This window comes from Haemorhous mexicanus, chromosome 1 (assembly GCF_027477595.1).
Source record: "Haemorhous mexicanus isolate bHaeMex1 chromosome 1, bHaeMex1.pri, whole genome shotgun sequence".
Lineage (NCBI taxonomy): Eukaryota > Metazoa > Chordata > Aves > Passeriformes > Fringillidae > Haemorhous > Haemorhous mexicanus.
In genome coordinates, this window is record NC_082341.1 from 114,433,308 (window position 1) to 114,505,396 (window position 72,089).

At 37.9% G+C, this 72,089-nt stretch overlaps 1 protein-coding gene across 2 annotated transcripts; it reads right to left on the reverse strand.

The window, feature by feature from the left end:
* Nucleotides 1–19,964: 19,964 nt before the first annotated feature.
* Nucleotides 19,965–45,699, reverse strand: DSC1 (desmocollin 1). 2 transcript variants are annotated; one of them, XM_059859753.1, is made up of 17 exons: nt 45,550–45,699; nt 42,964–43,048; nt 40,227–40,429; nt 39,633–39,752; nt 38,294–38,449; nt 37,267–37,411; nt 36,830–36,996; nt 33,908–34,042; nt 32,861–33,046; nt 31,368–31,627; nt 31,031–31,173; nt 29,637–29,852; nt 27,944–28,177; nt 25,166–25,287; nt 23,856–24,092; nt 23,189–23,234; nt 22,929–23,103 (listed from the first exon to the last, which is right to left on the reverse strand). In XM_059859753.1, exons 1-16 carry the CDS (start codon nt 45,586–45,588, stop codon nt 23,196–23,198), a joined length of 2,487 nt encoding a protein of 828 aa, XP_059715736.1. In that variant the 5' UTR covers nt 45,589–45,699; the 3' UTR covers nt 22,929–23,103; nt 23,189–23,195. The 2 variants fall into 2 exon arrangements, with proteins under 2 accessions (XP_059715727.1, XP_059715736.1); XM_059859744.1 differs by lacking the exon at nt 23,189–23,234 and having other exon boundaries at nt 19,965–23,103; nt 45,550–45,698.
* Between the last annotated feature and the right edge of the window lie 26,390 nt (nt 45,700–72,089).

Below are 72,089 nucleotides of genomic sequence, written 5' to 3' on the forward strand. Positions count from 1 at the left end.
TAATTTTGCATATGGTGAGTATATTGTGCTTTATACTCTCTGTGCACTGTATTTCATCCAAGGCAACCCAAGGCTTTTGTTAATGCTTGAACAGATTTCAGCAGGAAAAAGGGAGATTTTTCTCTCCATTCCTTGATTGACTGACAGGTTTGCCAGACCCTGGTCAGTCTAGACTCCCTTGCAAGTCCACTTATGCTGATGCAACTTGGTTGGTCAAATTCCCAAACAATAATTCAAGTTTCAGATTATAGCACTGATTCAGTTTGCTATGATCACTGCCTAATAATCATCCACAAACATATGCCAAGGAATAATTTATTAGAAAACCTCATTTTCCTTATCACTGCTTTAGGATTAGAGCTAATTTCAAAATCTGTCATACAACTATTAGCAATAGATATTATAGAAGTATATCTGGCATTTATAGTCACAATTATGCAACAATAAATGCAATAATACTGCTTGATTAGTCCAAAGTATGTGACGCAAGTGAAAAAAGCTTTTTAACACACAACGTGGTTTAAGGTAAAATCACCCAAGGGATTTGAGAGTATAAACCTTTTTTCTTAATATTAAGTCTTTTAATAGCATACAATGCTAAAACCTTGTTTCTGAACATAAGGCAAATTCAGGAAAAAAAGGATGTTATTTATCGTGTTCTTCAGTGCAACTATTTCTGCTCTCAGTTATTTTTTTCTTTTCTCATTTGCCAGTCTGCCATTAATCTGTAAAGCTCTGCTCTATATAATTGTTTTCTCCCTTTCAAGACATAGATACAATCAATTGTTTAGGATCTTCTTACAACTCCAGGGGAAAGAAATGTGATACTTTATCCTTCTGAATGCTATAAATAAATAGCATCAGATTGTGGAAAAGACAACACCAATACTTTCAGGCATAGAAAAAAAAAAAGAAAAAGCACTTTCATTTTTACCGTATTCCCTAGTCTTTCCTTTTAACCTGATTATGCCTGGAATTGTTATGGAAAGCTAAACTGACTATGTTTGGTTCTCTTCATATGTCTCTCTAAAAGCCTGCAAACACTAACAGTGCTCTGAAGCATTGCAGCAATTCTGAAACAGGGTTTTCTTTTTTCTATCCTCATAGATATGCCAAAGGATTGTGCAAGGTCTCTTCACAAGCTGTTTTAGGAGATTCCTGCAAACACCTTTGCCTAGGCTTTCCATAACAGTCCAACACAGCCAGTGAAGGAATGCTGTACACCATTAACAGTATAACCTTTTACATTCACAGAGTATATTACAACACTGGAGATTAACATTTTTGGGGTGTTTTTTGAGGTTTAATATAATATTTGAGGTTTAATATAATATTTCTTACCAAACAGGGTGGGAATAACTCAAAAGCATTTTTATTGAGATAAGATCTCTTTTGAAATTCAAAAGTACACAGGCTAGTTTCAGATAAATTATTTATCAAATGTGTTTGGGTGGTTTTATATGTTTTGTAAGTAGAAATACTTAAAGAATCACAGAATCACTAAGGCTGGAAAAGACCTCCAAAATCACCAAGTCCAACCTTTCAACACCACTTTGTCAAGTAGATCATGGCACTAAGTGCCACATCCAGGCATTTCCTGAACACCTTCAGAGAGGGTGATTCCTTTTCCTCCCTGGACAATCTGCTCAAATGCCTGACCACCCCTTCCATAAAGAAATTCTTCCTGATGTCCAGCCTGAACTTCCTCTGGCAGACCCTGGGGCTATGTCTTCTTGTCCTGCACTTACAGTGCAGCGTACCCTTTAACGAGGTCTATTGGAAATCTTTTTACAGAACCAGTATGACTGTGACAAGCTTATTCAAATAATGTTTGATAGCAATGTAAGTTTCCTTTACGTTTTGGAGGTAAACTAAGACCTCAGATCGACTCTTATTGTGAAGCTTAGTCACAAGAAAATGTAGAGAAAGATGGAGACACTTTTTTTCCCTACAATGGTAATTATAAGGATGTCCATAAGTCAAAAATACAGTACGACAGCTTTTGAGATTTTTCACCTTTCCTTCAGAGATGTCTAACAAATGTCATATTTTTGCTGTATCTATAGGTGTTCCTTTAGTAAAAATAAGGTATCTCAGAAGAGGTTATAAAGTTAATGTATTTCTATAGTTTTGAAACTTCTAGTCTACAGGGTTGTCAAATCAGCTTATTATTAACAAAGATGAATCTGCGGTATCAACATTACCAGTTCTGCCTTGTTGGCATTAGATTGCTGGTGAATACATGTTTGTTCAAACAAATTTCATAATCACTGAATAATTAAGTAGGATATAATCTCTGAAAGCCATCTGTTCCAAACCATGTTCAAAGCTGGTCAAATCAGGACAGTTTGTGTAGAAGTGATGTCCAGTTGCATCTTAGGCACCACTAAGATTCCCAGCCTCTCTGGGCATCCTCATGTTCAACCACATTCAAGAGCTGTTTTGTTGGTTGAGGGGTTTTTGGTAAGTTTTTTGTTGTTTTTTTTTTTTGTTTAAAAGAGCAATAATAATTAAAAAACAATCAATATTTTCTATTTTCTAGTTTGTTCCCATTTCATCATGTTTTATCGCTGTGCACCTCCAACAAAAGTCTGGAAACCTCATCTGTATGCTTTTATTATGTAATTGTAATATCTTTCTTTAGTGCTGCATGAAGAAAGGCTTTCATTAAAATTGTCAGTAACAATTATATGCACTGTTCATTGTTCATCAATTTTATTAATTGACTATCCCTAAAAACAATTATGTGTCAGCAAAAATATAGTCTGCATAAGTTCCAATTATTTCATTAGCTTATTTATTCACTGTTTTGTGAAAAATGAATTTTAAAAGAGTAAGAAATCAGCTAGAATTCATAAAGCTTCCAAAGCTTTATGAAATCTAAATTCATTTGATAATTTATTCCTAGGAAATAATTTAGCCACTTTGATTTATAATGGAGCTTGGAGCAGGGAAAACAGTACCCTCCTAACAAAACTCAGACAGATTGGTTCCTAATTACAATGTTATATGTTCCAGAGTTATGTAGTCTTTTGGGTTTTGTCTGTATTCTTCTCTGAGAAGAGACATCCATATAAAACAGCTGCAGCTCCAAAAGGACTTTAAGTGGTAAATTGATTTGATTGATTCAAATTTGATTACATACTGGAAACACATTTAGTTCAAGTTAAGCACATTAGCACACATCAGCTAGAATAAAATTCCAATTGCTTCTTTGTTATTCATTAATGGAACTTAATGACTCCAACAAAACATTAATGAAGAAAAAATATTGGCTTGCATAATTCATTTGGAAAAATTAATTAATTGTTGTATTAAGGGCACTCTATTCCATGGAGTAATTACTGAAGCTTTGGTGGGGAATACTTCATGATATTTGTTTTGCAAGCTGTTGTTTACTCCTTTCATTTCACATTGATTTCGTTATGCAGATAGTATCGTTTTCCTGCAGAAGGAAATAAAACACACTTTATAATGATGCTCCTAACTAAATATTTGTAATTGATAGGGTCACCACAGTTTAACACTCAAGCTGTTGACATGATGTTTACTACTTCCAGCACTTACTGGAAAGATGAGAAAATTTGTCAAGAGATAATATGCAAAGTCAAGAAAGACCTTTGATAGAGCCAAATCACCTCTTCCAGTGTACAACATAGATACTCACTTTTGCTCAGCTGAAACTTTCTAACAAGTAGCAAATAACTTCTGGGACCATATCTTCTTCTTGCTGACATCTATTAAGATATATGAAAACATTCATGAGAACTTCCCATAATTCCTTAATAAAGACAACGAAGGTATTATCTAGAAATATCTTTTTTTTTTCTTTTTTTTTTGTTTTCTTTTGGCCAATTAGTTATTCTGTAAATAAGGCAGATAGAAGTTCTCAGTAATTTCTGCTTTCAAAGGGGTCTTAGTTCTTTACTGAAGCTAATTGTCAGTTGATAAAATTAATTTTCATTAAAACATGACACAAAAGTGGTTTTAGGTGAAGTAGAAAGTAGCCTCGTTGACTGCAAAAACGAAGTTTACCTGGAGAGATATAGTTCACTGGAGCCAAGTGTCACTTCCCTAATAATGGATATCTGAGAAGAAAAAAAAAATTTAAATACCAACAGCTCCTTTAAATGATTCCCCAAGGACAGTAGATTTTTTAGATTTTTTTGTTTTGGTTTTTTTCTTCTATGGAAAAGATATGTTCTTTTATCTATGTTAGGGGAAAGGGAAATATATGAGTGAAAATATTGCATACTTCTAGCCAGAATGCCAGAAGAGCCAGTTCACTGAGCACTTGGAAGGCTCTGCAGGCTCTCAATGTAAAGTGGAACCATATGTCATCCTATTTATTAAACTGTACAAAATAAAGCAGGGTTTTGTTCTGTAGCTGGGTTCTTGTTGCTACTTAGAAATTTGGTGGGTTTAATGAACAGTGTTTGGCTGTTTAATTTTGTCTGCTTAATCATTGCTTCAACAGAAAGGCAAAAACTCTTTGTTTATATTACTTTTGGCATTTTGATCACAGACTATTCTCCATGTATGATCAGGGTTTTCTCTTTTCCTCTTTAGGAATTAATTTTTGCAACTTCTGCTGTCTAACCGGCAGAGAAACTGCCTGACCACCAGAGATATGATCCAAAGCTTACTGTAATTTATGTGTTCTTCTCCCTGCATTTAGTAGGATTTGCATTAAATTTTGCACTTAGCAATATGCATGGAACATGTTAGGATGCAAACAGATGGTGGAGATGTGTTAGTTTAGGTGGTCAGAGACAGAATTAATTACTAAAATCCTCTATAAATTTCTTTTTAGGTGGCAATTTTTGACAAATATTAAGTCCTTTCAATAGTACTACTGAAAATACTGCAAGCAATCCTGCTGGGTTTTGGGTGGGAAGAGATGGTCAAGAGGAAACCTTTCTCCAGTTACTTTTATGATAACAGAGAAAAGGACACACTATTTATGTAAATTGAGGTAGAAAATGAAACTCATTACCAAATAAAGACATAATTTTCCTTCATCGTGGGTAAAAAAAAATAAATTAAAAAATAAAAAATAAATAAATAAAAAAGAAGGTTTAGTAGAAGTTTTAAACCTTCTGCTCACCATCTTCTGACTTCTACTAGGTAGGGCTTTCCAGTGAAGCTGAAAATGACCCACAGTATCAAAGGCTCAGCAGCTTCCATGCCTTTTACTCTTTGGCAAGACTTAACTGTCATGACAGGCTGGATTCTCTGCTGGTTTTGAGAACAAAGGACAAAACCAGGAAAGAATCAGAAGAAGAAAACTCTCGAGTGCTATTGGGGATTCAAGTCCTCCATCTCTCTCCTGACAGTCAGCGCCAGGCCAGCAGCAAATGAAAGAGAGAAACAATGGAAAACATGCCCTTTGTTTTTTCTGTTAATTTTCAATGCATGGGCACGGAACATGCCACACGATGGCAGCACAGGCTGCAAAACGCAGAGGAGCTGCTCTACACAAAAAGGGGACAAACAAAGACGATTTAACTTTGAAGCTCCTGTCTTGCAAGTGCTTCTGAGGGGTAGGGTACCGCTGAACATTACTGTCTGCAAGGTTAGGTTTTCCTGTACACAAGTCAGTAGAGATCACTTTTCCAGAAAAGACTGTCTTTTTGAGATGGAATAAGTATTTCTTCTCAGAATTATAAGGACTTTATTGTCTCTAGTGACCTTTTACTTTCCCACTGCCCCAAATTTTCTGTGCTTTCTTTACACAGGAGTAATGCCTTCATCTCAGGATTCACTGCTGGGCTCTGTGACCTGCTCCACCTGCACAAGGTGAAGGTTACAGCTCAGCAGGACTGGGCATACTTGAAGGTGGAGAGTGGTTCTAGCAGAAATCTTTGCTTTCCGCATACTGCCGTCTCTGGCACCATTTCAAAGATTTCGTGTTTCAAAAGGAAAGGCAAAATGAACCTCAGGAAGGAAAATACGCTGTAATTTTCAAAACTGATTGAAGGCAGGCTTGGGAGCTGTGATGAAGAAGGGTTAGATTTGAAAGCTGAACAAGGTGCCTTTCTCTGCTGCCTTTTTAACTTCCCCTTTGGTTTTTTAATTTCTTTTCTGTTCCAGAAATCCTGGACATCTGGCTTTGTGCCCCTTTTTCATCTGTTGGTGACTAGGTGGTATCTAGCAGACAAACACACACCAAATGAAAATACAAAAATCATAACACTTACAAAAAAGAAATTGACGTCTAGAAACAAAACTGGATACATCACCTTGTCTGGATGTGGGATTATGATACTTTTTAATTCTATTTCACCCTAACATGATTTTGTGGTCTGTAACTGCAGCCTTTAGTCTGCATTTCGCTTGTTTGCAGCAGCCCAGGATGCAGTTTGGGTTGGAACCGATTATTAGAAGCTCTCGCTTTTCTGCCGTCGCATGCTGCCATCCTGAGGCCAGTTCCCGCAGTGCCCGGAGCCGTGCGTGCTGCGGGCTGGCTCTGTCGGGATACACAAGCACCGAGCATCCCTGCCTCCTGAGAGACCACCCCAGATCAAAGTGTGAGTCTATTGAGAATCATTGCAGCCTCAGAGGTAGCTCAAGATAATTTTCTATTTTCATTCCAAGGAGTTAACTTAAATTTCACTTTTAGTAAGCACTCAAGTTTATCTTGTACTCTTAGTTCATATTTTTCAGTCTGAGGCCATCCAATTGCTATTTTTACAACTGAAAGTTAAATTAGTGAAGTTCTTCACTTGATATAATTTAGCCAGGCACAATCATTCTTTGCCTTTCCTGGATCATAGATTATCTGTATTGTCTTGGCCACAATATCTCCCTGCAGCATTACAGCTGGGGATGGTGTGGCTGGACAGTGCCCAGGCAGAAAGGGACCTGGAGGTGCTGGTCCACAGCCAGCTGAACCTGAGCCAGCAGTGTGTCCTGGTGGCCAAGAAGGCCAAGGGCATCCTGGCCTGTGTCAGGAACAGTGTGGGAGCAGGAGCAGGGAGATCATTCTTCCCCTGTACTCGGCACAGGTGAGGTCACACCTTGAGTGCTGTGTCCAGTTCTGGCCCCTCCGTTTGGGAAGGACATTGAGAGGCTTGAGCATGTCCAGAGGAGAGCAACGAGGCTGGTGAGGGGCGTGGAACACAAGCCCTGTAAGGAATGACTGAGGGAGCTGGGGGTGTTTAGCCTGGAGAAAAGGAGGTGACTTTAGCTTCTCTGCAACTTCATGAAGGGTGGTTGTAGTCAGGTGGGGGTTGGTCTCTTTCTCCAAGAGAAATGTACGAACAAGAGGATACAGTCTCAAGCTGTGTCAGGGGAAATACAGGCTGGATATTAGGAAGAAGTTTTTCACAGAAGGAGTGACAAAATGTTGGAATGGCCTGCCTGGGGAGGTGATAGAGTCACCATCCCTGGATGTGTTCAGAAAAAGGCTGGATGTGGCACTTGGTGCCATGGTTTAGTTAAGGTGTTTAGGGCACGGGTTGGATGATCTTGAAGGTTTCTTCCAACCTAGTCATTCTGTGATTCCGTGTGCAAGCAGTGTGTAACTCAGGACTGGTTATCTTTGTGTCCTAAATGCTGTCCTAGGATTTGAGAGGATGAGTATGTGACCTTCATAGCTGCACACTGTTTCTAGTATATGTTTTGATCATAGGAAAAAGCCCTGAAATGAAACTGGATGTTGCCAAGTTTTGAGATAACACACATGAAGATGAGTGAGGCCAGCCAGGTAAACGGAAGTGAGAGACGCAGGAGGAACTGGGAATTGTGACCATTAGGATAACAAAGGTCATGATGCCAGCCATTTGGGTGGGCATGGAGAAGGAGGCAGGAGGCAAAGACTAAGGAGCAAGAGTGAGACTGTTGCAAGACTGGGGAGACTGTGAGGGTATAAATGCCATGGGGTTCCTTGGCTGGGGATCCGCCTCAGAGGCTCCAGCTCTGGCTGTTCCTGTGTTACTGCACTGTGAATAAATGGCTTTGTGGAACGAGACATCTGAGACTTTGCCATGGGAAACCTGGGGTAAAACTGGTGAGGAAACCTGGTCTGCCTGTGTGAGTGGGATGTGTGATTAGTCTGGTGACCAGTGACCCCGTTGGGTCACTGGAGCCTCCTGCTGTGGAGGCGCTTCAGTCTCAGCAGTGAAAATCTCTGGCATCGGGAGTGCAAATGCCGGAGAGGCTTGTGAATAGTTGGACTGGGAAATTTCCTTAACAAATGAGCCCCACGAGTTTCTATTACAGCTCACAATGACAGAATGGGTAAAAAGATTGGGTTCAAAGTGGCATTTACTCCTCTGTTCTACTGTAGATTCCTCTGCGTCAGGGAAATCATCTGCTTAGGCCCCAGAAGGAAGAATGAGTGTCAAAAGGTAAACTGTTGTAGACTGGACTAGTAGTTAATGCAGTCCTCTATTGTGTTTCTAAAATCAATTGCAGACATTTTAAATGATGAACCATAAAACTAGTTAGTTATTAGTAAGAAAATTGTTTTCACCTAGTGTTAATCTTCTAAAATGAAACTCAGTTCCTTTAACTGTTGTCTCTGACATCCTTCCCAATGTAGCTGCAGTGTTTCCTTCTTTGTGTAAAACATTAATTCTTTCGAATTAATTGCATAAAAGATAGCCTGTCTCCATGTGGCTCACTGCAATATTTAATTTTAAATATTTTCCGATTTAGGATCAATGGATTTGTTCAGGATGGAGCTTTACTGACAAGAAGCACAGGATGGAGCTTTCTATAGGAGAATCCAAGTTTCCCAGATTCTCTTTCAATCAATAACTGCCATCAGGATCCTCAAAAACACTGAAAAAAACTCAGATAAACTTCTTTCCTGACATCTGACAGCAGAAGAAATGGAAATGTAGCAGTAGAAAGTTGTAGGACAGGAGAAAGAGAACTTTCAAGCTCTCTGTTTCTCAGTTTACTGTTGTGGAGTACATTAAGCTGTAAAACTGATTCAGGATCTTTATCCTGTGATCTTCAGTTAAACCAAGAATGCATACAGCCCGTAGCTAAATGCCCTTTCTAAAACTTCTACAAACAAAAATACATTAAATTTGGAATTATAATATTCTTTTCTGCAGGGGTTTCTTTGGAAAACTTGAAGTGCTAGATCTAGTGGAAGTCAGTTCTGGAGCTATTACATCCCCTTTAAGCATGAATTGATACATGTATTTTTTATCTCTGTAATTACATGTGGCTAGATTTGCATTAATTTTCATTGTTTGTTTCTTTTCTTTAAAGCAAATTTGTGATATGATTTAATTCTTGCCTATAGAAGTTTTCTTAGGTAATAAACTGAGAAGTGAGCTTGGAGAAAATCAGCTCATAACACATTAGTGAGAATATTATAATTATAATGTTCATGGCTTGTTGAAACTTGGATAATTATGAAAATCACTGTAGTAGGGACACTCAGTTGTCATATACGAATATTAGGATAAGAGGAGAAGCCCATATTACCTCAACTGAAATAGAGAGCAAATATTTTCCTTTGTAGTAATATGAGATAGAGAAACATAAAGTGTGTGAATAAGTGTTTTACATAAACTGTAATTATCATTCTGAGAAAAAAAATGTCATGTTTCCCATTGTAAGATGAATGAAAATATTTATAGTCCTATGAGTAGATGAGAGGAACAGTGTAGAAAGCAGCAACATATGATAAAATCCAGGTGGAATGCTGAGGTGCTGCTACATCTGTTGACTGGAGAAGCACCCAACTGTGTTAGGCAGTGTTGTACATCTGATAACGCTGTCCTTTACCCTTCAGTCAAAGCTCTTTGATTCACTTCTGTGTGGTTTAACCTCGATAGGCAGCTAACACAGCTGCTTGCTCACTCCCCTACAGAGGGGTAGGGGAGAAAATAAGAAGAGCAAAAGTGTGAAAACCCATGGGTTGAGACAAGGGCAGTTTAAGAGCGAAAGCAAAGGCTGTGCACACAGCAATGCAAAGCAAAATACGGAATTAATTCACCCCTTCCCATTGGCAGGAAGGTGCTCTGCCATCTTCAGGTAAACTGGGCTCTTCACACATCAGAGTTACTTGGGGAAACAGATTTTATAACTCCAAATCTCCCTCCTTCTGCCTTCTTTCCCCAGTTCTGGTCAGCTGGGGTCAACTGTCCTAACTGTGCCCCCTCCCAACTCCTTGTGCTCTCCTACCCTCCTCAGTGGTTTGGTGGGGTGAAGGGCAGAAAAGACCTTGATTCAGTGTAAGTACTGCTCAACAATAACAAAAACACCCCAAATTTATCAATGCTAATTTCATCCCAAACCCTTACCGCAGCACCATTCAAGCTACTATGCTCCAGCCAAAACCAATACAACTTCTTTAGAGTGCATACAACTTATTTGGAGTGTACCTACTCTGAAGTGTAGGCTCTTGTTTGTTTTCTGCTGGTACAGTTAACCTCTGACCTATGAGTCTTGCTATTAGCTGGAGTAATTTCAGAGACTGCAGTCTTTGGCTACAAAGTTGTTATCAGCCCTCTTACAGGCGTGAAGGATTGAAGCAAAGAAAATTTGCTGCAATACAAAAAGCATTGTTTCTCCAACATGTCACACCATTATACATTTTTACTCTCAGCCTTCATTTCAGTGGTGTAAGTTCACTTCCTTGTGTTTTTCAAGCAACTGGAATAGTTTATGCCAATATCTTGGTGAAAGAGTTTGTCTTAGCCTCTGCTGTTCTAACTGGTTCATGTTCACTGGGAATTGGCCCAAGAGATGAATGATGCAAATCTGAAAGAGCATAAAACCTAGAGAGTTACCAACTTATCTTTGCATTTGCATCTTGGTTCACTTTTGCCATGAAGCTCAGGAGTTACTGCTTAGCACTAAGAGGGATTTCTGCCGTAATTTCTTTTGCTTCTAGTCTTCGTTTCCTCTGACAGCTACTACACCACAATATTATTATTATTTTTCATATGAACATCATAAAGCATTTGGGAATGTTCTTGTTAGGAACAACAGTGGAAAAAAGTGATATAGCAGTTCTGGCTACACAGCACAGTGCAGATAAATAGGAACAGATCTGCACAGCAAATTGCCTGTTGTTCAGGGGAGTGTCCGCACTACAGGACAGGGGAATTCATGATCAGCTACAGCTATTCTCATCCCACAGGCTGTGTGCCCCTGTGTGTTTCACTGCTCAAAGTGAAAGCCAAAAACCAGCACAATGAAAAAGAAAATACAGTGGAGAAACAAAGAACTTTGACGAGCAAGGAACAGAGATTATGTTGATGACGTGTTCCTAAGCAAGCTAAACTAAAGACCCACCCTTCAGCTTCTGAACTCTTGCTTCCAGGCACTCACCAATCACGTTTGTGGTTTGGTGTTCTGCAACAGGTTATTCACTTTGAAGAGCTTAATCTTCCTTAGAGTTTAATCTTCCTTTCATATATGATTTTCTGATGATTCTGTTGGCCCAGTTGCCTCCCAGGACATTGTATTTTAATGCTCCTTTCCAGAAGAGTAAATTCAAGACATGTCTTTTGGCAAAATTAGCTTTACTGGGTGTCTCATGTGGCAAGAGTCAGATTTAGTTGCTCAACATTTCTCTTCTTCTATTGCATTTATGTTTGATCTTGTTCACAATTGAGTCACTGTTGAGGGAAATTTTGCAATCATTGTTCTTTGAGAATTTTTATTATCATAGCAATTTTGTTGGGAGCCAATTAAATCACGTTGGCAGGACATGTTTGGACAGTAAATGGAAACTGCCTTGTAGCAGCAGAACAGTACTCAGTAGGAGTGTCAAATCACATTAAGTAGCAAACCTCATGAACAAATACATGAATTTCAGCTTGCTTTTTAAAGCAGGTTGCATGACCAAAATAGAGGCTTGGAAGCAAGTCAATGTAAACTAGATATCTGTATCTCTGTCAATGGATGCAGTGCTTTCAAATGTATGTATTTCAGTTTTCTTTCTCATTGCTCATCTCACTTCTCCTTTCTCTCCTCATTTCTTTTCTTTTCATCAATTTTATTCATTGAGCAACTAATAATTTTAGCATTTTGAAAGGACTGTTGGAGTATATATTCTTTCTGCTCATTTCATCTTCTAACACTTATTTTCCGTATCTACCTGGAAGGTAAAGGAGTATTTTATATAAATCACAAAGACAAATACATAGGAAATACCTTTTTTGAGAAATAGAAAATGTTGATTTCAGAATATGAGGAAACAGTATTATCACAGTAAATATGAATAATTTCTTTCTCGGTGCATTAAAATGCTAAGGATTTTTTATATAAGCTCAAAGATGTAGCTGATGCAATACTTCAACTTTTTTTTACTTGGCTTGAAGACTGTTTTGAACAAACTCTTATTCACACAGCAGCTATCTACACTTAATCTAACTAGTTTTGATATGTGCCTTCTGCCTTGATCTTAACTACTTTTAATATTGTCTTCATTCTTAGTATGATGCTATCACTTGTCCCAGATTCTGCACCTACTATGTCATCAAAAGTTTTCTGGGCTTCACTAGCAGGATGTTCACCAGTTTCTGCACAGCTACAGACTTACAAGTTGATCCAGCCAAACAAATCCTGTTTTCCTTGTGCATTTGAGTTTCACAGCCCAGGGTGAATATGACCTTAACTTAAAGTATATCAACAAATTTGTCACTTAATGATTTTAAAATATTTAACCTGTCTCCTTTCTGCTTTTATTGCAATGAACCTGTCTTTCCATGTGGAGTGACCCAGATAAATGTGGTAGCTGTTGCTGAAGGCAACCAGAAAAATATTATATCCTCATGTATCTCTAAATTTAGTGAAATATGATAAGAAGTCCTTGATGAACACCATGCAACATTAATTTAGGGAATTATTCTTACAGTGTCAGACAGAAGAGAGGTTTCTAGCAGATGCCAGGTCTCACATGCTTTTGACAAACTGCTGGCTTGTACATAGCTTGCATTGGGCAAGGGTGCCCCAGTCATCAAAGCAGTTTTCTACACTGACATTTCTCTCTAGAGTACTTTGACATAAATGTCCAAGTCACCCCCACTTACTGCATGCTGGTGCAGTTCTCAGACCAGTTCTGGTAGCAACAAACTGAATTTGTTTAGGAGGAAACTCAACCAAAATTTCTGTTCTGTGTGTACATTAGATACACTCATCACTCCTAATGATGATACAAAGCTTCAGCCAGTGAACCAGCCTCAACCAGGCCCTCCAAGGGACTTTAATCACAGGAAAGGGATGTTCCTGTCAGGGAACCAAGATAAATCTTGGCTGAGGTCACCTGAAATTGCCCTAATCATCCTCAATGTGTAAGTAGAAGCCTTGGCACCAAGCACTTTAAGTACTGATCCAGTGTTGGTGTGACAGATTGTTAGGTAATGTGAAATTAATCTGGAACTCCTACAGGCCCTGTAGGATCAGCCTCTGGGGTTCTGGTGACTCAGTCATGGAGTGTGCAGCATGGGTCTGGAAAGTTCACCTCATGCCAGCAGTTTTGAGCACCACCACGCAATGTTCCAGGTATAGGAACATCGAATTGGAATTTAAACAATATTTTTTGAATTTTCCAATATTTGTTGGAATTTAAACAATATTTTTAAAGTGATTGTTCCCTTTTAACCAAGCAGATCAATGCAAAGGACAAATCATTTACAAATTTTATTTTTACTTCATTTCAGTCCTGTCTTGCAATTATTAACTTGTGTAAAAATGCTTCAGTTTACTTTCAGTAAAAGGGTTGAGCAAGGTTTCAATTTAGGTCTGTTTTCCTTCTCAGACACATGGTATGTAGATGCTTATTAAGTCATAAATGTTCAATTTTTTGCCTATATTTTGTTGCAATGGGCCACAGAGAGGAAATCTATGCTCTGCATATCCTGTGATGGATGTGATGAGTATGGGTCTGTTATCCTAATGTCAAAAAAATCAATTAATTATTTGCATTTTTTATCTGAATTCACATACATCATAGTGCATTTGTACTCTATCATACCAATAGCTGAATAATATTCTGTTTCTTGACTTTTGCAGTACCTGTTTCTATCATAATTTTGTTCCCATCCTTAATGGAAACAACTTTCAGGCATAGCTATGGTCCTTGTTAACACTAACAGCACAGCATGAAGAGCTTCATGCACAGATGTCAGGAAAGGGAGTTTTCCATCAGCCGGGTCTGTCAGACTCTGTACTCACAGAATTTTATGTACATAAATTTATGTCGAACTGATGGCCACTGTCCCACACCTGGTTACAAGTCCATGGTTGAAAACATAACTGCAGCTTCCAGGATCAGCTGATTGCACAGGTTGTCTCCTTCTTAGATCAAATCTTGTGTTTCAGCTGCAATAACAATAAATCAGAAGTTTATTTTATTACAATACCTGCCCTACTTTTTTTTTTTTTTTGACCAATTAAACCATTTCTTATCTTTCAAGCAGAAGTAACTGCTTTGCAAGTGCTTGACTGCCCAACAGCTTTCAAGGTTCATCCTCCCTGTTAAAATGACATCAAAGACACTCTTCCTCTTCACTCCATTTGCATATTTTCCTTTTTTTTTTTTTTGTATGTATTATTGTGTGCAGGTATATACCCCTGGAAAAATATAGAAAGCATTTAATGGTCTAGAAGATTAATTCCAAACTTTGTATTTATCAGCAGCAAACTGTCATAGGTGACACTAGGCTCAAATGATATTAGGAGTTCCAGCTTTTCCATAACTGTATTGAGTTCGAGAAAATATATAGTGCTGCATTCTTGGCAGGTGTGTAATACATTGCTGGCTGCACTCTCCTCTTCCCTGCAAACCCATATTCAGAAATATTATACAGAGCAGAGCTGGCCTGTTCTCCCAGGCTTGGCACATCTTTTGATGCCTGCCCATGGCTCAGCAGCAAGGGCTGCTTATCTGGGGCACAGGCTGGGAAGGGTGTAGAGATGTGCACCCTCACTACAGGGAAGGATGAACAAATTGAGGCAGATACTGCTGCCAGGAACACTCATTCCTGCCAACAAGTCATCCTTTAGTATGCATTTCAGTTGACCTGCCCTCTCACGTGTTCCTAATTGAAAGGGGGAATACTGCAAAAGCGCTGAGAGCAGATGATATGGGTTTTTTAAACACTCTTGAGGGTTACTTATTAAGAAATGCATTCTCCTCCAACAGAGATGGCTCAGAGATCTTCACCCTGAGTATTGTATCTTGAGTGTTTGCATTGACACCCTATCTCAATACTCATGTATCTGACTAACAGAAAGCAGAGCAGTTTTTGGAAAAATTATATACTTTTAATAATAATGGTGAGGGAAATAAAGTTTCATCTTCTCAGTGTTTACACCTGATTCCACCCAAAGACAAGTGAACCTTACAGTGAATAAAGAGAGCATAGCTATTTCTAATATCTTCCTGCTGCCATTTCTCTGGTAAGAGTAAACCATGATTTTTTCCATATTTTTCCTGATACTCATGTTACAGACCAATGTGATCCATGCAGTACTGCCACCAGTACACAAACAAAGGAGACAGCTATCCTAGGAAACAAATTATATAAAACATCACTAGTCAGGAAAAAAAAAAATTTTTTTTGTCCTAAAGCTAGAACAAAATAGGGTTAATATTTTATAAAAAAATTTTCCCCCATACAATTTCTGTTAGATAAAAACTAATAAAGCTAACACTGCAAAGGCTATGATTGTTTGTATTACTACCCCACATAATGGTATGATCTTTAAATTTTCCTTTTGATATTGTTATTTCCTTCATAATTATTAAAAAATAATTATCCTTAATAAAAGATTATCTGTTGTGTAAATTTTTGCTGGCTGTTACCAGCACTGTAAGTCTGGAATTCTAGATATCTGATTAATTTGAGAGAAAATAACTAAACCTTAGCTTCAGTAACAGACATCCACTGGTCATCAGCAAAGGTTTTTTTGTGTAGCTACAGAATTTATCAGTAGCATGAGAAAATCATGTATCATTTGATTACACCTAAAGGCTTCCTGTATTTGCTATATGTTAGTGTTATACACATAACTTTTTTCCCTTTAGTTTTGTTACTGATGTAGTGACTGATTGAGCTGTGTACAAAACAAAACCCAAGATATAAAGTGATCTCAAAACCATGTGTTAGGAAGGCAAGGAAAAGGTGCCAATTGCTTTTGTGTTCTAGAGCACAGGGGGATCGTAAAATCTCATCATATACTCTTTGATCTGGTCAAATTACAGCCTCCTTAGAGTGGGAGGAAAGAGTTGGGACTTTATGAGCTTATTTCATTTTTAGCATTTATGTGATAAGTTTGTCATGGTTTGATTGTAGTTATGGAATGGCTTAATTATAGGTTGATCCAGCAAAGTTACTTGTATTTAAAGAGTTGCATAATGCTTCCGTGTTTGCCCAAGACTACTCTCAGTCTAATAATTTCAAGTGATAAAGATCATTTGCATTGAAAATCTAAGTTGTTTGGCAGTAGGTGGAGGCTTACTTTTTTCTCAACAGAGTATTTAACTTTAGCTCAAAAATCGAATGCTTTCTTAGAAAGTGAAAAAAAATAGTCATGTGCACACACACACAACCTTCCTGTTCAAAAGTTTCAGCGTCTCTAGTTTTTTCAGTAGAAGTTGGACTATTTCCATGGGGTTATTCTCCTTAGTTACATGTGTATTTTCAGTTACATGTTTATTGGTATCATGCCTGTCCCACTTGATCAAATTAGGAGTCTGATGTTTGCAGTCTGCAGACAGCCTATGAGTTTCTGTTGGCTCATATGCAAAGAATGACCTCTCTGAAACATGCTTTGTCTAAGAATCTTCAAAGCTGACCAAGGCTTTTCTTTCAATTGCCACTGTAACCATAATTTTCTAACTGAAATTAAATAAAGAGGTGGGATTCATTTGACCAAATAGAAACCTAAACCTTTATCTTCAGATTGAATGAAACATGATCCAAAACTCCACTATTTAAATCTCTGCTAACTAGAAATTCACGGTGTGATGATTACCTCATTTGTAGATGTCTACATTTTTAAAATGTAAGTTATGTAAGCTATTTGCCTTCTCTTCACAGACCCTGTACTGGTGTGCAGACAGCCCTCTCAGATTCAGATTACACAGAAGCTGGACTGAGAGGAGAGCAGGCAAATTGCAAAAGAGATGTTTGACACATAAAAAAAAAAAAAAAGACAAAACATATCCTTTGAGAGGTAAGATGTTATACCAGCATTCACACAGAGACATGTCCTGAGGCCAAGGCTGAGAACAAAAGCAAAGGGGAAGAGAAAACTAGGATAAGAAAGGGATCTGGAGGCTAGAGCTAAAGAGGAAAAGTCCCAAAATAGTATGAGGAGGCTGGGATCAGAGAACAGAACAAATTGCTTGGGGAGCTGATTGAAAATAAATAATGTCATTTCTCCATAACATTTGAAGCTAGTACTTTGGGGTTATAGATTTCTTCAAGGTATTTGCTGATGGGAAGCATTGCAAAAAAATTTTTAGCATGCCTCAGCCAAAAGAGGACTCTAGGTGTTTGAAAACTGTTCAAAACAATGTACTGCTTCTGTAGATCTCCTTGTTTAACTTTGCCAATCATCAATATTACCTGGGCAACTTTAAATCCAGCAAATCTAATTTTTATATATAACCCCTTTTTTTTTAATGTCACAGATATATCTGAAGATATAATAAAAGTTTGAATGAATATTCCCATTGTTCCACTTGAATATATACTGAAGGGTAATAATAAATATTTCAGTGGAAATCAACAATAATCCATGGGAAAACACACACTACCCTAAAAAAAGATGAATCACAAAAGTTGTAAGGCCAAAACAAAAACCATAGCACACAATGATAGATTTGATGGTAGTCTTTTTTCTGTTAGACAAGTTTAGTGCCCTTCTCATCTCAAGCACATTTTTGTTCTAATAAGATAGTCCTTTTAACCTAAAACACTTGTCTTATTTTCATTCAGAAGATTCTGAACAGGATTAAAAGAGCAAGAACAGCATGTTATGGAACAGTCTCCTGATAAAACAATCCCCCTTTCTCTTACAATTACCCTTAGGAAAATACATAAAACCAGGAACAATGCAAGATCAGTGAGAGACTTTGAATCCCATTTTCATTATTATGCTTAAGTATAGCTCCAGCTTGAGGTTGACTGAGGTTGAGGTGACTCAGTTTCAGGTCTTTTTTTCTTTCCCCTCCCACCAGTTTCTCCACAGCTCAGTCACCCCAGCCTAGTGGATATCACCACCTTCCATCTCATGAATATGGCCAGCACACAAATGCTGAACTCAGCCCTCTGATTCTGGCTGGTCCATGAGGCAGCATGGAGTGTCACAGACCCTCTCCATGCTGCCTGTGTGACCTCACTCTTCCTCTTCCTCCTCCTCCTCTTCCTCCTCCTCCTCCTCCTCTTACAGTCCCACAGCACCAAAAACACAGGGCTGGAAAGAGGGGACCCTCTCTATGAACTGAAAAGCACCAGTGGCATAAATGTTGACAAGAAGTGAATATTAAAGCAGGTGAAAGCCCTCAAAGCTAAGGAGGAACAAAGTGTGCTCTCAAGAGAAGCATCTGCTCCCGCTGACCCTGAGGCACACAGAGGCACCAGGAGGAAACAGCGAGTGGGTGACAGTAGCAGGTGACTCTCTGCTTCAAGGGACAGATAGACCCAGAGGCCAGCCTGACCCTCTCTGTAGACAATTTTGCTCCTTGCTCACTGAGAACTTATCAGAGAGGATTAAGGAGTAGACAATGTGGGTGACAAGGTAGTGAGTGCCTGCTATGCATCCCCTGACCAGAAAGAACAAGTGCAGGAGGCTTTCTGTGGGCAGCCAGAAGCAGCCTCCCATCTGCAGACTCCGGTCCTCATGGGGCATTTTTACCACCCTGACAGCTGCTGGAATGGCATAAACTGCAGCTTAGCTGCTTGGAAAGCACAGATTGGCAGAATAGCACCTGGGGCTCCTGGTGGATAGCATGAGTCAATGGGCTTCCCCCACAAAGGAGGCCAATGACATTTTGGGCTGCATGTGGAGTGCTACCATCAGGTCAAAGGAAGTGATCCTTCCCTTTTTATCAGCACTGGTGAGGCCACACCTGGACTGTTGTGTCTAGCTCTGGGCTCCTCAGTACAAGGCAGACATGGATATACTGGAGACAGTCCAAAGAAGGCACAAAAAACAAGGACTGGAGCTTCTCTCTGATGAGAAAAGGCTGAGGAATGTGAACTGTTCCGCCTGGAGAAGGTTCAGGGGTGATCTTATTAATTTATACCTGTACCTGAAGTGAAGGTGCATAGGTGGCAGAGCTAGGTTCTTTTCAGTGGTGCCCAGAACACAGCACCATCTGAAGACCAGGAAGAACATACTTACTTTGAAGGTGACTGAGCACTGGCACAGGTTTCCCAGAGAGGCTGTGGTCTCCATCCTTGGAGATACTCAAAATCCACATGGTCCAGAACAACAGCTGGACCAACAACAGCTCAAGCTGTTAAGTGGCCATGCTTGAGCAAAGAGGTTGGACCAGAGGACCTCCAGAAGTCCCTTCTAATCTCAGGCATTCTGTGAATTTCCCTTTCCTTGGTGCTGGATAACCGAACTTACATTCTACTTGTCTTCTGATGATAATATCATAACCCCCACTATACTGATATTCTGCAGCTTTACATGCCAAACATATTAACATTGAGTCATCTGCTGCTACTGGTTTCAAATGGTTTTTATGAGGTTTGCAAAGCAGGCACTGTGTATTTTTTACAAATTATCAGCAAGATGACAGAGTAATGCTTTGTACTCTTAATATCCTGAATTTGCCAATTATAAATTTCAGCAAGACCCCCGCCTCAGATCATGCTGCAAGGACAAGTACTACTTGCATTACAGCACATTAGTGGCACAGAAGCACTGCACCAAAATTTAAAAATTCAATCCCCTTCAGAAATAGGCATACTTATCTTCATAAACTGGTTCATGCACAAGAAAGGAAGAGTTTTTATAGAACATCCTTTTATTTTGCAAAAAATTTATTACTCACTGTTGTACAAAATAAACCTAAAAATATGATGTTAAGATAATTTTGACACAGCTAGGTAGATTGCAGATTACCTAGCTGCAGGGAAAAAATCTTCACAATTTTTAAGGCAATTCAAGACAGTAACAACAAGTGAATTATACATTTTGAAAAATTCCATTTATAAGATTTACACAAATGTTATCTGGTACTTTGTATCTGTAAATTTTAATGCTTTATACAAAGTTTCCATCACATAATTAGAAGATATAATGAAAGTAATACTTTGCAGTTCTTTTTTTAAAGCATCTCACTTCTAGTCTTGGTTTTACAGAAATAGCTGGTTCAACTCAGAATTTTAGTTTTTAAAAGAGATGAAGAAGTGATTCCAGATTTCTAGTTTATTTAAAAATGGAAAAAAAAAATTAATTATCTATGCTTTCTGAAATGTAAAAAAAAAAAAAAAAACAAAAACAAAACCAATCAAACAAAAAAACCAAAACCAAATAAACCATTTTTAAGGTAAATTAGACTAGAAAAAGTATTATTTTAGTTTATGTAATGTATTATTTTTACTCTAGGATGGTAAGTTGATAACCATCTGCTTAAAACAGCCAATACTGATTCAATTTAAGCTCATACAAATTTGGTCTATTCTTTTAGAAAAGTACTACTACTGTATTTCATGAGGAAAGAAACCATATTCTCAGGGGTTTCTCTGCACCACCCTCCAAGAAATTTTCAAAAGACTGCAGTCATTATTTATCCTTGGTCCTTCTGAACCACAGGATATTTTATATAATTTAAAATACAAACAAACAAAAACACCACCAAACATTAAGAGAGGGAGGAGGAGACATTACTATTACCTTAAAAAGTGTATAGCCAATAACTAAACATAAAATGCAAGACAAAGCAGCAAGAAAATCACTAGGGGACAGATCTTCACCTGACATAAAGTCAGCACAGCTCCACTAGCATCAGCAGAGAAATTCTGACTTGTATCAGTCACAGATCTGACTGTCCATGTACAGAAAATTTTGTTTAAGTTAGTGATAAAGAGAAGCAGTGTTCAGAAGAGAAGTGTTAGCATACATTTTTTAAAAGAAGCAAGTTTGTAACACCTTGCTTCTCATCTAGTATTTTGCTGCTGATGACTGTCATTCCTGCCACTGGCAGTGTATTTACTTCAGGATGAATTCTTTACCACTTTCAAATGATACAGGAAAATATATTTAACATTGTTCTATGAAGTTCTTAACCACAGCTAGTTCTTACCAGAAATATTCCGAAGCCCATTTGCAGTGTAAAACATAAAGTTTTAGAAGTACTATTTCATAATGTTACTAAGTTTCTATACTGTTATGGGGTTTCACTCACCATAATTCTTATGGCATGAACTGCAACCACTGGAAGTCAGCAGTGACTGAAATTTAGAGCAGCATGACTCTTGGTTGTTAGCAATTATTCCTATTACAGATCATTAGCTATAGTAAATTTTTTAAAGTATCTCTAAGGCATATGTTTACAGAGCAAATCCTAAAAGCAGACTTATAGCTACAGAAATAAGTAATTGCACAAGTTTCTCATAGGCACCAAGATGTTCTTTTAAGGCACAAGAGAATTCCCAGAGAGCAGAAGACAGATTACTTAACCAGGAGTGCAAATATTAAAAAAACACTTAAAACCTGGGAAGCAGAGGTGGAATACCACCTGCTGCTTATGGCAGCATTCAAGTCCCACTACTGTCATGGGCCAAAGGTATTTGAGACTTTGTTGTGTTTGTGTATATATATATATAGTGTATATGTATGCTTAATCTAGTACAGTAACAAATGGGATTCAGATGGTTTCTGCCAGAGACGTGTGTAAACGCTGACCTCTACAACTACCCCAAATTACACTCAAAACAAACGGTTTCTCCCACTGTAACTCTGCATCTCCATAAAAATTATTAACACTGTTCTCATTCCATTTGAGCCTGTCTTCTGTCAAGCTCTACTACCAAAAAGAAACAGTTTAATGAAGTCCATAGCAGGGCAAGTAGAAAAGGTAGTGGTAGCGACACTGGACAAAACTCTCGGCAATGGCCATCATTTCTGCAATGATACTATGTCAAAACTCACAAGAAACTGAGGTACAAACTTGTGTGAAGTAAACATGAGATTTATATTGCATTCATTTGAAGTATAACAGTTTCCTCTATTGCATGATTTTTTTTTGATCTCTTATTTCCTTAAAAGAAAAATACATCCTCGCATACAATGCTGATACCCTATGTGGTGATGCCATAAATCCCTTAGGATAGCAAGTTTGATGGGTGGTAACCCATTAGGAGAAAAATATATTTTTGAATATTATTTTACATATATACAATATATATATATATATATATATATATATTTATTTAATTTTCAATCAAAATGTAAAGTTTTCTAATATATTCATGAGTACTTTTATGTCCAAAATGAAAAAATATTTTGTATCTCAGCTCATATAAGTTAACAAGGTACTTGATATGCACCAACAATATGATTTGCTTCATTTCTACAAAAATTAAAAGAAAACAAAGAAACAGTGAGTTATAAAGCTTTCCTTCTCCAAAGCCAAATACAATAAAATTTTGAAGCTGGATAATTAATTAAAAGAACACTAAGTTTTGCATTGTGAGCAATCACAAAGAATGCAAAACGTAATCTAAGTAGAAACTAGCATTACTATATTAACCTAAAGAAAAAATATTTTGAATCCCTTTGCTCTGATAGAATGTGTCCAGTGTAAGAAAATGTAAATTTAAAGCAAGAGTCATTTACACTCTTACCAGTCTATCTTAATTTTGACAAACCTCTACCCCTCTCAATTCCAAAGTACCTAATATCACAAAAGTATGACAGCCACTTATTTACAGGTTTTTTTCAGCACTCTGAAAGGCACATTTATCTTTTGATGCATGTTTCTGCTAATGTCCTAAACTTGGGTTCCAACTGATCTAAGAAGTCAAGTGCCTCTTCTTCATGCTGATCACTGCAGCAGCCTACAGAGCCAGCCAAAGATCCTTTTCCTTCATAGTTATATGAAAGGAGATAATCTTCAGAATGCTTCTGTTCTTCATCCTGTCTGCATAGGTGCACCTTCTGGATAGGAACAGAACAGATCTTATCATTTTCTTAAATTGTTATCCTAAACATATTACAAAAAAAAAATTTCTTTTTGATTTACCTTTCATTCAATTATTTTTAATCACAGTGTGTCCTCTAATGGATTCCTACATACAAAAAATGCACATGATTGGTCTATATCATTACGACTACAAAATATAAGTATTTAATAAAGAAATAATTTCTACTAATTACATATGTAAGAATAAAAGAGGAAGAACCTGTTTAAATAACCTGTCAAGCAACTAAAATTCACTGAAAATTAAAAGACTGATTTACACATAACTAGTTAGACAGGTAGTGAGTGTTTTTTGATCTCCAAGAAATGGACTACATTCTTAATGCTGTACATTCATTCCTGCCCCATTGCTAAGTTACATATGAGGTTTAAATTAGCACAAAGTAAGCAGTTAGACTAAAAGCAAACAGACATCCTCAGAAAAACTCACAAAAGCTTCAGTAAATATTCAAAATGAAAAACAGCACACTGCCTATAGCTCAAGCCAAGAGAAGAAAGCAATTTACACTTATGCCTGAAATACGTCAAAGATTACTCCTTGAAAGAGCACTATTCCAAAGGGGATGCAGAGGAGTAAATGAGAGGAAAAAGGAAATGAAACCAAAACCAGAAAGCCACCTTTCTAGCACATTTACATGTCTTCCTAGAAAAGCCTGTATATATTGACCATAGCCTACACTTCTAAGAAAATCAGTTTCAGAATACTTACTTCGCCTAAACGAGGATGTGTGAAATTATGCCACTCTGAGTAGGAGTATCTACAAGTATCCATCATAGTCTGTCCTCCTCCTTCTTTAACTGATCCCAGAGTCTGATGTCCACCTCCCTTGACTGATTCCAAGGTATGCCCTCTTCCTTTTACCATTTCAAATGTTTGCTGCTCTCCTGTTTTTACTCCATACCCTCCTTGATCACATGTATTTTGTAGAGGAATTATATTGTGATCCTAACAAACAAAACAAAACAAAAAAAGCAGTAGTGAGGACATCTTTTTTCCTCCTCATTTCTTTTTCCTTTTTAATTCAAAAAGAAGAAATGGCAATCAGAAACTGTCACAACAGAAATCTGAGAAGTCTCTTTCTTGGCACTGTGATATTTTGAAGAAAGGGCTATCCTTAATGTCCAAAGATCAGTAAATAATCTTGGGAAAGGATACTATGACAAGAGAGAAGAGAGGATATCTGAATTTAAACATGATATGATATGATATATGATATGATGATATGATATCAAAGAATGAAAGTTTTATCCCAGTGAAATATATACAATCCATATTCAAGGTTATAATGGCATTACATTATTCTTTATAGGCAACAAGAAATTTGACTTGTGCCACCATAATGATTTCTTGTTTTTCAACATGAAGTATTATTTTTAAACTCATCTCCTCTTCTTGAGGAAGACAATGTCAGGGGGTGGTGGATGACAGAAAAGAGGTAGTCTAAAGAGCTAAGTTATTCTGCATGAATGCAGTCCTGGATTGAACTATGTTCATAGTAGGCTGAAAGAAGCTTAGATGCAAAAAGAAAGAAAAATTTAATGAACATGAATCTGTTCATGAAATCAAATGCATCTGAGGTCATTTTCAGGGGAAGGGCAGAAATTGCACCTGCAATTTACACAGCTATCTGCTAAATATAAAAATCCTTCTCCAAGGAAAAAGAATGTTTTGCAATTAACACATTTTCAACACAGGCAAAATAATTAATTTCAATCTATTGTCAATGTTAAAAATAACTGCAATGTTATTAAAATGTTCACCTGAAACTGCCAACAAAATCCTTAAAATCTGGAAGTATTACAAGTAGCCAGCCTAACGACTACAAGGTATGTTTAAAGGCATATGGTACTACCACCCCTGCCTAAAGTAAGAGTTTTCAAATTCTTATTAAATGGCAAAGTACATCTAATGGTCCCTTCATTGTTAGCCTATTACTTGCAGGTGGTCCTGTTCTCAAATTGCAATGCTATCAACATCTCAATTGCAAGTTTCTATCTTGAAACAAACAGACAACTTACCATCACTTCTTCTCCCGGAGCTTCTGTGTTTGAAATGATTAAATTGTGATTGGCACAATCATCAGTCACCTGCCTGTGCATTACCCCAGCACCACAGCAGCCACAAATTGTGATCAGGATTACTATGGAAAAGGAAATAATACTATAAATTTTACCTCACAATGGTATCTACTTATGTTGGATAACGAATTTTAAGGGCCTAAGCATCAAGAACGGTTTAAAAAGAAATTAATTTCCAAAAATGCTCATAATTCAAGCTTTATATATTCCTTTTTTTTCTTTTCCAAACAGTATAGCAAGTAATCACTGCATTGTTGAATTATTTCATTCTTCTAAAACACATCTGGTTTTTCCAAAAGAAATGCAAGCATCCTTTATGAAAGCACTGTGTCTTACTCATTTTCAGTAATGAAAAATTTAGTCCAAACACAGGTGAAAAACTGTGTCTTATGACTACATTTTTCATGTCTGAATATGCAAATGTCAAATTATATCATAAGGCACTAACAGGCAAGCTACATGTCCTAATACCAGAAACTTCTGCTTCACAGGAAAGGTCAGCAGAACCCTGGAGGACTTCCAGGATTATGCTATAGAACAATCTTATTTAATCTCTTGTATTTATTTTATTCCTCTTAATAATACTACTTTTTGTTGTCAGAAACTCACCCAGAAATGACTTTGAATAGCAGTATCATGATTAACTAATACCTTTCCTAAACAAATGACTAAACCTTTCATTCAGAGAACCATTCTGTTTCCTGCACTTTTCAAATTGCTAGCTTAAAAATAAAGAAGCCCACGAGGAAGAGTTCTGCCTAACTGCCCACTGAGAAATTTGATCTGAACGTACAAACTTCTGTGAAAATTGGCCAAGAGCCACTTTCAAGCTAATTTAGCTTCTCTAGCATCAGCTGTCAGAGAGATCTGCATCAATGATTCTAGCAGGTTGCCTCCTGATGCTGACAGATGGGAAGAAGACATAAATGACAGCACTGAGCAGAGGATGCACAGGGTAAAACCTATCCACAGTAAAATAAAGGACCTATTTGTAAGTGATGCAGTCAAGAGGCAGTGAAAAAGAGGTCGGTGACATTTCACACAGTTCCTCTACTGCATGTTCCCACATCTGAAAATTCTACCTTCAGGATATATCCCAAATTTGGGTACCTGCCCCACTGAGATAAAACATTGATCTAGCTAGCCTTCAAAACATGTTCAAGTCCTAGTGTCCTAGCTACTTAAGTAAGAACAGCTAATTGAGATTCAACAGGAGCAAGACAAGTTTTACTATGACCAGAAAAAATGGATAAGAAAGAAGGAAAAAAAACCCAAAACCCCAAATTTTCAAATACTAGCTACTGCAGAATGTCCTCTGTGGTTTTTAAGGATGTTATTAGTCAGAATAACATGATTGATTGTGGTAAAAAAAAACAAACTTCCTTTTGCTTTTCCATATCACCATCATTGTCTCACTGGTTAACAGCAATATTACTCTTAGAATCTGTTATGCTTTGGGCAGCTCCAGTAGCACAAGGTATGTTCAAGGTTTTGGTCTGTTGTGAACTGTTCACCCTGTCCTTTAATGTGTCTGCACCTCAGACAGGGCAACACTGGATGTGTGTGTGGGGAAAGAGATGCTGGAGAACAGAGCTGCAGAAAGGGACCTGGGGTTCCTGGTCCATGGCAAGTTGAACAGGAGCCAGCAGTGCCCTGGCAGCCAGGAGGGCCAACCCTGTCCTGGGGTGCATCAGGCACAGCATGGCCAGCCAGGCAAGGGAGGGGACTGTCCTGCTCTGCTCTGGGCTGGAGTGGCCTCACCTGTGTGCAGTTTTGGATGCCACAATATCAGGAAGATTTTAAGCCATTAAACAGTGTCCAAAGGATGGCCATAAAGATGGTAAAGAGCCTCGAGAGGAAGCTGTGTGAGGAGCTGCTGAGGTAATGTGGTTTGCTCCACCTGGTGAAGAGGAAACTGAGGGGAGACCTCATTGCAGTTACAACTTTCTCAGAGGAAGCTCAGGGACAGACACTGATCTCTTCACTCTCATCACCAGTGACAGGACTCAAGGAAATGGCTTAAAGCTTAGTCTGGGGAGGTTTAAGTTGGATATCAGAAAAAGACTTTTCACCCAGAGGGTGGCTGGGCACTGGAACAGGCTCTGGAGGGAAATGGTCAGAGCACCAAGGCTGAGTTCAGGAAGTGATTGGACAATGTTCTCAGACACATGGTGTGATTATTGGTGCCATGTGCAAGGCCAGGATTTGGACGCAATGATCCTGATGGGTCCCTTTCAACTCAGTATATTCAATGGTTCCATGATTATATGGGGTCTTGTAAAATCCCTTGAGAAATTCAGTGTCTCAGATACCTCATATTTTAATTCACAGCACAACAGAAATCACGAAATACTCTGGGAAATTGATTTCAGCATTCCTAGAAACAGAAATGTTTCTAGAACTCACAAACTTTTTTGAAGTCTTTTCGTTCAAGTACTAAATGTAGGGTTTTTTTGGCCTCACTTACATGAACATACAGAACATCTCACACAAAATATACTTAAACAAATAAACAGAAATCCACACACAGTAACTACAGCATAAGATGAGAGCAGGAAGCCTGTGATTCTGCTATAAACAGAGCAGGTACATTAAGTCAGTGATGATGGCTATACAACAGCCAAAATAAAAAATGTTTGAATTGGGTTTGAATCTGGTTCTCTCAGCTAATTTTATAATTAAGTGAATTGTACTTTGTGTTTAAAAAAATATACTTACGCAGCAATAATAATGATCCTAAGATCATTGCAAGGATGGCCCAGAGACCAAGGGTAACATTTCCACCAGAAAGCTGACGAGTTCTGCCATCGCATTCACTTGGAGTAACACAATCACAGAGATTAACTCTTACTGTGTTCTCCCCTATCTTTCCTCCATTATCAATCACACTTACAGGAATGTCATAAATTCCATATGGAATATCACCCTTTGGTGAAAGATACCAAGAATTATCTGCAAAAAAAAAAGACAAAACCAGATCTAGGGTCAACGATGCTTGGAACTCATTTGTCACAAATGTGACCATAATCACAATTTTCCCTTCTGTTATAGCTATACTGCTACCAGATCCACAGTAATTAGTTTCAAGTTAGATAAAATGTGTTGATACAAAACTAGATCTTGAATGGATTTATACTTTCAGCACCTTTTAAATGTTAGAACTGACAAGGCATACCTTATACAAACCTCTGAAAACATATTATTTGAAACTCTGAAGTTGATTTAGTTCATTATAGGAAATGACACTACTTGGACTTACTAGTAAAGATCATCAACTAAACTGACAGTTATTAAAAAGGCTTTTGGTAGTGTGATTGGAATAATTAATTATAAACTTATTTTACACCTCTCCTACTCTTTAGTTATATTGCTGTATTCAGGGAGAATGACTATTTCCAGTGGGGGAAAAAATCAATTTAACCTGCTGCCCTGTTCAGAGGCAATGATTAATGATCATATTATTTGAGGGTCAAAATAAATAATTTGTAAAAAAATGTACAAGACTGACACTGATGTACATAATGGTTGCTTGATGATGAGCTATATGAAACAACATGTATCATCCAAAATGCAGTTTTCAATTTACCTGATATAAAACTTGAAACTCTTAGATGCCTTTGCTTTCAGACTTTTCTTTTGCCTTTCTTAGTGAGATGGAATGCTACAGAATCATATCATTTGCAACTAATTCATGTCACCATAGTAGCAAATGTATGTGCTGCTCTTGTTGCCCTCATCTGGCAACCACCAGGGAAGCTACCATCAGCTATAACTTTTTATATCAACAAATTTCAGGAAATAGCGATATCTTTGCTAATAAATTGTTTATCTACTGCCCAGGTCAGCTTTACAAAAAGTGTGCTGGGTAGCAGCAGTAGTAACATAAAAACTTCCAGCACTTTTATTTTATCAGCCTATAATCAATTTTAGATTAAGTTACAGTTTCCCAGCCCTCCACCATAATAAGAGACTAAGAAAAGCTCTATTTCTCCTTGGAATACTAGCCATTTCATTCTTAAATTCCTTAGGAATTATGAATCTTTAGTTCATTTCCAGGTGTTGATTCAATGCATTACATCAGATTTTGTTCATTCTCCTGATCTTCTTGCATCATAATTTCAGACAGCAGCTGATTTCTGACCCAAGGATGCTTGGGACAGATTCTTCCTCTTTATGCTTTAAGAGACAGATCTTTCTCCTTGCCTTTGGGATGCCAACAGTGTCATCACTGGAGGAGAACTAGAGGGACCACTAGCGACCATCATTGAGCCCCAGAGCATCTCCACTGACTACCCCAATTCCAAACAGAGATTCATCCAATCTATTCTTGCAGAACACCCAAGTGAGAGACAGCAAAGCCTCCTCTGGCAGCCTGCAGCTGAGTGAGGAGGAGGAGGAAGCTTTCACATACCGTCTTGTGGAGTTAGCTTCCACATGGAAGCCAGCCTGCGGTCGTTGATGCGATACTCAAAGGGCGCGCTGTAGGGAGCCTCATCGCCATCCTGGGCCGTGAGGCTGATCGGCTGTCTGTCTCTGCACATGATGTAGTCTGTCTGAGTGATTCGCGGGAAATTCTTGTTGCCAGGCACGATGCAAACCTGAATTGTTCCAGTGCCTGTTTTACCATCTATGAGATAAAAATAACTAGGTTTAGCACCTGCTTCTAACATTGACACATTAATTGCTGGTCCAAACTTTCACAATTAAATATCATCAACTGTATTATTCGTGTTTAGAAGTAAGCTGGAAAGCAACTGCTGATTTAGCCAGAGAGAGAGGGAGGGGGAGTTCTCACAGCTCTTTCTTGGCTGCTTCTCTTTGCTTGGCTGGTTGCAGATGCATCAGCAGCTCCCACATCTCCATATTCTGCATGTGCAGACTGTATTTTGCTGAGTACGTGTGTCTGTGTGGGAACACGTACTACTCTAACAGGTAGGAGGGGTAAGAGGAGGAAGAGTTCATAAACCAGGAGTAAAGGGCACTATGACAAGCAGAGACAAAAGCAGAAAGTGAAGACTTCCAGCCTCCTAACTTCCAGAGGGAGAAAATTAACTACATTTTCCCTATCTTCACCTCTCCTGGAAACAAAAACACTAAGGGAACAGAGCACTTCTTTCTGTCCTCTGCCCTTTAAGTCACCATGCATTCATCAGTGGCACATACCAAGTAACCAAAATCAGCATGCAAGAAATAAATGAACTCTTCCTTCCTATTACAGTTTTTCCAATACACAAATGGTCAATACTTGTCTTATGCATTCCAGTGAAATTACACTGTCTACTTTTTAATCCTTTTTCTAGAAATAGTTAATTGCAGATGCCTATATCATGCTTACTACACAGACAACAGAAGATCTAAATGATTTAAATTCACATTATTTACATTTGACTTTAAAATGCAAACTTTGACAGAGTTAGAATTGTTTGCTGCAAGTTCAATGACTTCTTTTCAAAAAGTCCTCTCTACTTTCTCTGTTGTCTAGTTCACAACTGCCAGGAGCTATCACTTAAAAAAGAATAGTCAAGAAATAGAAGAAATATACTCCAGAGAAAAATCTCTCAATTGAAAATTACTAAAGGCTATTAAATGGGGCAGATAACTTCTCAAAACATTTAGATCATGCCTGATTTATAAAGGCTCTCCCTCCTAAATAATATTCCCTAAGCATTTGACAGAGCTATCACAAAGACAAGACAATGGACTAGGTGGGCCACTGGTCTGAACCACTACAGTTGCACCCACACTACATTTGCACATAAACATCTGTTACACACCACAGAGACTCCAACAACATTTAGTACTCACTTCTGTCTATTGCAAGGACTGTGACATTGCATTGACCTCGTCTCATTTCTCCTATGTCTCGGTCCAAGACCCTAACAGTTCTGATTTCACCTGATTTGTCATCTATGTTGACCCAATTACACTGGCCAGGTGGTATCCGGTATCTGTGAAGAATAATTTGTCTTGTTAAAGATCCCAAACACAGCACACACGTGTATTTAGATACATGTATTCATATACACTGACAGGGGTGCAGGGGCACACACCAACATCCAGCCTCAACAACTATTTCCCCCTTCCCGTATCCCACCCATGCTGTATTCCAAAAAAAACCCTAGTAAATAAAGTTGTTTCATACCTTATGCCCTCACTATTTCCAGTTTCTGGATCTTCTGCTACATATCTCCCAATAGCCGTCCCAATATCTTCGCACTCTTTAACGTCCAAGCGCAAGAGACAGGGTTTAAACACCGGTCCCTCATCCACATCCAGGACATGCACAGTAACAGAGCTGGTGCTCTGGGAAAGTTGTTGGGAATGGGGAGCCAGCAGGTAGGGCGCCTCATTGTTGACTCCAATTACCAGGATCCTTTGCTTGGCAGTTTCATAGTCCAGTCCCTGTAACAAAGTTGAGGTAGTGTTTTTTTCTCTTCAAACCAATACAAAACCTAACATTCTTTTCACCACGCAATTATTACAGCTGAAACTGTACCACATTTACAAAAGAAGCCAGCTGTCCTCAAATAAGCCATTGAGATAGAGTAAAAGGAGATGTTGTTTTTTTTTAATGCAACATTTTAAGTTAGTCAAAGAAAAAGGCCTAAAAAATACCCAAGTAAGCAATACCACTGCAAAATTTTGGATAAATCTTCTGAAAACTAGTTACTAAAAGAACAGAAAGCAATTAAATGTAGTGGAGGATTTTCTTCTTCTGATTTAGTTAGTCATTATTCTAGCTTATATATATTTCCTTTTCAGCAATGGTCAATCACACTTCTCCCTAGAAGCTACAAATCCACCTGAGAATTTATGGAGTTGACAGTAAGTAGCTACCATTTATTTTTCACAAACGTTCTCCAAAGTCATTTTATACCTTTAACAGAGCTAATATTATCCTAAAGTCATAATATTCTCTAGTGTACTACAGCATTATAATAAATGTAAGAAATTTCAACTATGTTCATATACCAGGGACAGAGCTTTAGAAAAAGTTCTAATCATTACTAGGAACAAAAACTCCATAAAAAATATTATTAATTTAAAAAATGACTAGCATCTCTGCCTCTACAATTTACATGTTCAAGTTTTAATACTAATATTTTCTGCTCCTTAGAAGTTACCTCTTATAGCAGTTACAAAAGATAAAGAGGGAAAGGGATCTGCTGAAGGACAGATGCAATTGGCCTTTTTCCTCACAGCTGTAAAACACTTATAGCTAACAACTAAACTGACACAAATTTCTTATGGACTTCCTCACATGCCAGAAAAGCAAACCTGAAGTCAGCGCACTGCAAAATAAAACCTGGGGAGCTTCATGCTGAACTAGGAAGTCTACTTAACTCCCAGAGAGAACAAGACTGAAGAAGGTGCTCACTCTTTCCCTGCTTTGCCACTCTCTCATTTCTGTTAAAAACCATCAAGCATTCCTCAGTTACATCCCTAAGTCTAAACAACTCCAACTGTAAAACCAGGCCAAAGCACCATCCTCTTCTGAAATGAAAAACCAAATTCTTTGGATTCTGAACACACAAAATTGAGGAACAGTCTGGAAGGTAAGCTTTGTGTGCTATGTTTTAAAACCAAAACTTGAAAATTCATAAATTTTCCCCTAGCCCTTCAATTTTTACTTACCTTAACAACACACAGTATTCCTTCGTTTGTGTTTTTGTCTGTTGTAATTTCAAAGGCCTGATCATCATTTCCTCTTATAATTTCATACACTGCTCCTGAGCCAGGTGAACCAGGTTCATCAAGATCAACAACAGAGACTCTCAGTATTTCTACATTCACTCTGTTTTCTTCCACTCGTGTTTCATACTTGGAGTACCCAAAAAAAAAAAAATTAATTTAAATCAGAGAATAGTGTTCCACAAGGCAGGACTGAAGAGCATCATATTTACATAAGACTACTTCAACCTAAGGAGTCAATTTACCAGGCTGATGTAATTATTTATTTTGTTTTCATGCATTAGCATATTTTCTCCATTCCTCCCTTATACCTTGAGTCAAACAAGAAACCTTTCCTGACAGCACAACTGAAATCTCAGCTTCTTCATACTCTCAAACTATCCTTGACATAATTAATTCTGGAATTCTCCTTCCAGGAAAGGTAGATTAGCAGTTTCCCTCAGCTACATCAGCTATAGATTGTAATTTGCATTCAACATGATCAACATGAGAATAAGAAAAGACCTTGGGGTAAATAAGAAAAAATATATAAATAAACCAAAAAGAACTTGCAAAAAATCCAAAAACTATTAAATACATCTCTACTCTGATGTCAAAAGATTAAAGGATTTTTTGTATTTTTGTGTTATTCTGTACACGCTGAAGAAGAGCAGGTAAGAGTGATTCTCAGTTAATAATACTGATGGTATTGTACAGTAGTGAACAGAAGGGGTAAATTACATGCATTCCTTATGAATAGTGATTTTTTTTTTTAATATTACATATTACAAAATCTCTTGTGGTATTTGAGATGCATACACAGTTGTTGAGACATACTCTTTGCCCTGAATCATATTCATGGCTGGAATAAGCAAAGACATTTATATTAGCATTAACTGTCTCAGGGCATTAGACTTCATATTTGAGGGACTGTCCACCAGGAAATTCGAAAGGGGATGAAAATACCTTTTTTTTAACCTTTATGCAGACATTTTACTTATGCAGACTTACTTGTAACTGTTTAAAGGATGGTGCATTGTCATTGGTATCCTCGATTTTGACGACAACTGTTCCGGTAGTGCACAAACCAAAAGGCTGACCTGCCATATCTCTCACTTCAACTAACAAAGTGTAACTGGGTACAAGCTAAAAAGAAGAATAAAAGCATACAGAAGTTTGTCATACTCACTTTTTTAACTGCATAGTAATTCATAGTTATACAGGAGTAGAACTAAATATTTCATTCCTGTTCCATAACCTGCTCTAAATTCAGGGCTTTCCAACAAAATGAGACAATTTGCTTTGGGACTTTTTGCCCTATAGTTAAAAAGGAAAAGGAGCAAAATAATTTTCAGTGGCTAAGCAGTACTGAGTTCAGCCAGCATCTGTTAGTAACAAGCATGCTATATCCTTTATCAAATAAAGCTTCTCACAACGTCAGCATTATTTTCCAGAACCTGAAATTTTGGAAAATACAGATGACACACTTTCATCTGCTATTTGTGTCCCCTTTGGAGCAATGCAGTATTCCCTCAGGTTGTCAACAGGTGAAGTGTTTCAATGCATCTCTTATTCCACTGAGGATGAAGAAAACTGTGCTGCAACCAGCCTCTGTCTGGGCAATACAGGTTAAGGCAATGCCTGTCATTTGGCAGGGTCTGGCACTGAAGAAGTCAGCAGCCTTACTTCAACTAACAAAGTGTAACTGGGTACAAGCTAAAAAGAAGAATAAAAGCATACAGAAGTTTGTCATACTCACTTTTTTAACTGCATAGTAATTCATAGTTATACAGGAGTAGAACTAAATATTTCATTCCTGTTCCATAACCTGCTCTAAATTCAGGGCTTTCCAACAAAATGAGACAATTTGCTTTGGGACTTTTTGCCCTATAGTTAAAAAGGAAAAGGAGCAAAATAATTTTCAGTGGCTAAGCAGTACTGAGTTCAGCCAGCATCTGTTAGTAACAAGCATGCTATATCCTGTATCAAATAAAGCTTCTCACAACGTCAGCATTATTTTCCAGAACCTGAAGTTTTGGAAAATACAGATGACACACTTTCATCTGCTATTTGTATCCCCTTTGGAGCAATGCAGTATTCCCTCAGGATGTCAACAAGTGAAGTGTTTCAATGCATCTCTTATTCCACTGAGGATGAAGAAAACTGTGCTGCAACCAGCCTCTGTCTGGGCAATACAGGTTAAGGCAATGCCTGTCATTTGGCAGGGTCTGGCACTGAAGGAGTCAGCAGCCTTACCAGTTCCAAGGAAGCAATAGGAAGCAGCCAACTTAAATCCCTAGCTTGAACCAGAACAGCAGAAAGCTTTTTTTTTTTAATGTGAACAAACAAGGAAAGGAGGACCGGAGAAAAAAAGGTGGGAGCAGAGGGGAGGGAGCACACAACAGTACAGATGGATTAGGCACAAAAAGAGAAAGTTTGTAAATCAAGACGAAGCTGTAGTTCTGAATGCCTGGAAGTAGCACTGGGTTTCTCTGGTACAGGATTGAAATCTTCTGTTCTACTTCATAGGTTTATCTTTAAAAGATAGGCAGTGGTCTAGTTTTTCAATCCCTCCTTCCTTCAAGTAGTCACTGTGTCAGCTTCCTTAGTAGTCACAGTGATGCTCACAATCACTGCAACTTTCTCCTGCTGAAAAACCTAAGCACTGTAACTGCAAGCGCAAAGTTTCACAACATGATGTTTTAGGTAGATTTTCAGCCATGAAACAACCCAAGCATGCCATAATATAACTCCTTTCATCTTCAGAAAAGTTGTGCCTGATGCAATGTCTCCTAAAATGACTGTCCTATGCTAGAATTATTATTTTGAATGACACGCACCTGTCATTTTTTTCCTAATGTAATCTATCTCACATGACACTCTATCAAAAAAAAGAAATCCTGTATCTTATTTGCTTGAAAGCTAGCTGATAAAAATACATGGGTGACACATTAATTTTAAGAAATGGTATGTTACTGTTTAGGTTTCAACTATTGGAGGTATTTCTGGTTAATACAGGATGACTGACTTCTTCCAGAGAAACTCATTCATCTTCTCTATGAAGAAGCAAGAAGCACCACAAATCGAGCTTCATTAGGAGGAAACAGTGGTTCATGGCATTCCTGAACACAGAAAGTGTTCAGTAAAGAAGTGAAAAATCTATAGGCTGAACAGCTGAGCAGTAGGAAGTTCTCTGCCAAGGTTAGCTAGAAAATGGTGAAACTATGCAGAAACTCTCTGGACTAATTACAGGTTTCTGAAAAGGTTCAGAAGAAGCCTTAGAGACAGTAATAAAAAATGAAAAAGAAGCTATGTCTGTTGATCGCCATGCCAGCATTTCATAGAATCATAGAAAGGCTTGGGTTGGAAAGGATTCTAAAGATCATCTAGTTTCAAACTGCCCATGCCACAGGATTTCACCCCCATGAACTTCCACCCCCTAAATCAGTTTGCTCAGGGCATGGTACAACCTGGCCCTGAACACTTCCAGGAATGGGGCATCCACAACCTCTCTGGGCAACCTGCTCCAGTGCTTCACTACCTCTTAGTAAGGAATTTCTTCCCAACATCTAACCTAAATATCTCCTCTTTTAGTTTAAAACCACTTCCCATTGTCTTATCACTATCTGCCCATGCCAAAAAAAACAAAAAAGCCACTTTCCTTTTTCATAAGCCCCGTTTAACAACTAAAAGTCTGTAATGAGTCTTCTCCTCCCTAGGCTGAGTTGTTCAGCCTAGGGAGCTCCAACTTTTGGATTTGAACTTCTTCACATCCCTTCTGGACCTGCTCTAACAGGACCATGTCCTTTCTGCACTGAGGATCCCAGAGCTGGATGCAGCCCTGGAGGTGGGGTCTCACAAGGGCAGAGCAGAGCCATGTTAAGCTATCTGTGTGCACTAAATGACAGCTGAGAATGTTTCAGGAAAGATCACCTCTCTGTCCAGCTGTGGCAGCAATACAGAGATGACACCGGTGTCACTGTGTAAAGAAAACGCTGGGGTAATCGGAGGGGTTTGTGACACAATGCGGTATTTCAACGTGGTATGCAGAGTATAAGGCTCATCTCTGTCCTCTGCAATCACTTTCCCAACAACAACACCTGTGAACACAATACAGCAATTTTTAGTTCCAGAAAAATTTGCAAATAGTAAAAAAAATTATTTGAAAAGGTATTTCTGTTTTAAACATGTGAAAAGATCTACTTGAACATTTACTGCTGCTCTTTGCAAATTCAGTCTTTGCTGCAATATAATACTCCCCAGGAAATCCCACTGAAATGTCTTAAAAGGCAGGATCCCACCTAGTCATACTGGTATGTAACAAAGCTGCGTAGTGGTAAGTGTGTTCAGGGATTTAAAACAATTCTTACCGGGTCTGGAATTTTCAGGGACACAAAATTCAAAAAGGTCTTGTGTAAAATAGGGAGCATTATCATTGTCGTCTTCTATCCTGATTGTATGCACAAGTGGTACTTCTGGTGAATAACCATCTGGAGTGGTTGCAAAGCAAATGATCTGTAAGAAAAATTCAGTGCTTAAGCAAAATGCAGAACTTTTAGTTCAATGGAGGAGTCCATAAAACAAAATTAAGAACAGCATGCCAAGCACATCCTTCTCAAGATCAGGTTTTTCAGGCACATGGAAGAGGGTGTTATTGCTATCTTAGAGTGAAAGCAGAACAAAACCTCTGAATACTTTCCAATCTTTCCCCCTTCCATTCCTCACACACTATAAGTGCTTTTATCACTTTCTCCCTGATCCCTCCTCCAACTCTATCACTTTTTTCAAGTTTCCTGAACACTTTTTTTTCAGGTGTTCACAAGGAACCTCAGCTATCAAAATATAAATGTATACATTGTTATTTAGAACAAAACAAGAACAAGAGCAAAACTATTTGCCCCAATATAACATAACCTAATGAAATGCAGCAATAGGTACTGAAAATTATGTTTTAGAAGCTGTTTCTACTAATTGCCTTCTTACACTTCTCAGCCAGTAGAGAGAGCAGTGTACCTTGTTAACAGATCTGAACAGCTTGAGACTCAGAAAACCATAGTCATCTAGACTACACCATTATTTCTGTTTCTGCAGATCTTTTCAAGCTTCCCTAAAAAAGTCTTCCTAGAAGTAATGCAAACCCAATAGCTCACTATATTTATGTTGTAATTAGAAATTAAGCAGTGAAAAGCAAAACTACTCTCAAGATCTAGATGGCCAGCAATTCATTTATTTGCTACTGATTTTATCTCTTCAACACCAAGGATACTACTCAGAATAGACAGGTGATTCCAGATCTTGTTTGCTACCATCTCCCCTGAAACCCAACTGTCAAATAAATGCGTGAGAGATTTAAAACAACATATATAAATATTATATTTACACAACATAGGCCTGTACCTGAAAACTTGGATACTGTTCACGGTCTACCGCACGAGTAGCAAAGATATTTCCAGTTTCTCTTTCTATGTAAAACAAACCCTTTGGATCTTGATCAATTCCTGGTCCACTTGCAGAATAATAAATTGTGTAGTTCTGAGCTGTGTCTGACTGGACCTATAAGAAATCATTTTTAAGCCCAAGGAAAAATAGTAACAGCATCTCAATACATTTCCACCTTTTCATGATCATATTTAGCGCAAACAAAAACTCCTAAAAAAAAAAAACAAACTTGATTTACTGTTCACAGAACAGTAGGAAAACAGCCTGACATGTGACTGCCTTCCTTTATAATGTGTGTACATGAGGAGTTAATTCAAACTCATAAATATTTAGAATTATCAAATTAAATAGATGACAGTATAAGGGAAAAAAAAATTTGAAATCCAATCTCTCTCAAATATCTCACACACAAGGCATGTTCAGATACAGACAGCTTATTTTGGAACCTGTTCGAGACTAGTTTTAGTGCAATCACTGAGAATGTGGTTTGCACCTAAAGAAGAAAAAGTGAAGGAAGGGAAGAAAGAATAAAGACCACATAGAGTACAGTTCAGAGACATGCCAATTCAGATAGCATCTGCATCTCATTACGAGCACCAAGGAGGCAACATTAGACTTATCTATTTATAAACACTCTTCTCCCAAAATACTTTCCTTATTTACTGAATGCCAGAAGTTAGGAGGGTAAGATTAGTAGAAGAATGATTGCTCTGCACAGACTCTGTTATTACACTTGTCTCCACACATCTGCTACCAGCCACTCTGTAATCTAGTGAAGGCTAGATGGATCTATGATAACTCTAATTCTTGCATTTCTCTTTCACGCCTACTTGTTTTCTCCCACTAACTACTTTTCTGAATAACATAGGCCATACTCAGTCTTCAAGGTTGAAGGTACACACCTCGAGCTCCAGAAAGGATGTAGACAAGCAGGCAAAATTTACCAGAGTCTGTGTTTACAAAATCCTTTTCTAAGCAATATTTAGTGGAGGGTTGCTTGCTGCTGCTTTTCTTTTTAATTACACACACTGATTTCCAGGCCAAAGAGCTCTCTTTGATAGTATGTCTCCCTTCTTTTTTAAACTTTTGCACAATGCCATTTCACTCCAACAACTAAGATCACAACTTATTTCAGGTACAAGATCACAAGATATACAATGAACAGGACAGAACAAGACTGAGGAATAATATCAGGAATGTCATTGGTAGATAATAAAAGACAGCTCATCTTCTTTATCATAGAAGTCACATAAAAAACTAGCATGGGTCATAAAATTAAGGATTATATAAAATGTACCTGCTGTATTTGCAGTGGGAAAGGTCCCAGTGAGTTCTCTATCATGACAGATGGAATAGGGCCCCACCTTCTTTTGGTTCTCTTCAGAACTGTATCCCTAGCATGCCTGGTATTTGGTGTCTGGGTCGAGAAGATAGAAAGACAGATGAGAATACATCCATATATTCTTAACTGCATAATTTTTGCTTAACTGCCATCCTGCATTTCCATCTTTTTCTCCCCATTCCAGTCTTCCTACTGACAATTTGTTTTTCCAAGACCTTCATTTCTGATTATATCTGTGATAATATTCCAAGCTTTTTCATTTCTTGTAATACTTTGCATGAATAAGATCTGCTTTAATTCCTCAAACATAGCTTTTAAGATTCTTGACATTCCTGATTATGCTACTTGCTAGCATCTCCCATTTGAGAAAGGAAATCTGCTGACTAAAGCAACAGAGTAATCAACAATTGCTAAGTAAAAACACACTATACACCAGTATTTTGCCTGATTATTTGAACTCTAAAATTCAACTACAGATACCTAGTATAAAGCTGTATTCTGTAGAAAAGTATTTAAAATAAGTAAGATATCTTGAAATTGGAACCTAACCTTTTTTTCTTCTTCCACCAAATCAACGTGTATTTTCTTTTGAACTTGCTCTTGAATGTCTTTAAGTAATATGGTGAAAGTCTTTTTCTCAGCAGACAAAGAAAGAGCAGATGTTGTATACACAGAGCCATCCTCTAGAACCTTGAAGTTCTCATCACTGGAACTGATAAGCTCTGCAGACTGAAGGCATTCTTTCAAATCAACTGTAAAAAAAAATATTCAAACTATAACTCAAACAGGAAAAAACAATATCCCTCATAACACAAAAAACCCCAAGCCCCAAGTAAAAATTGTATTTACTGACAGATAGAGTCTTCAAATGCTTGTCACTCAGTATTTAAGCAACACCAATACTGATTTTAAAACCCACTTATGCACTCAAATTTGATGAAGTTTTCATTAATTTCCACTCTTGTATGCATTAGAGCTTCCTAAACAACATGGGTGCTATATGGATATCGCTCAACAAAACACTATTACACTGGTAAAATTGTGGAAGCATCAGAGATGAAATTATGTACATTTAAACACAAAAAACATTGCAGACATGCTCATTATTGGAGCAGTAGCTATTACATTTGCCTCGTGCTCCATGCCCTACAATATCGGAGAAGACGATTAATTAATGCAAATGCCCAATGGAGATGTTACATCTTGGAAGTTTTGCCCTCAGGAGGAAAGCTCTGACTGGTACTGTGTGATTTAATACTCTTGGGAGGACAAAGGCCTTTAAATTATGAGGCAGACAGATGGGAGAGATAAAGACTAACTCTAGAACAAACAATTAGCAATTTTTTAATATGCATGTGATAGAATCCCATACAGGCAATTTCAGCATACTTCCCAGGTATTTTTCATTGTATTTGCTGTCACTTGTGGCTAAAATAGATTTTTTGCACTTCAATAAATTCAGTTCACCAGCAAGTAGTTTAGTATAGCTGGAGAAAAAGCAAAATCAGCCCTAAAAGGGGATGATTTGACACCCTGAAAAGGTTGAAAGTCAGAGACAAACTCCAAATAAATGATCATTGCAGAGCACAAGATATGTGTCATGGTCTCAAAACCAAAACTTTTCAATATTCTTTCAATGGTATCATAGTGGGTGGGACACTGCTGTAAAAAAGCTGATTGCAAAATTCATGAAGATTCGGAATTTCATCCTGTATATGTAAACGATGTTTTCAATTAACTAAATTTCATTCTGCTTTCAAAACTGCAAAAACAGACAGGAAGCATAATTTAAAATACAATTTGATTCCTTCTTCCTCTTAAGTCTGTCCTTTAAATGCACAAATGAAGATTTCCTAGACTTTCTATGGTACTGCAGCAGTGACTCCTATCCTTTTTCATCTGTACAGTGCAAACAGAGTACTGAGAAGAATATCACTGCCTCAATTAAATGTGCCTTATACTGCTACCTCTTACAGCACTGCATTTCCAAAAATACCAGACTAGAGATATTGTTTCTGATAGTTATATGAGTCAACCCTATGGTCCATTAGTTATAGTTTTGTGGGGTTTTTTTCTTTAAAACCTCTGGTATAAGATATAAAGAACACTTATGATAAGCAGGAAAATCCTAATTTCATTGTCAAGGTATGGTCCTTTTATCAATTAAAAATAATTCTCTATAAATGCTTTAGTAATGTCTTTTGAGCTATAATGGTTTTGTTAAAAGTTTTGGGGGGAAAAAGTTTAGAGTTCCATGTTATACAAGTTCTTTCAAAGCACTGCAATAACATGAAGTTTTATTTTTATATAAATGAAGCTTATTTACATAGAGAAATGTTAAGTTCTATGAAACTCACACAGCTGTAGCAGCTTTCTTTGTTTTACAATTTAAAAGTAAGATCAAGGAATTTTCACTATAAAGCTGCATTTTCTGAGCAACTGGGATGAACTACAATTCACTTTATTTGTTCTTTCTACAGAAATATGGATTAGGACTGCAAACTTGGAGCACACTACTCTGTTGTCACAGGACTCACAAAGGGCACCTCTGAATTCTCAAATTCAGTCTCAGGCAGCACAGAGTCCTTCAGCACCTCCTATGCCACACCTTTCAAAGCTGCCTTTGAAAGACTGGTCTGAAAAAAAAAATAGGAGTGGGATGTTTTCTGGTCTCCTCTACTCCTCCCAGTCACCTGCAAGCTGCCCTGAACTGAGGCAGACTGTCCAGTCAGACAGGAGCACTCTCCCAACAGAATGTGCATGCAGGACACCTCTGCAACACGTCCCCTGGTGCTCTCAATGCTCCAGCACTGCTGAGCAGTCACATCCATGTTTCACACAGAAGCAGCCTCTTGGTGCCTGGTTAAGCAGGTTTTGTCTTCTTTTTTTATCATTTCCTTCGTCCAAAGAGACTTACTCTCTTCTTCATATGACAGTGGGTTATGGGTGCAGTTTGGAATATCAAGCATTTATTTAAAAGTAAGCCTTAGACTCCAAATTCTGAAAATATTAAATTCTGCCATTTTAGTTTTAAATTAAACCCTGTAATCTGGCAGGGTTTAAACCCTGCTCTTTATGCAAAAGTCGAAGGGATGCATGGAGCTGGTGTTCAAATCCGTAACAAACACAGGGCGTATCCTTCATAAAAAGCTGATCCAGCTGTTTAGCTGGCTCTCCAGTCATCCATTCATTCCATTAAAAATAAAGTCTCCTCCACTGTTAACAGCATCTCCAGCAAAGGTGCAATGCTGTGTTGTTAAGCTGGGAATTTCATAGTTTCTCTCACCTCTGCCAACTAACTTGTCAGCCTCTAGTTCAGAAGGAACATGAAAAATTACTTTCTTGCAAGCTTCACAGCACAAACTCAGCACCTAGAAAACAAATGAAGAAATCAGGAAAAAAACCCACATAATTACATGGTATTTTGAACTAGACACTGATGCTGACTTTGGTTGGTCTGTTTGTTTGTTATGACAAGCAAGCGAAACAGCACTGAAAGAACTCCTCCCTACAAATTCAGGTACTGTGCAGCACAGTATACAAAGCTTCAAACTGGAAACAAGATCTGACTACTGCTCCTGTATTTGTCCAGGGGTCGTGTTTCGTTTTGGTTTTTTTTTTTTTTTCTAAAATCACTGCACCACTGGCATTAACAGCAAGAGTTCCCTTTGACTAGAGGATTTTGCCTACACTCCTACTTCAGTAGAGATACGATAAAATACATCTTCACTGTGCGCTCCCTCTAACAGCATTCCTGGCCAATTCAGATCCCAGGTCTCTAAATATTAAGGTTTAATGCACTGACACTCAATTTGGTGGAATTGTGGCAATGCTGAACATTAAAGGGACAAGTGTCTCATTAAAACCACATGACGACACTTGCACTTATATATCACTTTGCATCTTAAAAGTGCATTCTCAACAAGCTAATTAAACGTAGCTTCAGCAATTAGATATGACATAAATAAAATGTCGTGTATCACAGCAGTCCACTCCCATATAACCAGTTACAAAATAGGGTCCTCCTAAAAATTCAAATGAGTAGTAGATAACCAGACCTTTTTCTAAAAAGAATCACATAGAGGTACAAAGATTTTCTTCAGCACAGAGCAAGTGAATCCTGATCTCAGATTATATGTGTGTGTTTTTGCCTAGTTTCTATCTCTATGTTTAAAATTGTAATCCAAAAAACACACAGACAATTAAAGACATAGAAAAATGTAAACAAATCTATCCACCCTTTTATGTGCATTTACTCTTTCAGGATGAAAGTCTAGCAAAAAAGGAAAAGCATTTTTATTTTGCACATACCTTTAGGATTAAAGGTATAACGAAGTAAATAGCTAATGGAAATCCTGAAAATTACTTCTGATGCTTATTAAGAAAATATTTAAATAAAAATACTTTAAACTCTGAAAGACATTAGGACCCTTTAGAAAAAAAAATGCTGTGTCTGCACAATAAAAGCTCTTAATATAGTTCCTTAATATATATAAACAGATATAAAAATTGCATATATACAAATAATTTAAACATCCCTGCTTATGTATTAGTAGGCTTTCCTTATTAACAGACGCTTAATACAACACTCTCTTCTAAAATACACCGCACTCATTTTTAAGTTACTGAAATTACAACATCTTTTTACACTGTTCTGAAATATTTTAAGAGTCAATATGACATGACATAATTTTTAAATAGTTATGTCAAGCCCAGTCTGATGTCAGCACAAAAAAACTATTGAGGAGTTAAATAAAAGTAAGTGGTAGTTATTCATGGACATCAAGACATAAGGAAACATCAGGTAAAAAAAAAGTTGTGATGTCCTTTCACTTTACACAAAGAAGACACCTCAGGATTTTTTTCCCTTGAGTGTTGCTTGATTTTTTCTGCTTGACAGAAGAATTTTTTCCTTTTTTTTAATTAGATATATGAATAAAGGTGCTGGCATTTCTTTCAGTTTTACTTTAATATCCTGGCAAAGGCAGGCACACAGTGTCTGAAATAGTAACATCGTCATTAAAATGTGCATATATAATTAATATTAAAAAAATAAATTCAGTGCTTCAACACTACCAAGTATTTTCCTTTCACAGGCTCAACCGACCATCTGCCCTCTTTTTGCAAATACAATGTTAATAGGGAGGAAAGGGGCTAGGAAACAATAGAAAAATCACTTTTACTCATCTACTATAAATTTAAAAAAATAAAAACGTGAGAGAGAACTACCCTGCTCTGCCCGCAAGGGCTTTTCAGGAGCTGATAATTATGTACAAATACAAAAAAACTGAATGTAAGGGAAATCACTGAAAAGTGTTTCATGCGCAACTAACTCTTTTAGAAGAGCCCAACACGCTCCACACTGTGGCAAAATCCTTCCCACGGAAAAAGGAGAACCAGGTGGGGAGAGGCAGAGTGGGAGATTTAAATAAAATTAACTGCGGTTTTTTTTTTTTTTCTATGAATATCCAGCAGCAGCATCAGCGACCCGAGCGTGCGCCCGTCGCGTAACCTCACGGGAGGCTCCAAAAGCCGCCCGACCACCTGTCCCAAGGCGAGCGGCGCATCCCGCTGGATCCCTGCCCGCGCCGAAGCCCCCCGAGGTGCACCCCGCGGCCGCGCAGCCTCCGCGCTGCTCTGCGCTCCTCGCAAGGAGCCCGCCGAGGAGAAACCCGACTCGGAGTCAAGAGCCGGGCAGAGATCACCCGCTCGGATGCCTCCCCTGTGCGCTGCGCACCCGCGGAGCAGCAGGAGCAGCGCGGAGGAAAGGCGCGGCCAGGTGCGTGAGCGGCCGGCGCGCTCCGCTGCGCTCCCCCCGGCGCCCACCCACTCCTCCCAGTGATCCCGCTCGCTCCCTCCCTCCCTCACTCACCAGGAGGCCGAGGACCAGGCGGGGGGCTGCGGGGGCCATGGTGCGCGGGGCTGGGCGGGAAGGGGGGAGCCGCCGCCGTCGGTGCTGCCACGGCGGGCGAGGGAGCGAGTGCGAAGTGGCGGCGGAGGTGGCGGCGCGACTCCGCAGGAGCGCGGCTCTGCTGTCCCCTCCCGTCTGCCACAGGAGCCGGCCGGTGGGGAGGGTGGGACCGCGCGCGGCAGCGGCGACTTTAATTACTGCCTTTTTTTTTTTTCCGCCTTTTGGGTAATGCCCGTCCCGGGCACGGCGCTGGAACACCCCGCCCGCTCACCGCCCACCTCCGCGGCGAGGCGCTGCCCGTCCCCTCCCCTCGCTACCCCGCCCCGCCGCGGCGCCGGCTGCGCGCAGAGCCGTGCGGAGCCGCGCCCGGGACAGCTCTGCCCCCGCCCCGGCGTGCCGCTCCCGGGCGCGGCACCGTCGCCTCCCCTCCCTTCTCCCTGCCCTTCCCTTCCCTTTCCCTGCGGGCCGCGCTCCGCGAGGCGCAGGTTCCGCACGGGCGGGTCCCGTCCAGTCCCGTCGGGACGGTGCCGGCCGGCGGCCGCCATGGCGGGACAAAGTACCCTGCGCTCAGAGCCAAAGTTTAGGATTTTCGGCCGGGTTTCTTCTTTTCAGGACGATTGTACTGATCTGTGTGAGGCCACGAGTGCTCGCTTGTGGCTTCTGGGTTTCGAAGTAGCTTCAGGTGAATAAAAGCCGAAATGACACTGGCAAACCCGGAGACGCGGGTTGCACACGCAGGAGGTTGGCTTCCCATGGGAACAGCCTGCGCTCAAACGACCTTTCAGCCTGAAGCAAGGAATGGTGTTTCTATTGCCGGCTACATTTTATTCCACGTTTTGCTTCAGAAACAATTATTTCTGAGTTGCAGCCAATCCCAAAGCACGCCAAAAAGGAGACCACGTAGATTGCACTGTTTGTTTACATTCGTGTACCTTGAAATTCACAGTTCAGGAGCAAATCTTCTGAGAAATAAACCTGTTTTTTTAAAATTTTAAGCTAATAAGGAGGGATCAGTTGAATCTGACAACATGAGATGTTCACTGCTGGGGGTCTCCATTAGTGATTGTAGGTGGCAAGAAGGTAGGGAGGGGTAAAATCATCGGGCAGTGGTAGAGGGATGCGCACGTTTGTATGGGCATGAAAATGTTGGAATGCCTGAAAGCATGGCCGTGTTCCCCCAGTCACGTGGGCATCCACAGAGGTGTGTGAGCAGCTGGTTACATACCAGCGCACTGCGGGCACGGGGCACTTTGCAGGGTAACCTGTGGTAACCTGTGATAACCTATGATAACATTCCCAACTATGTGCTGCAGGACTCCATGGCATGTTGGTGTTGTAGGATGGCTCTGCTGATGTTTGCACCCTAAACATAACAATATTGCACTGAATTCCATTATACAGACTGAATGGAAGCAGAGGAAGAACAGCTGTAACACTTCTTTTTTTGTTTGAACTGGTAAAGCATGATTTGTCTTAAGAAGCAAACTCACAGTGGCTGTCCCACTTGAAGTGTTCAGATAGGCACAAAATAAGAGCCCTCAGCCCCCTGCAGCCCCCTGCAGCTGCACCAGACCCTCCACTTTGCCTTGGTGAGGGTTCCAGCCTGGTGGGAAGCACAGGGCCCAATTTCTGACTGTTTTAATTCATTATGCTCAATTCAAGCACTTGTGGACATAGAAAGGGAATGAATTGTCTCAACCTGCAATAATTTCCATCCAAACCTAATAACTCAGAATATTTACCTTGTGGTCAAAACTTCACTTTTGAGCTTTTGAATTCTTTGCTTAGTGTCAGTGTGGGGCAAACCCACATCTGTCAGAATAAGTGCCTAGATTGGGTTGACCCAGACTGTCTATTCCAAAGCCCTAATTAACAATCTTAAAATTCTGGCCTGGCTTCGTACCACTCGTGTTTTGCTCCTCCTACATGCTGTTCAGTATTTGCAGTAACACACTGGACCCCTACACTAAAAGTGATTCTGCTGCTGTGGTTGAAAAAGCAGGAATTAAGGGAAGACAGGGCAAATGCTGGAAGGAGAAATGTAGACAGGATTAGTATTGAGACAGGATTGTGGTACTCTCAGCCCAAGGCTGCCTTGTTCTTACTTTTTCTGGCTGTTGGCTTACAGCCAGAGCTGGAGAATGCACACTGGGCTAGAGAGGCCATCGACTTGGACACAGCTTGGTTGGTTTCTCCTGTGCTCCTGTGCTACCATGAGTTCCTCCCAGAAAATCTTGGGTCTTCCTTAATGTCAGTTGTATCAAAGTCACTCAGCTGTTCAAAAATCCAGTTGGAAATTCCACCTGAGTAAATGCCTTTTAGTCACAGCACTTTTTTAGAGTCATTCACGCCTTCCTCATCACCAGGAAGCATTTGTACAACAGAGAGGTATTTGACAATGGGCTGTCCTGCCCATCCGAAGAGTTGTATTGTGTAACTGGAGTAAATCCCTGCCCCATGAGCTGTGTGTCCATGAGTTTATACACTGATTTCAAGGCTTTGGTTTGATCATGAGCAATCTCTCATAGCTGGAGCTCTGAATTAACCTTCTTCCCACACCATGCTTTTGACCATAGATGTGCATGGATATGTTTATATTTTAAGTTCCCGCGAGTGCATTCTTAGGTCTAGAGTCAAGCAACAAAAGTGTGAGGGGGAAAGCATCCCTTTGTTTCATGCTATTTTTGGCACAGAGACCCTGCCAATTTCCATAACAGAATCACATAATGGCAGAATGAATCCTCCAACAGTTTTACTTAAAACTCTGACAGCACTGGTAGGCATTATAATCATGGGGGAAAAGTTTTGACAAAAAAATCTTACTTGTAATTTAATTATCTTGGGGACCAGTTAGTATAAGGGATTATTTAAGGTTGGGCTTGGTGAGCATGTGAAGACATATAAAATATTGGAGGAGAGTTAGCATGACTGTCATAGAGGGCAGTTGCATCTTAAAAATCAACCAGAATGTAAGACCGGACTCAATACACAAATTACTAAGTTTCACCTGTTCAGTGCAGGAGTTTCATCCAAGAGCATGATAAAGCCTATCACCAAAAAATATCCTAAATTAAAATTACAATAGGAGTAGAGGTTTTTCTGTGACCATAAGTGGTTTTAAATGGGGAAAAAAGAATTATGTAAGTTGTGTTGTAGGGGAAGTTGGCAGCTGGACCTGACCATCTTTTCACAAAGGATGTGTAAAAGGAGATTAGCAGTAATACAGTAACAATGGAGAATTAGTCTTATTTTTGACAGCCATATTTAAGGCTGGCTACCCAAAGTAAAACAAAAATGTTACCATGTTTCACTCAAAGGTGAGTGAAAAGATGCTAAATTGATAACTAGAATTTCAAATTAATATAGTAATGGAAGTAATGTGATGCGAATAAATTGGCAGGCTCTAGCCCTGCTGCTACTTTGCTGAGAACAGATTTTATATAGCTCTCTGCAAATATCTTGAGCTCAGTGACTAATGTGAATCAAAAGGAAATAAACCAGAATAATTCTTTTGGAAGAAACAACATAAACCTTTTCATGTTTAATGTTATATTCTCTGTAGCCACAGGTACCTCCATATATTGAAAAGGATATATTTGCAATTCTGTTAAGCTGTTTCATAAAAGGCGCAGTAGAAGCAAAAACAGTACCAAGAAAGGCAGCAAGAAAGGATTGTAGCTGTGAAGACTAAGTGGACAGGATTCTTGAACTTGGAAAAAAGAAGGAGTATAAGAGGTATACACAATTGGTAACAATGCAGAGAAGACAAGCTGGGAAGGACTGCATACTTTCTCATAATCTAAATATCAGAATAATTAGATCTTGTATATTAAAAGCAGTTTCACCTTTCATTCAGAAAGTTCTAAAATGCTAATGGTTGGAAGCTGGAAGAGATTATGTATATTTTTTTATAGGTAGGAGGGATAATTCAATAATTTATGATTTCCACTCTTTTTCTGTAAAATCTGCTACTTTCTACTGCTGAGATAGGAAGCTATTGAGATAGAATGGCAAACCAGCCCTTACTGCTTCCTTTGATAGTTCAGAGTACTTTTCTCTCTGGCTGTGCTCACTACACCTGAAGCAAACAGGTGCACATAGCACAATAAAAAGTTTGGAAAACATGGAAGCCACTTTTCCCTGAGCAGCAGGATGGTGCAACCTTTGTTGGTCGAGTAACCAAGAACCTGCAGCCAGATGTTTATGTTGGATCACATCCTTGGATGTGAAATTTGCTTCCTTGGTAGGCCACCTCAGAAGACAGAGGCACAGCATATATTTTGGTCAGGGGTTTCTGTTACTGTACATTGTTAATAAAATGTGCAAAATGTGCCTAATTTAGGTCAGGCATACTAATTACCTTAAGAGTACTTGAACAATAAACAACAATGACCCTTACTGAGAAACTAATTAGCTTTGAAAATTTGGCTTTCTTAATCATCAAAGAAGGTGGGTTAAAGCTCATCTTTAATTTAGAGAATAATTATTATCAGTGGTCTGAAGCTTTCCACATTACTCATTCCCACATGAGGGTTGGATTGAATAAGGCACTGGAGCCTATAGCCTCGTACTTTTGCACATCTCTTTTTCTCATATTAAAATGCAAGCATACTATTGAAATTTAAGATAAAATCCAATTTTGAAACTGTTTTCATTTAAATGCTTATCCAAATTTTTTATTTATATCAGTTTTACATTACAGAATGATAAAATGCACCTTCTGTACTTAAGCTAGCTTTTCTTGTTTGCACTTATTAATTCTCATTATTATTCTTATATGGAAACCACTATTTGCCTAGCAAAAGGTGTACTTTTCATGATCTGAGTATACCTGCTGTCACAGCAGATCTTGATTTTCATGTGCTTTTTTCAAAGGGGAAGTAATCAGGTATTTCATTGAGCAATTTCAAACAAATACTAGGCAATTTCCTTCTTTGCCATTTAAGTATATATACCTCCAGATCTTTATATAAAAAGCTTTTATGAATTTAAACATTTTATTAAATAGTTCTTGTTTTAGTGAAATAATTTTAAATACAGATAATGAATCTTTAAATTAAATTGAAATAGTTTATTTAAAACCACATGGGCATTTTTAACACTTGGTTGAAAAAGTAAGAATCCCATTAAAAGTCCAGGAAAATTGTTGCTGCTATATCAGTTTATTTGGAAGTGAAGATCCAGAATTTTTTACCTCTAAGTGACAATGAAGGAAGTATTATAGGCAAGGGGTTTTGCCACATTCCAGCCAAAACCAAGAGCAAAAGCAAGCAAAAAGCTCATATTAAAAGTATTTTTTTTCAAAACTGGTTCAAATACTTTGTCCAAATAAAAAAAATTTAAAAGGAACTGGTTGGTAGTGAAATGTCATAAGCTTAACTAATGAAAATATTGAGTAGTAACAGGCAAAATATGTCTTGTAGGTAAGAAAGTAGTGCAGCTTTTTTTCTGTTTAAAAAGTATTTAGCCAAATGATCTTCACTATCACCAAAATAGAAGTGATTATTTTCTGCAAGTGTACACAGTTGGTCCTGAATTGCAGGAAAAAGCATTAACAGCTTCCAACGCAGAAACCCCTCATGGTAATTTTTGTTTCTCCGAAAACCTCAGGTCATTACTCAGGGCCATTTGAAAAGCAACTGAAATCCCAAAACTTATTAGGAAAGGAAGAAGTGGGATGCAAAATTGAAAGCAGAATCATGTCTCTGTGTGAATGCAGGAATTTACATTGTGAAAATTCTGCATGCATCTCAGAAAGCACCTTCAGAAGGCAGAGAATCTGTCAAGAAAAGAACTAAAAAGTGGTTTTCATACAATGAAACTAAATCCAGAATCAGCAATGGAAGGCAGTGGGTAGTAGGTTAGATTGGTGAGGAAAAGGACTATGACAGGGAATTGCAACGTAAGGAATGACATATGGACAATAATAGGGAATATTTAATCACAGTTTCTTGTAAACTGAACATTTAAAAGTTGTCAAGGGGAATGCTGAGGCAATAAGATAAAAACAAGTAAAAGCAAGCATGTTTATTTTTATAGTAAATAATCATATGATGCACCTTAGTGCTATCTTATTATAGAGGAAAGAAGCATAAATATGCCAGGAAAAGGATCAGAAAAAATAGCACAAGATGTTCTCATCAGTGATTGCTAGAGACACAGTCCTGAGTGCTTGACTGTGGAAATCCCTAAACATTGCTTGGCAGAGTTGAAGAGTATACTGGGAAAAGACAGTGCACACATGCTTTGTTTCTTATGCTGTCAGTTTTCTATTTCTATTCTGTGAGAGATAGTATAAATGAGTGACCTTCAAAAGGGTGTGGTAAAGCAGGTTAATTTTATTTTTCTCTCATAATGTCTGTCTGTTGTATTTTCCTAGACATCTAACAGAGGTGAGGGCATTAAATGTTATGAGACAAATGTTTTTGTGCCACTTATAAAACACATTTGGCACATTTAAAATCTTGAATTAGTTCTGTATCATGCTTTCATCTCCATGTTTTCTAGTTACATATATATAAATGAAAATCAGAATGACAGCAACTTGTCAATCAAATACTTTGAAACTGGATGTATTTGTTCTGCACAGCTTTATTTTGTCTCACATCAAAGATGCATAATAAAATTGCATAGGAGGGGCTGATACAGGAGTTGCTTGAGTGTTACTCATCATACCTTTTTTCATGTACTATCTTTATTAATCCTATGACTCCTTTTTACTCACAATAGGTGTCAAAGCTGAAGCTTCCCATAGTCATGATCCTAGCATGTAAGAGAAAAATTAGAGAATGAACTGAAAGAAGATGTTGTCTTTAAAGCCAAGAGCACTCCCTAACACATTTTATAATCTGCAAAACAGAGTTGTATGTGTGCTAGAAGAATCTTGGAAACTATGAGAGAAATACATAGATTTCCTAGACATGGTTTTGATTAAAAAAAAAAAGAAAAAAAGCTAATAGGTTTCAGTATTAATTATACCACAACATCAGCTTAGATGTTCTTGGAGAAAATACCAGACAAATTTCTTTAATAAAAAAAAATTGTAACCAGCATGTTACATTTACTTTAAAAACCATGAATCTTAATTCAAGAGTTTGGACTGACCTGAAAGAAAGTAGTTTGAGACAGTATTCTTGGAATGAGCTAGCACAGATAGGTTCAAAACTCCCACAATAGGTTCAAGCACAGGGTAGACAAAGATTAGTAACAATTAAAGCTTCCACATTTTGAGGCAATAAAAGCAACAAAGAGGCACTCATGGACTAAAATGCAAATGACCCATAGAATCACAGGAAGAGAAAATTTCAGTAAACTGGGGTTGAGTTTTAAGCAGCAGTACGTAGAAAAGAAAGAACTATGGGCCTGCCTGGACCACTAAACACCTCAAACAGGACATAGTAGGTGATCAGGGAATTTACTGAAATGAGATTGTCTGTCAGTGTGCAGGTCAGAAAAACAGAGTCAAAAGGGCAAAATGTCTGTCTGAGCTAGATCCTTCAAAGAAACAAAACAAAAATATAAGATTTCTAACCACAGTACTATAGAAATAATATGAAGGGGACCAGTGGGGTCATATCCTCAGAATCAGACAGAGATTAGGGGACATTGAATGTCACATATCTTAATACTTTGCCCCAGTTTTAATTGAAGAAATTATATATATGATTAAGAAAAGATTATCCAACAAGAATAGGAAATGGAAATTATAACATCCATGGTGAATTCAAAAATAAGCAGGTATTGTGTGAAATCTGAACAGCCTGGATAATGTCCAGTGAGTTATTTTAAAAGAAGCTGCAATTTTGGTCATGGTATTTTATTGCTTCCCATTAGAAACTAGTAAGGGTGATACATGTGTCTGGTAATGAAGAGTGGAATATTTAAAAGAATTCCTCATTTGTCTTTAATAAAACATGCAGGTTTTGTATGGGAGAGTAACCAAGAACATAAAGATTAAATAAGATAAATTCAATATGATTTTGGAAAAAGTGGATTGTATCATGTCATAGTACATCTTGATTTTATATCCTTCAGGTAGGATTGATGAATTCAATAAAATAATCTGTTTCAGTTAAGCAGTGACTCAAAGGAATCAAAATTGATATCAAAGGAAAGGAAATGAAAGTGGAATTTAAAACAAGGACTATGGAATGATTAGCGTGTGGTAGCTGAAGAGAAGATTACAATGATAAGAGAATTTTCCAGACAGATAGAGGCTAGAAATTATATTTTCCAAGTTCCAGTCTTAGAACAAGTTCTGCTTGATATCATTATTTGCCACACTGTTTAAAAAAGATTGGCTTTAATAAACCACAGTGTGGATAATGTAACACTGGAAGAATCCAGCCAGTGGACAGGAACAGGTGGACTGCACATTGTGAATGGGAATTAAAAATGTAGGATAAAATAGCATAATAGAAAGTAAAGCATATAGAGACTAAATCCAGAAGTTTTAGTTTAAATTGAAGGCTTAATTGGAGCTGGCACTTAAAGAGAGGGAACTGCATTTCCTGGAAGGTCACAGGAGAACTTTCAGTAAAGACTGAGGAATTTTAGCATTACAGTGCATAGTGTTAGCAAGATATATAAAATAATATAAATTTGGACAAAAAAAAATAAAGGCTAATATAGTAATAGGAAGAGGTATTTAGAAAATTTGAAAGCCTATTTAAGCTATCAAGGTAGATGTTTTAGAGAAGATATGTTTATTCTTTAAAATTCACCTAGATAATCTCCAGAGATGGAATGATTTTTAGGCATAATGAACAGGCATTGTATATATAAAGTCAGTAACTATTTAAAGAGGGAAACCCTGTATGTGCTTTTCAAATGAAGTGGTAGGCAAGAAACCCTCATTGTTTGAAAATTATGCCTGTGAAGTTTATGAGGGTTTTACAGACTCATACTTGCTTTTAAAATGCTGGAAATATTTATTGCAGTGTCTTTTATTGAATTCAGCTTATCCCATGGATAATGGATTCACTTAGTTTGTACATAAGCCAGGAAAGAATTTTTACAAGTTTTGATGCACAGTGAAGACTCCAGGGAAATTTTAATTCCCTTTCTGCCAAGTTTGGAAGGTATCCAAGGCAGGCAACAGCAAGTGATAGGATATCATCAGTCACTGAGTTAGAATCAGAAAGTAACTTCTCCTCAGATCCAAGTATCATAAACCCTTGTTTTGGAAAGCCCTTCCTTTGTTTTTGGGGGTTTTTTAGTTGTTTTTGTTTTTGTATTTTTGTTCTTGGCTTTGGTTGGGTTTTTTGTTTGTTTGTTTGTTTTGTTTTTCTCTAGAATGCCTGATATTTTAATTCTTTGGATCAGATTATTTAATACTATTTCACATTCTCAATTTTTTTGGTGACACAGACTGAAGCAACATTCCTTCTCTCCCCAGGGAGAGAGAGCATGCCCCAAGATACAGCTTTTTATTAAAGATCTAAACCTTTTTTAATAAAAGCCATGAAGTCTCAGTCACATTCTCAAGTTGATGTACAAAGGACAGGTAAATGAACTAGATTTTCTAATGGGTTCTTCTGGAATTAACATTGATTCTGGACTGTAATGCCATTCTCCACTGTGATCCTGAGAGCTAGCTTGAGTTTACAACAGAAGTGAGTCTTAATCTCAGTTCTGTACTGCAGCTTCCTCATGAATTCTGTTTCTAAAAGTCATTTAAGTTTTTCAGGAGTAATTTTGAGATACCCAGATATTTGCTAAGCAATTCTTGCTGTGGCAGAGCCTAAGACCATGTAGAGGTCTTAGGCCTCTACATGAGAGGCCTAAGAGCATTTTAAGAGGATTTAATATCCTCTTAAAATGCTCTTAGGAAGAATCTAGATATAAACATCTATTTTAATAGTTCTGATCACAATATATGTGACAACTATTTTAAAAATAATGAAATATCTTTGCTGGAACACAGCAAAAGGCAAAAGTGGCAGTCTGATATTGAATGCTGGCCAAAATAACTATTTTTTTAAACTCAAATTAATGAATCAAACACAATTTGTTAAGGCAAATGAGGACTCTAGTTCAAAGTTGCATGTTGTTATTTTTTCTGGTGAAAGATTTGGCTAAGTTCCTAGTACATTACTCTATCATTCAGACAGGTTTCTGTTGAAGACAGAGCTATAGTTTATGTGCATCTCCTGGAACTTTAGACATGTTCCTCTCTTCTCCCTCCTCTCTTTCCTACAGCATCAGTTGAAAACTTTTTCTGGAACATGAATCTTCCTAGAAGGGGAACTCCCTGAGACAACTTTCTGTATTTTAATATATAACAGTAGTATAAGGAAAAACTCAGGAATTGCCAATGAGAATAAAAGCCAGAACAAAAATTAGTCACAATCATTTTCTATTCTATGTGAAAACACAGAATTACCCAAGAATATATTTCTCTCCTTTCCTTTTCTGTGCAAATTTATTATTTAGGTTTATCTAATTAAGAAAAATAGTTCTTTTAGCAAATGGAAGTATGAATTTAACAAATTGTAAGTATGCCTGTAAACCTTAGTTTTCTTATAATCAATAAGAAAATATTTAATACTCTAGAGAAAATAGTATTTTGGTGATGTTTATATACTGTGCATTTCAGGAAAAAAAGTAATGTTACAGGCACAACGGGGTAAGTAGAATGACTAAACAGGTTTTGAAAATATTACTACAGTGGAAACTAGTTTTGTAGCTTTTTGTTTTGTAATTCTATTACTACATCTTCTACTGCTACATCTAGTACTGCTATGTCTGATCTGCTTCCTTGCTCTGCTGCATACAAATATCCTAGGCAAGGGTATTTATACTGTGTTAGAGGAAATATGCAAATAGTATAAAGAAAATTTAAAATGTGTACAGAAATGTAATCTTCAGCTAGTGAATGGCATGCATTTAAACAGCCTTGAGAATCTAAAATAATCCTTTGCCAAAAAGGTCTCTTTTGACAGCTGTGTATAGACATTTTCATTCTATTTCATTAACTGTTGAGTATTGCTTTCTCATATGTAGATAAAGGTAGAAAATTGACATATTTGCAGGGTATTGTTTTACAGCATTTCATCTTTTTTATAAGAAAAGAACTAAGCCCCAGTGTTTTTTTTAGCTTCTCTTAACACAGAAATTGGTGCAGATCTAACTTACTTCTTCATTTTCTTCTCACACAAATAATTGCATTTAAAAGAGTTTCCTAGGACATGTCTCCCAAGTGTCCTTGAATGTGGCCTTCTCTGGGAACAACATAAACCCCAAGGGCTTACTCTACTCTTTTTTTTTTTTTTTTCCTTCCCTGAGGATTAGTAAAATTTGCAGATATGAATGATTTTTGAGACTTACAACATTTTATAAATCTCTGTGCCGGGCAATGGGAATTACAAAAGGGCAGCAATGTCTCTTGTGAATGAGGAAAAGGTAATTGTTAATCTCAAGGAGAAGAAAAGAAAGGAACAGAAAAATTTAAAACTTAGTTTCCAGTGTTGTGCTACTGGAATAAAAATAGTGATCCTATATTTCACAGTTTTGACATATTGCAAAATGTTCCTTCCTTATTAATTTTCTTTTTCTTTAAGCTCATGTGAACTTCTGTAAATGTGGGTTACTGTCATTAGGCACATTCAGTTAGTGTAAATAGGAATGTCAATGAAATGCCAATGACATATTTGCTTTAATCAAATGGAGCTTCTGTGAGTACAATTAAAAGACACAATGGTACCAATACATGTGACAGGTTAAAATACAGGCAGTACTTTGACTTTCTTACTGTTACTGTTCTCTGTGCATCTAGAATTTCTACCAAAAGTAATGGAGAAGGTCTGCAAAAGAGATGCTGTTTCACTAAATATGGAATGAAAAAATCTGGGCTTTCCTAGAGTATCAATTAGGCGATGACTAGATGAGATAAACACTCTCTTTATTTCTTTATTTCTGTTCAAAAGTAAACACTCATGATCAAACTCTTATGTACCAGTGTGACAAGTTAAAGGGGAAAGTACTTCAGAGAGTTTTTCTGTATTATCTTCTTAATTTAACCCCATAATATTAAAAAAATACTCTCTTTAAATGGTACTATGGATAGTTTCCTTCTGTGTTCTGAAATTAACATTTTAAGAGAAAATTTATTCTGTGATCTTGCTAATGCTACTGCGCTATCCACAATATATGGAAAAATTGCATACCTGATTAGCTAATGTTTCTAAAAGAAAATTTCCCAATTAGATTGTTTACATTTGGATTCTCCTCAGTTCTCTGTGGCCAGTAAGTTTGTTTATATTTGGATCCTTCTCAGTTTTCTGTGGCCAGTAAAGAACAAAAGCAATTAAAATATTTAGAGAGATTACTTCTTTTCAAATAAAAGAAGCTGTTTGTATTATTGATTTAAAACAGATGAGCAGATAATATATCCTTTTAGGTTTACTGATCTTAACTTGAATGATTTCGTGTCAGGTATGACCAGTAATATCTGTACTTTTAGAACTAGTTTAAGTGTCTAAGGTTATTTCTCTGTATGTTTACTTAACTCTTTAGTTGATTTCAGCACTGCAAAGCAGGGTTTGCCAGAACTGGTACTAGTCCTGTGTATGTGATCAACGCTAGTCTGACAAAGGGTGCAGTCTGAAAAAAACCAAGATGGATGTACACCTTCCACATACCATACATTCTGCAAGGCCAGCTGTGACCTTAACCAAGACCATTAAGAATCATCCTTCAGGAAGACAGGGGAAATGAAAGCTGCTTAGCTGAATTGTATTGAAATGTAAAATTCTTTATCCTTATGTAAATGTCTTAAACATTATTTAAGGAAATGTAGAAACTGCTCAGAAGCTAAGACAACACTGGCATTGGTATTCAGAGTCAATAAAATTGAGTCTTGAGTGTACATTCTTAGGGATTTATGTTAAGATGTGTCGTGTTGTGTAGCTTGCATGGAAGACCATGCAGTGTCCTTGCTGACATACCTGCAGTTGGATGGGTGACTTCACTGGTGGTTAGGGTATATTGATCTCCTGCCAAATTTTGCTACACATAGGAATACATGTAGCATATTTCTTACTCCATTGATTTTCTTTCAAATTACATTTATCCCTAAGTTTACAAATGCTTATTGCACAGCTGGCTTTAGGATAGAGCAGAACAAGCAGGTACATAAGGTGGCAAAGAGTTTAACACTGTCATCCACTTCTGGGACAGTGTTAAACTCTTTGTAAGAGCCAGAGGAAGTGGATGACTGTACAGGCCTGTCTACCTACAGTAAATTTGGTGTCTGTTGTCTCCAAAAATCCAGTTCAAATTAATGCTCAGCAGCTGGTTTTAGCTCCTTCTTGTGACAGCTGCTGCATCTTGCTCTGCTCATCTCTCAGGCTTTATTTGAAGGTCAGCAGCCCCCTTGTGTCCCTGAGCCTGCAGCCCAGCCTCATCCCTTCCTCTTTCCCATGGCAGGAGCAGATGTGTTAAGCACACGACATGGCACCAAGTGTGGGAGGATAGCACCTATAACCCTTCAACAAAACTCTGTGCAGGAGGTTGTGTTGGCTGCTGTCTGTGGCTATTAAATCAAATCAGCTTGTAAGTGGAGTTTTTTTCAAGGAAAAAAGTGGGAAAGGAATTCTGGACCCTTCTGACACTCTACGGCCTTCTGAAAGCTCCATGGGCTGTCTAAGGCCCCTCCCCATCTTCTGGGAGAGGAAAGCCTGGAAAGTCGCTGAGCTCTCACAGCCCCATAATCCCCATAGGCCTTTCCTGTTTCCTCCTGTGCTGCTTCCCTAGGGTTTCCTGGGGCCGTCTAAACCTTCCTACCTCAGCAGATATACAGTGCCTATTTCAACTCCCAGATTCCTCCATCCCAACTCACTCGCATGTGAAATGCCCTTTGCCACCATCTAGTTTTGCCTACATTGTTGAGGTGCCTCAAGACACTTCTGAGATTATTTTTGAGATATGCATGCCCAGAAACTTGTTGCTACCCAGTCTTTATCCTACCATAACTCAGACAAATAATTATGTCAAAACAGCTTTCATAAAACTATGAATCATTTATTTTGTTCCCAGTCACCTGAAACTGAAATTCACTGAAAATATTAGATGCTTTTAACACTGGTGTGTGTTGGTTTGAAAGATTGTCCAAGAGTCTTTCTTCTGAAATTTAGATACTGAATTCACTGCAAGTCATGAACGCATTCTCCCAAGTTCCCTCACTCCTCTGTAGAGTAAGATGGTCCCTCTGTAAAAATGGTTGATGTTGGGGGGATTCACCTGTGGGAGATGCTTACTTCTACTCTCAGTCACTAGGGATCCCAACTTATTGTCCCATATTAGATACTGTAAAATCAAGCAAATATGCCCTTTATTATTTGGGGGAGGGAGAGGCAGTATATAAAACAATAGAGTCTTAAAAAATGAACACATAAACTTTTATTTTTCCTTTTTAGTAATTTATCACTCCTACTTTCCCTGTCACTTTACATGAAAGCATCTTGTACCCAGCTTTAAAATTCTTTAACCTTCTACTACTATTTTTATTGATGTCCTGTTATTTTTTTCTGGCCCTAACATGTTTGGTTTTGAGTGCTTCATGCATTTCTGTAACAATTTTTTCGGGAATGGAATACTCTTATAAAATTAGTTTTGGCATCTGAGAGCAACTTTCAATTAATAAAGACTAGGCAAATCACCCCTGAAGGCTTTTCAATTTTTCTTCTTTATGTACAATATCTTGAAAATAATTGAAAAAAATCACATTAAAATAAAAGGTGCCTATTTGTGGGAGAAACACAGTTAGGCTGCACCTAACAATGTAATGCTATATCATGTCAATTACTGAACCTATATCCTGTCATTTACAGAACCACAAAATCACAGAATGACTGAGGCTATGAGATACTTATGGAGATCATTTTATCCAAACCTTGTATTCAGAGCAGGGCCAGCTGGAGCAGGTTTCTCAGGACTGTGGCCAGCTGGATTTTGAATATTTCCAATGAAGGAGACTCTACCAACTCTCTGGGCAACCTTTGCCAATGTTTGAGTACTCTCATAGTAAAAAAGCTTTTTCTTTCACTTAAGTGAAATTTCCTGTGTTTCATTTTTTCCTTGTCCCTTGTATCACTGAGAACAGCCTGGGTCCATTTCCCTTGTTCCAACCATCAGGTGTTTATGCACATTGACAAAATCCCACTTGAGACTTCTCCAGAGTCAGAAGTCACAACTCTCTCACCCTCTGAGTGCATATCAGAGTCAGATGCTCCCAGATATTAATCCCTTTTGTAGCCCTTTGCTGGACTCTCTGCCCCTGGCCCCATTCCCCCATTCCATCTGGATGGTGACATGACCCTTTTGTGTATCAGCTCCTCCTCTGTTTTGGATCATCTGTAAATTTTCAGAGGATCCACACTCTGTCCTATGGCCTGTCACACTGTCCAGGTCACTAATGAAGATGTTTAGCAGTATCAGATCCCTCAGTGCTAGGTGACGTACCCCAGTACTGCCTGGCCTTTAGCTGAGCTTTGGCATCTGATTGCCATCCCTTTGAGCCCAGAAGCTGAGCCAGTTCTCAATCTACCTCACTGGCCGCTTATCTAGCCCATACTTCAGTGTTTCATCTAGGGGTGGTATGGGAAACAGTGTCAAAAACCTTGCTAAAGTTAAAGCCAAAAATATTTTACTATTTTTTTTTTTCCTTGTCCAGCAAGGTAGTCACTTCATCAGGTAGGTCAGACAGGATGTCTCTCATAAATCCGTGCTGACTCCTTCCAGTCACATTCTTATCTTTAATATGTTTGGGTATGGCTTCCAGGATTACCTGCTCAATCACCTTCCATGGGATTGAGGTGAGTTTTACCAGCCTGTAATCCTCCTGCTTGACCTTCTTGAAGATAGGAATAACATTTGCTTTCTTCCAAGCCTTGGGAACCTCCCGCAATACCCACAACTTTTCAAAGATTATCAAGAGTGGCTTTGGAATGTCATTAGCCAGCTCCCTCAGCAGTTGGTGCCATGGATCTTTGTGTGTTCAGTGTGTTTAAATGTTCCTTGACCTGATCCTCCTCCATTGAAGGTAAGCCTTCCTGGCTCCACACTTTCCCTCTTGTCTCAGGGACATGGGATTGGTGAAGGCAGGTTTTACCAATAAAAACAGTGACAAAGTGTGGAGTACCTTGGCCTTTTTCATATTGTAGTAGAGAAATTATACAGGAGCAACAACTGAACACAAGTTTCCAATGCTAGCAGTCAACAAAGCAGAGTTAATATCACCCTCAGATAGAATATGGAGATTGAGAGAAAAAGATAGAGAGTTTGCATATGTATCCAATTCTGGTAAGAACACTACTAGAACAAAGCACCTAAAACTTATGGTAAAGAATTTAAAAGCAATATCTAAAAAGCTGCACTTAGGATTTGAAAATTGGTAGATACTATATATACTGAGAGACTGTAAAATCTCAGCATGCAAAAAAAAGAGGGGTGAAGGAGTTGGGGACTTGTGCTGCTGAAGACCTTAAACCAAGACCAGAAACCTTTAATAATTACTTCCTAAGCCTTAAAGTATAACACAAGCACAAATTACTGCGCCTATTGGTAGAGGAGTTGACCCAAATGTAGGAAAAGACAAAAGATCAGGTACCATGGCTTTTTTTTTTTTGTTAAAATTCTCATAATTTCCAGTGGAGATTAACTGTTACATTCTGTATACTATATACATTCTTAGTATAAATTCTGTATACTAACCCTAACTCAAGACACTGACCCAAACTGAAATGTCTAATGACAACTGAAGAAAGAAAAAACATTTTTATGCTTGGCATAATTTTAGTATTAGATAACAGTACATTCTCTGGGATATTCAGCTTGAAAAAGAGAAGGCTTTGGGTTGACCTAATTGCATCCTTCCAGTGCCTGAAGGGAGGCTTCAAGAAAGATGGTGAGAGACTTTTAACAAGGGCACATAGTGACAGGATAAGGGGAAATTACTTCCAACTGAAAGAGAATAGGTTTAGATTAGATTTTAGGAAAAAATTCTTTACTATGTGGGTGCTGAGGCACTTGAGCAGGTTGTCCAGAGAAGTTGTGAATGGCCCCATCCCCGGAAGTGTTCAAGGCCTGGCTGGATGGGGCTCTGAGCAACCTGGTCTAGTGGAAGGTGTCCCTTTCCATGGCAGGAGGCTTAGAATTAGAGGATCTTTAAGGTCCCTTCCAAAATCAGGCCATTCTGTGATTCTGGTTTAACTAGTGAACTTGGGGGTCCCCAGTGCTTCCTGCAATCTTGACCTTGTGCTTGTCCCAAGAAATGTATTGTGACCTATTGTCATACAAAGGGCTTTCCACATGTACAAGTTCTCATCCATTGAAAATCAGGACACAGAAGGAGAGAGAGTGTGAACACGGGATGTTTTTTTTTTTCCCACAGGATATGATTGGGGTTTTCTGCTTGATGTTGGTGCACCCCTAAGTCTTACTATATGTGCAAGAATATACATAGAATTTTTGTACTCAAAAAGCTGTTTTCAAATTGCATAACAAGTATGTACTTATTGATATCTTCCCATGTTTCACATTGACTATGATTTCCAAATTACTTACATTTGCTCATTTTTCCCCATCTGCTTCATAATGCTGCAAAAGAATCTCCAATTATGTGTCCAGCTTAAAAAAAAAAAAAAAAAAAACCAAAACAAAACTAGGGCAAAACTTTGAGCATGGAATTAGATATCTCAGTCTCTTCTTGAGGCTTTGGCATTCATGAAGAGACACTCTTCCTATTGTGATAATTTTCATGTTCTATAGAATTTTGTTATGATGTTCTGGTTTGGTGGCTATAGAAACCACGAAAGAAGACCCATTGTGATTTCTACATTATGTGGAGTACATCTTGGATAAATTTATAATTCCAGAAGTATTCACTTATTTCTTCATGCTGACTCCATCCCATATTAAAATCTTGCAGTTGTGTCAGTTTAATGTCATAAGGATCTCTCCTGTAAACTCTCAGCATTGTGACTTGCATTCACAAGAATTGTCAAAACTCTGACAATAACAGAGTAATTAACAGATGAAATGCTTGTTTAATTAATGCGTTGATCAGATCTTATTTTGTCATGGAAAGAGGAAGCTGACCAGGTCCACCTCATCCACCCTGCATTAGTGATACATTAATTTAATACCATCACCTTAAGGAGCTTATACACACGCACATACAATTTTCTTCCACTCACTCACACTCTTTCATGCTATTCAGTTCTACATGCTTTACAAGGATAGGTGTGGTTGTTCCTTTATTTCTCTAATTCCCTCGCCATGGTCTGTCTAAATTATTCCATTTGTAAGCATAGACAAGTTGATACATGCGTGTTAGTTTCGGCACACGTTTAACATTTATTATTTGAGATGTTTTTTGAGATTATAGAGAAAGATGGCTGCAAAACCAAAACACTTTTCAGTCTAATTAATTTATACCTTTTCTTATAATCAGTTTGGTTTATGTATCTTTTTTCTCTTTCATTTGATCTCTACTTTTGTCTGATACTCAAAAGAATGAACATCTTCTTAAAAAAAATAAAATTAAACTGTTTTAATTTCCTTTTTCATTGTGTTGCTACGAGCAAAGGATGTCAAAAAGCTTTTATCTTTACATTGTTGCATTGCTGGCTACCACAGAATAAAAGAACTTCAGCTAATGATGAGAAAATTAGGCAGACTTATGTTCAAATCATATTAGAATATCATATACTATCGATAACATTACGTGTACATATATAACTCTCTCATTGACCTCTGCAGATCCAGCAGACCTGCATTGTGAGGGTGCACAACTGTGTGGACAGCATGAACTGTCCATTGCAGGGCAAGCCTTCTTGGATTTTCCACCTTGAAATTTGTTCTAGAATTTTTGCATGAAGAATTAAACTGAACATTAAAACAAAGGGTTGGTCTTTCAGATTTTAGGTGATATCACAAACCACTATTTTGGTGGATTTCAGTATCAGAAATATGGTTATGACAGTCCTCCTTATGGGCCTGACACTTCTTCTTTGAGCTTTTAATAGAAGTTCAAATCTTTGTAAAATAAATGCAAATTAGGTGTTCTTGTTTTATGACTTTGCCCTCACTTTTTAGAAAACTATGTAAAAACACGGAGATGGTTGCAGAAGAACTCAATCATGTCACGTGTTTCTTTCACATAAAAAATTAGGGAAAAGTTTTTAAAGGGAAAGGCATTTTTCATAGTTTTCTGTTACAGGGAGCTACAACGAAAATGTGCTAATCAGGATGCAGGAAGGAAGAAAAGGAAGAAAAGGAAGAAAAAAGGATGAATACAGAAATTAGGTATTAGTGACATAACTGGTGGTGTTCAAACACACAAGTAGACATCCCTGAAATGACTCATAAGTATTACTAAGGTATTTTATACAGTATCGTTTGTGCATCTGTAATAACTAAGCCTGTACCTGCAGAAAAGTTTATATCTCAGACATTTAAGAACAAAAATGTCCTTTTTTTCCAGTTAAACTTATATGAACTGAGTTTGTAATATACTCATCTTCTGCTTGGCTATTGTGTACTGATATAGGAATTCATGACAGAATTCATAGCATTGGACTTATTCAGACTCACAGATACAAAACTCCCCCAGCCTCACCAGCTGATGGCCACTGGAAGCCAAAACATTTATCGTGCCACCTTATTCAATTGTTGATATTCATGGTGCTCGAATTCCTCACCTTTATCTATCATCATCTTTACTCTCCAGCCCTCCAGTCTTTCCACATCCTTTGTGCTCCACCCAATGGCTTTGGGGAAGTCCTCTTTCATGTTTTCATACTTCAGGGAACCACCATCCCTCCGAGGCTCTCATTATCCTAGGAAAGGAGGTTGCTGCTCAGTATGGCGTACAGTGAGTCAGTCAAACTGTGTTTATGGACTTTGCAAAGATAGCATTTCTTTTTCCTGTAGGACAGCAGTGTGCTCAAGTCAACCTCCTTCCTCATTTTCTCTCCTCCCAAACCTCTCCCTTCCCATCCCCAGGAACTGAAAGGCTGAGCCAGCCATACAGGACACTGCTTGAAAATAATGAAAAAAATAACTACAGAGAAATTAGAGGAGGGATAAGAGTAGAAGGGGAATATGAGAGGAGAGCTGAATGAACAGGTGGGGAAGAAATTCAGAAAGGAGACAAAAGGAATGAATGACTAGAGAAAGTGAGGTAACAAGACTGGACAAGAAACAAAATAAAACAGATGAATCAAAGAATATGGAAATATGAAAATAATTAGGAAACAAGAAAAATTGTACCAAAGTAATATAAAGCTCCATTGAAAAGCCAGCTTTAAAAAAAATATTTTTTTCTTTTCAGTAGTGGAGAATAAATAAATACTGCTTTGAAAAATGTCTTAGCATAAGCTAGGGCCATGAGTCACAAAAACTGAGATATGAAAACAAGGAGGAAAGTTGCAAAAAAAAAAAATAAGGCGGAAAGTTGCTAAGGGAGAAAATAGCAAGGTAAGAATGGAAGGTAGAGGAGGAGTAGTGAAGGCCTTTTTCATGTTTGTTCTACCTCCTTTCCTTAGTAATGAGCAGGGAGTGTTTGCCTAATGGAATCTCAGCCCCAGGGCAGACAGGAGTGCCTCAGCTCACCTGGTAGTGAGTACCTCTCCCCATTTCAGGAGAGACTTCAAGAGAATCCCAGCTCATGCCAGCAAGGAGAGATGAACACTTCCATACCAAAATTCTTGCCCCCCTCCTCTTCTAAACAGAAGAAAAAGAAGTGGCTTGGTGTTGGTGGTAGAGTTCAAAAAGCTCTCAGCACTTCTCCCCTGTGTTTGGTAACATAGACCCCTGAAGCATTTTTATAGATGGGATGGGGAGGACCAGTTTTCTTCATCACCTGTGCTGTTTTCAGCTGGTATAAAACCACTGGCTTTGTGGTAGCAACTGCCCTTTCACCTCGATTGATGCCCTCTGTTGCCTAACGGGGCACTGCAGAGTTAGGCCAACACAGTGGTTTGTGCATTATTCAGCAGTCCAACCAATTTAGTTTAAGTAGTTTCCAGTCTGTAAGCAGGCAAGTAGACTGTAAGGAAAACAAAGTTCGGGTTAGACTTGTCTACAGAAGGCAAATTCAAGGGTCTGTACCCTCATTAGCATATGCATATATTCTTATGACTTTGGTTAGGTAAAAAAACAAAAAAATCATAAACAAACAAACAAGACACATGATACTATAAGGGGTTTCTCTTTTTTTTTGCTTGGTCTTCATGTGAACGTGTTTAGTCAAATACTGTCAAACTCCCCATGTACCTCAGGCAAGTGTATGCAAGTGAAATGATCATCTCACACTTACTAGAACTGGACAAATGCATAGGTGGTTCCCACAAGCTTATTTTCTTTTTGAATGTGCTATATCACATCTGAATAGTCTAACCATTAACAGGAGAACACCGTGAGATTTTATAAGTGTATGGTATTATTTATTCTAATAAAATCTAAAATATATGGTTTTAAAACAAATACTGTCAGTTGATGAAGAGATGTTTTGAACAAATTTAAGAGAGTTGCAGCAAGAGATATCATTTCTGATGAGTTCAGCAAGGCAAGCTCAGTCATGCCAGCTTGGTGAGAAAGCTGAACCTCACCCAGCTGTGAGATTTTGCACTAGAACCTCAAAGCATCATGAGCAATTACGTTTGAATGTGGGCAGTCATTGTATCTAAAGCAGCAAAATACTTGGTCAGGGTGAAAAAGCAATCTGCCTAAAGTTAGCTTAAGTGTTGTGGTTGTTTTTTCACTCAGAACAAGTTATTTCTGTGTACATGAAACATGCCCAGCCTTTGCACGGGTCTACAAGAGGGGCTGGGGGCAGCAGTGGAGGGCCAGCATGGCTTGTGGCAAGTGGAGGCAAACACAACCCAGGTGCAAGAACAGCACCAACTGCTGACAAGAGATCCTATCCTCCATGTAAACACAGTCTGCACCACTCACAGTTTTAAGAGCTAGACTTCTACAAAAGCAGTGAGAAGGCAGAGCTGCCGAGTTTCCCTGTTTTCAAGGCTGACTCTGATGCAATCCACTGGTAAAGGAGTCCTCCAGAGGAAAAGATTAAACTTCCAGTGCTGGCGTTTATGGCACTTAGAAGTAACTTTAAGCAGAAACCCTTTGCAAAGGCAGAATAATGTGACAAAACCATATCTTTGAGGCCTGCCATATTTCCAGTGATTAACAACTGAGTTATTACTACCATGACCTGTTAAGTTCCTCCTTCCAGGTACAGCTAGAATTTTTGTGGGAAATGCCTAAACTACTTGGCATAGTAGTAATATACTTGGCTCTGCCACGGCAACCATGTAGAGAAGTATTTACAGGTCAGCACCAAGCAAGTAGTCAAGCAATGGTAATAAGAAAAAGAAGAGCACATTAGTTATGATTTTAAATTCTATAATTAAGAAGAGTGGACAGAATTAGAAGATTTGTCTCAATGCATATTGAATTTACAAAACTCTCTAACCTTTCTCTTTTTTTAGATCACTTTTCACATCTTTGGGTCATCATCTTTTCTTTCACATTTTCTGTGTCAAAAACTTTAATTAAGACATATATGTCTGAAAATAAATCCAGTAATATCTCTAATGAGAAACGTTCCCTAAGACTTAAAGTAAATAAAATTCCCATGAACTGTGAAACTGCTCAATATAGGTTCATTTCAAGGCCTTTCTAATATGAACAATATTGAGTCTTATAGTGTTACATAAGTTAAAAACACAAACTGGTTGAGTACAGCTATACAGAAAAATCTCAAAGGTCACTTCAAAATAATAGATTATTGCCATGGTTCTATTATTATTGCAGGTATATGCAAATGCCTAAAGGTCAGAATAATAACAATAGCACCCTTTGAAAACCACACTTTCCTTAGGAAAAATGAAGTCATTTGGAAGTGTTCAATTTTAAAATTGTGCATTTATATTGTCAACAGAGTAATAAAGCAGAAAAGCATATTAAACACATTTAGTACAGGGTTTTTTCACAAAAGAAAGAAATGTTTTCATAAAGAAAAGCCAACATTATAATTCCTGCTATTGTCTCTTATGAGATGTACATAATTTTAAAATTATGTTGTAAATATGGTATTAAAGATTATACACCTGCACAGAAATCTTCATGCTGTAATACTGCATGATTAAAGGGGAGATGAGAAAAAAATACATGAGTTTATATTATTTCAACACTTAATACATACTTATAATTTGTGTTTTATTGCATTAATAGGTAGTTCAGTATCAGCTTCCTTTATTAGGAAGCTGATATTAGTAAATTAGGTGACGTATCTTTAATGTTCTGAAAATGCTAGTGTCTTGAAAATAATTTATATGAGTACAAAATTAGTACTTTTGCATGCCCTTAGGAGACTTTTCTATTCATAAAAATATTTTTTTTTAAATACCGTTTCTTATATTGAGTATTTTCTAAAAACAAAATGATGAATTCCTATTATTGGTAACAGTCACCAGTTCAAAACATTCATAACAAGCCACAGCTAAAGTTTCTGTCTATGTAATAAATACATAGCTGTGTATAAATAAATAGCCCTCTGAAGTCACACTCTAGCCTTCAAGGGTGATATACAACTTTAATTTTTTACAAGGCAATGTTTTCCAATCTTGGATCAAAGATACTAAAATTATTTGCCATGGAGCATTTGAAATATCAATGTTGATTTATAACACATTTAAATACAAGGGTTATTAAAAATACCATTTTTTGCTATTCTGAGGAACACTGAGCTTGTTCTTTTCTAGAGATGCCCAAAGCCATCATTCCAAGAGGAACTTGGGAGCAGGCACATTAACTGCTCCATGGAAGACCTGAGCAGGCCTGTCCACACGCAGTGCCCACAGAAGGCCAAGGCAAGTAGATAGGTACTTAACTAAAATATTTATAGGATATCCTAAATTAATGCCTTCCCCAACCTAAGCAGAATTAAGGCCACATATTTTTGTTTCCTCTACAACGGTCCTAAATATCAGATTCATTGGGGTGGAGCCACTTTTCCTATTGAGGCTGGGCCCTGCTTGGTCAGGAATGGACCGTGTGGGGAGTCAAGAGGGAGCTTAGTGATTCAAACACTCAGAGTGACCTGGTCCTATTAGCCTGCACATCCTGTACTTTTAATTTATGGATTATTTGACACTAGCATATTTCAAATAGTAGTTATGGAGTTGATGCAGATTACAGGGTTTGAACCTTTGTAAAATAATAGTCTCTTCTGACCTTGAAATCTATGATAGGTTAATGCCTTTGAATATGACTAATAATCATAAATTTCTAAAAATCCTTTTCCAAACTTGATGAAAATGTAGTTTATTAATTCATGTTTTAATCTAACAACCCACATTGCTGGAACTTTACTTGGTTTAACTGGTCAATTGCTGATTTATATTTATTTATATGGGGATTTAAATTGCAAAGTAAATAAACTGACATTGTGAAGGAGTTTTTGAAAATTTTTCTCGTGGTCAGCAAAACCCCATTTCTAATGTCTTTCTTCTTCAAAAGAAATGTGCTCAACAGCTGGGTTTACATAGTGAATCTATCATTGCAGGGCAGTTTTAGCTAATATGATCTTAAAGACTTCATACAGTAAAAAGCAAAATCTTATAAGAGTTGGGGATTTTTCCTGAAAAAAGTGTAAAAGGAGTTCAGTTTTGGAGAACTGAGCTTTCTTCAGCATTCTATGGATTTATTGTTGAGGGGAAGGAGTGAAGACTTCATGTGAAAGACCTAATGTAAAAAAATAATGGTTTTATTGACTAAGACAAAGTGAATTTCTACAATTATAAGCTTGTACATACTACTTTCTTGATCTGAATGTTTGTACCAATGTCAGGTGAATAGTTGCAAGAATCAGAGTATGCTGAAGCTCTTTTCTTAAAAGGAAGCAGCCCTATGGTATGGAAATAAATTTGTCATTGATGTTTCTCATGGGCTGCAAGTCCACACACATGAAAGCTTATACATAGTCCATTTTATAATTTTTACTTTTTGTGTATTATTCCATGAATATTGATGCAATTTAAATTCAAGCACACTCACATCCTCTAGCTTTGAAAACATTTCTTCATGTGCTAAACTGAGTTTACTAATTATGCTTTTATGCACATCATTAAATATTTTCAAGATTAGGACTTTTTTTGGTCAGGGAATTCTAAAACATAATTTACATATACTTAAAAAATATCATTATATTGCATAACATACAAAGCTGCATAAAATGTTGGCAGAACATGTGAACTGAGTGTCAGTGAGAATCCATGCTGAAATATCTGCCTTTCTTATCATGACTTGGATCAAAAAATGAGTAGTGATGAAAAAATGCTGCTTAGAACACACAACCAGAGTACCTAAATTTCACAAAGGGACTAAGAAATTTTGAAAATAGTTGTATTTCTCCTTTCTGTGACTGGTAATAACAAAAGGAATGAGAAATATTCTGAAGCATCTTGAAATTAAACACAAAACTTGACCCTTTCTTTTACTGTGTGTTTCTCTTCTCACTGTTGGAGAAATGTGACTATGTGAAGAGGTAGCTGTGATGCTATGGTCACCTGAAAATTAAAAATTACAGGCAAGAATGGATTTTCAGTTAAAAATAGGCAAGTGATTACATTTTTAATGTTATACTGGAAGGAGCATTTGATCAATAGTTTACCTGTCTTATTGGATAGGCAGGAGCAATAGTGCCACATCATCTAAGTACTGTAAATTAGGCAAATAGTTTTACTGTTAGTGTAAAGCAAGTCATTAGAGATGTTATTCACAGTATGAAACTTAGATCTTCCTTTTACCTAAGGATTAATGGGAAAATTATCCCTGACTATGCTACTAACCAACATTTGCATTGCATTTGGTTTGAAAGCTGCTGTTCAGATACCAAAGTCAGATTACAGCTGTATTTTTCATCTCTAAAACATTTATCTCCTCATGTATTCAGTTGTAATTAAGTAGTTGTAAGTATACTTAAATTTGTACCTTTTTCCAAAAAGGACATTATTAAACAAACTGAAGTAATGTTTAAATGTTCAATATTTAAATGTACATCATTGTATTGTGTGTTGGCAGCTGCATTTCAGGGTCTTACTATTGTCCATCTCAGCAGCTGTACAGCAACTGTCCAAACAGTTGGACAAGTAGTAATGGGCAAAAACTGATTCACAGGAAATTCCACTTCTTGGCCTCCCTCCACCAAGTGTGAGGAAGAACTTCATTAATATACAAGTGACCACACACTGGGACAGATTGCCCAGAGAGGTTGTGGAGTCTCCCTCACTGGAGATATTCAGGAACTGTCTGAATGCAATCCTGTGCCACATACTCTAGGATGGTCCTGCATGAGCAGAGAGATTGGTCCAGATGAACCATTGTGGTCCCTTCCAATCTTATCCATTCTGTGATTCTGTAATTGGCTATGTTTAAAAAAACACCTTTGATAAACATGTCCTGTAGTTGAAAATTAAAACCTTAAAAAC

Excerpts from the sequence above, each read along its gene's own strand:
- DSC1 (XM_059859744.1), bottom strand. The coding sequence starts at position 45,588 with ATGGCCCCCGCAGCCCCCCGCCTGGTCCTCGGCCTCCTG. Across the intron at positions 38,450-39,632 it reads TCCCACTGCAAATACAGCAG|GTCCAGTCAGACACAGCTCA; the intron begins GTACATTTTATA and ends GATTTCTTATAG. Across the intron at positions 33,047-33,907 it reads CATCCTTTAAACAGTTACAA|TATGAAACACGAGTGGAAGA; the intron begins GTAAGTCTGCAT and ends GGGTACTCCAAG.